Here is a 72,089-nt window from a genome sequence, read left to right as displayed (position 1 = left end):
AGACTTGAGATTTCAGTACTTCAATTACAGGCTTCAGTGAAACACAAAAGGGCTAAGGACTTCAGTGTCAGTGAAGACCGGATTTCATAAAACAGCAAGGTACCCAAAAAACGTAACTGGATCTTCATCTTAGGAGTGTCTCTTCTGGCCACCTCCTACATGGAGTTTGCATCCTTGTATGTTCAAACAAGCAAGAGGTGTGAATTTCAGTGTGAACTTGGTTGTTTGTGACTGTATAAGACAGCAACATTCAGCTCCCGAAAAGTGAAGCCAAAACATCTTGATCGCCCCTTGGTGGCTGGCTGCAGTATAGGTCATTAATCCCATCCCCTCCATGTTAGCAGATGGCAGGGCCAAACTCAAAACTCAGCATGAATTAAATGACCGCAGTAGTACCCATGTGATACAGCTTTGCGTTGCGTTTGTTAGACAGACGGAATTCAAACCAGCTTTGTGTGTGTCACTGCAGCGCAGACAGTACATGCAAAGGAACAGCACTGTGCAGTTTCTCTGATCGTAGAAAGTAACATAAGAAACATAACATATTAATAAAAATGTCTGCATTTCATGGTAAATGTCTTTTTAAATTGCTCAAACATACAATTGTAATAGTCTCAAACTACAGTGGATTTATAGATGCTTTGTACTCATGCTAGAGTTATGTGGTCCCAGCTATAAAACATTAAGATAAGATAAGATAACACTTTATTGTACGGAAACTTGTCTTGTAACACAAGCTCCAACAATTATACAATTATACATGAAGACATAAGACAACTTCAATAAAAAACATAAACAACTATGAATAATAAATATGATGGGGGTCCAGCCCTATAAATAAACTTGGATCATTGACAAACCAGCACAAACAATAGACACAACAAATTGTTTGAACAAGCTGCGTGTCGCCAGCAGAGCAGCGCCACCTCACCCAAATCAAGCCTCCGTTAACACACAGTTAACACCGAGCCCTGCAGATGGGACATGGGTCAGACAAAAGAATCTAAGTACATGGCTCCAATCTTGATGATTACTGCACAGAATATGGCTCCAAATAATGTCACCAGCACAAGCAGGCAGCACTCATATCCCAGGTATTTTGGCTTAATTTTTGAACAGTCTATGGGCGGAACCATCCTCTCATTCAATGTATGCTGGGATAGGCTCTTAGCTCTTTGTACATACATTCATGGTGACTTTTCTTATAGCACCATAATCAGGTCACATTTTTCATTTGTGCCATATTTTCTGACTAAATACCTGCACACCTAACGACATTCTCATCACCCTCAGCTTTGTCCTTAGCACTAATTTGTTTTGTCACTGTGAACTTTTGTATCATGCTGATGTTATTATTGAGCTCAAAGCACTGCTGTGCCTACGTAGCCTCACAGAGCCGCATGGCTGTAGAATCATAGTCTTGTTTATCATCCTCAGGAAGAATAAAGAGCAACAGGTCAGACCGGTGGTATTCAACAGAGGCTAATGAGCTGTGTTTCGTTTTAATGACCTGCCTTTATATAGCCTCCCTTCTGGCCTGGCATTTGAGTTTATAGTCAGGTAATTACAAAGCTGTCACATACCCACAGACACAGCACATATTGTCATAGGAAATAGTCAGTCCCCCCTTTTGTCTTCCATTATGGAATATTCACAATATATTAAAAATCATCTAGATGAGAATAAATGTTAAATCCCACAGGAATGTATCTGAAAGGAATTAATTTGTTCGTATCACAGATGAGAGACACATAGTAAAACTTAATGTGATAAGTTTCATCCCCAAAACAACGTTAATTCAAATGAGGCAAATCTGTGTTATACACTGAATGCAGGACAAATGACTTCCCTGTTCTTTCTCTGTGATAAGCTAAAGCCCCCTCCCATAATGAACAGGTCACCCATGATACACATAGATAATATTTAACTGCAGCTCATATAACCTTATCCCCTTTTTTATTGCTTTAACAGCTTTACTTTAGCAATAGTTTGGGGAAATAAAGAAGGGCATGATTGAGAAGGTGTCATTAAAAAGAGTCATTATCCATAAAGTATGGAAAGGGCATTGTCAAGTGTCTATTTGACATATGTGTTTCTTCAACTTAGTTATTAAGTACATATTTGAGTAAGTTCTGAGAGGTAACACTAAAAACATCAGTTGTACTGTAAGTCATTCATAAGCCATAAATAAAACATTTGTAAATGTTTGTAAATGATTAATAAGTGCTTTGATAACATATAACAACTGTATAACAGCTGTAATTCACATATAAACATTTATAAAAGTATGAAATAATTATTAACAAATCATTGGTAAAAAAACTGATAAGTAATTATCAATATATTATGGTGATCTGGGAAATAGTGTTAACCACTGTACATGTTATGCTTGCCAGTGTGGTTTGTCACGTAGGTGCAAAGAAGGGACTGGTGACTCCCTTCTTCTGTACAGTCGTACACACTACAAATGGGCCATACGCTCATTTGTAGTGTGGACTGCACTATTGGTTCAAACTATAAACCATACAAAAATGTGAATGACTAACATAAACCACCATCTTCTGAACAGACACATTGCAAACTAACACAATATTCAGTACAGCAATGCATGACGGGAAATGTGGGCCTTCACTTCACTCATGCTGTCTAGAGCCATGCTTTGCATCCAGCAACAAGCGAGCCGGCAAACGCGTTTTGGTGCTCAGAGTGCATCAAAATAGGTTAAATCCTAGAACTGCAGAATTGATTCTTATCCACACTTTGCAGCCAAACACTAGGCGTAGAGCAGCATAGACCTACACAGGCTGCTACATTGCTCAGATTCACTGGTAAGATGTGAAGGCAGCCCCTTTCAGCCCTGACAATTGTGCTACTATAATGTATAAAGTCTGTGTGGCAGTCTAGGGGTTCATTAACTCATTTTATTATTGCATGTGGATTGGGTAGGGTGGGGCCAGGTGTTAAAAAACTCTAACCCATGCCAGATGTATACATTTAGGCCCTACATAATGTGTGAATCTTCTTTTCACGTAGTGTTACTGCAAAATAACTTCAGGCTGTTCTGTTCAATCAACCAGTTAATTGACTGCAGTTGTAAAACAAGGCAGCTGTATGAAAAATTTGGCCTTCAATTTCTTCATGGGCAGTTATATAATGTACAGAGAGGTGAGGATGCTTGTTATGACAAATAAAAATGCACCTGTGCCTTTCTAGTGGTCCTGGGAAACCTTAGTTTTTTTTTGTGTAATTATTATTAAGTAAAGAACGAGTCGTTTCCAATACTCTTTAATAGTAGTGTAATGAGTTGAAATGAAGAATACATTATAATTTGTGTTTTACAATGTGTTCACTTGTAACTGATTACTTCCAGAGATATAAACCGTGTGCAGAATATTTGCAACAAATTACACACACACACAAATACAACACAGAAAACAAACTCAACTCAACGTCACCTCCTCCATCTCCTGCCCACGTGCTTCATCACCAAGTAATTAACAGGAAAGGTGACAAACAAACACTATGGCATGAGTAGCTGAGATGGAGATGGTAAATTCTACTTTGACCTGTTGCATTCATTGTGTGTGTATCCATTGAAACTGCATCCTCCGATGTACAATGATTTCAGTGAGCAAGAGGTTTACAAAGATTCTGATCAAATAAACAGCCATCATGATTCTGCCTCGGAGCTGGAGGAAGTCAAATTTAGAAGAGCTGCTGTGGCGCTAATGATGAAAAACCAAGACATGAAGAAGTACCTCGGCATTTACCTGCTAACACCAGGATATAAAGATGTTTTTTTATCTAAAGGCAATTGTATCTGCAATATGCAGGAAAGGGTTTCAAATTCAGAAAATGAAAGGCAAACAACATTTGTCATATCTGAAGCTGTGCCTCAGGCAGCACTTTGTGCATTGTGGTTGTCAAAATTGATCAATTTATCAGGTTGATTAAATTTTTCTCAGTATTGCTTTAGCTGCTGTTTGCCGATACGGTGTCAGCCCTGCTGATCATTTGACTCTACTTCAGGCAATACAATTCAACCAAGATTAATTAGGTTGTGGAAGTGAAAGTTAAGCCTGGTGCAGGCGATAGAGGGGAAATGCATCCGTTTCAAAGCACCCAAACAGGTCAATAAGCAGAGTGTCAGGGTGTCTGTTTGGATGCTCTGCTGGTTGTAATAATCGTCATCCACCTGCAGCAAATTTCATGGTTGGGGAAGTTTTCATGCAGCCAGATCATCATTATCACCATAACCCAGCTATCCATACCATGGTTGGTGGTCTCATGTCTCATGTCTCATGTCGTTCAGCTTGTTGACGAGACAGAGCGGGCGTAGGTGAGGAAAGATGCTGGGTACAGCAGGTTTGTGCGGGGGCTGCTCTAAGCCTAGATCCCTGGGCTCACATCACTCCGCTTGTCCCTCCCCTTTGCTGGGATAATTGGTCTCTGGGCTTTCTGCAGAGTGATTAATCTCTGCCAGGACAGAGCTAGACTCTATCGAAACCTCTCCATTGTAACATCCTCTTAATGCAGAATCTCTGAATTTTGAGGACATTGCTGGTTTATTGCATTGCATGTAATTGTACAGAATCTTAAAGTCTGTGATCTAAATCATGAAATTCCTGCATATGGTAAAATGCTGCCCCCTATTTTTCTTTTTTTAAGCATGTGGCCAATTACAACTCTTGTTCTTCCTAACGCTTACAAAAGTGTTGACCTGATGATGGCATTAGACCTACATGAAAAGTCTGGATATGACCAAAGTTGTTATAATCCATCCTGTGGAATAACTAAATCATTTTATATAATTTAAAAACTTTGGAAATGTCTGCAACAAATGGTATGGCAATCAGTCCTCGTGTTTCAACTTACGGTAGCGCTACAGGGGTCAGGGGATCACAAAAACCGTCTGGATTCATCCTCTGGCAATCCATCCAGTAGTTGTTGAGATGTTTGAGTGCGGACCGAACAGGTGGACTGACTGACAGATCGACTAACATTGCTATGCTAAGAGCCAATGCTGCTAGCACTGAATTAGCACTGGAAATTCACATGTGAAAGAATCAGGGGTGTTTATGAGTCATAAGATATTTTAAACATCAAAGTAATTCTTCTAAATGATATATATTGAAATGCTGTCCACTTGTGTACTAGCAATGTGTCAATATACAACAATATGTGAAGACACACACGATAGAGCAAGATGTGACTGAGCACTATGCATTAACACTCTCAGCCAGACAAGCATTAAAGCTATTATTTCTGGCATTTTTACAACTTTCTTTTGTAATCTTTAAATGTGCCTAATAAGTATATGACACACTAAATGTAAAAGAAATCCACCAGGTGTTGAAACTCATCAATATTCACTTCTCATATATTTCTGATAAAAGTTTGACCAATCATTTTATACGGCCCGAATGAGAGATTGCACGTAACTGATACGTCAAGAGGCGGGATGCAGGTCAACATCGGCTCTGCTTTCCAGCGATGTTATTTTGGGTAAGGGAGATTAGCATAAGTGTTAGCATTAGTGTTACCAAAGCGTCAGCGCTAACACAACAGGTTGTGTAAAAAGAAAAAACAGCTATTTCCCTTGCGTTGCTCACTTTCTCAGCGCACGCGTCGGGGGAGGATGGAAGAGTCAGAGGTCAGGCAGGGGGAAGAGGGTAGGACTCGGAGTTGTTCATGTTCAAATTTTTCTTTCTATGTGCTGTGCAACATGGCAAGTATTTGTTTTTTTCTGCTTGGACATCAGAATTGTATGACTGCTTAGATCTGGATAAAACATAAAGCTAAGTACTCCGGCACTGGTAGAGGAGGATTGATCTGTGAAGATGGTACCAAAGATGGTACCAAAGATGGTACCAAAGCAGAGCTTAACATTCATAAAGCAACACCCAAGCATTTGCGGTTCCCAAGGTGGCAGTCAGTCTAAGCAGGAAGCCAGTGTGTTTGTGCTGACATACTTCTCACATACTTCTCTTTGAAACAGATCAAGAAAAACACATAAAGACGTATTTGAATCACCGAATTAGACTGAAGGACACAGTCAATAAGAATATGAATTAAACAATTAGATGGCTTGGCTGATTTTTACAACTAACTGGTGTGAAGTAATGGCTTCAAAAATGGATTTAGAGAAAAGATTTGGTATAAGGTTGAACACAGTTACACACACTGACTGCATTGCTTCGTTCTATCTGGCAGCTTGTGCAGCCCTGTTGCTCTATGACTGACTTGGGCAATGTCTATCCCAAGAGGCAGCTGGCTTGACAGGGAGAGAGGGAGGTGAGAAGTTTCTGTCACTCGCCAACTGGTCTGACGTCCTTGTAAAAGAATTCAAATAAGACTGAGTTCCTGAATGTCACAAATGGCAAGTCAGGAGACTGTAGTCAGACTGTTTAAGGGGTTTCAACAGTCTCCTGGGAACTTGGCTCATGTTAGATCACAGCAGAGACCTGCAGTAACACTGTGTGAAGACTAACAGTGAAGGTTGAGGAATACAATGCTGCATACTGGTGGCTCAGTTGGTTAAGACAAAAACTCCATAGCCGAAAAAAAAAGACACTACAGGTGAAAAGGGGGAAAAAAATGGAACTATCAGATATCAATATGCAACTTCCCTAGTTTATTACTTACATTAAGACCATATCTGTTGTGTGTTTTCTGAAATGTTATAATTCAATATATAAATGATTGTTATCTAATGCTAACTAATGGTGAATTAAGGCAAAATCTACAGATGCAAGACAAAGTGCGGTAAGAAAAGATTCCTTTCTACTAGTCTGACACAAGACATGGTATGGAAGAAAAAAATAGCCCAAAATCTCAAAATTGACCAGTGCATCTATCCTTGAGCTTGAATTTTATATCTTATTATAAATAAAATACAAAGCAGAATTTGTTTCATAAAGAAGCCAACCAAGTCCAAATGAAGAAATGTCACTCTTTGGAAATATAGATTTTCCTCTGCTCTCTGATGGGATAGCTCACTTGCTGTCAAGCTGTCTTTAGTCGAGGTGGACTGCTGAGGAATGCTTTGTGAGAACTGGAGGCTGACGAGTTATTGACCACAAAGGAAGAATGACAAAGGGGTCACTGAGACTGGTTATGAAACCTTGACGGGTTTCAACATGAGTAACTCTAGGTGGGCCACAACACCTACAGAAAATGTCTGGTATGAACACGCTTTGAATGAAATGCTTTGGCATAGCAAGAGCTTAACAAACAGGGAAGAAGAGTTCCACTTTGAACTTTTATATTATTACACTACCTTGATCTAAGCTAATAATCCTTAGATATGCCCAAAAGCTAAAATGTCAATGTATCTGATGTAGCACCTATGCTTTGATTATTTAAACAAAAAATATTTACATTTTATCAACGATCTGCATTAAATGCAAGTGCATTTATATCATCTCAGAGGAAGTCATGAACAGCCTCCATATCTGCTTTGACTACTTACGGTATACTTTGCTTCGTCCTATGAGGGGAGTAGCGCAGGTAAAACTTATTCCTGTTAGCACACAGGTCTACTACATGTACAGTATTGTCAAGTACTTACAGTAATTACAGTGGTGAAATTACACTTGTGCAAAACATTTATGAGGCAATAATATGTAAAAGCTCATATGCATATGTTATGAGGATAGTAAAGGTAGAACACTTGTATGGTGCCATTCATATAATATCATATCAATCTGCTGGAGTACGAAGCAGATATCGCAGGATATTACCAGGAAATTGCAGACCAATATCAAGCCTGCCTTTGACTTTCGCTGCATGCATTTTTTTAATCTTTCAGTTAGCTGATCCAAAACAAAACTTGTTCGCTCATTGTATCTCTAATAGGCAACAGATAGGATTGACTAATACTGAAAGTGCTAAGATGGATTTGTAAGAATCATTCTGTGATAACTGCATTCCGACAGGTGATGACGTATGTAGCCCCAGCTATGTGTGTGTGTGTGTGTGTGTGTGTGTGTGTGTGTGTGTGTGTGTGTGTGTGTGTGTGTGTGTGTGTGTGTGTGTGTGTGTGTGTGTGTGTGTGTGTGTACAAAATAACTAAATATTTTTTTCTTGAATATCATATTTGGTTTTATGACGGTGCAAATGTCTCTCAACAGGTTCTGGCTTTTAATGCAACACCCCCTAATGTCCAAATGGGATCTGAGACCTATTATTACCTAATTTATAAATAGAAAATACGTCCCATCACATCATCTAACTTCTTTCTGTTGCATTTCATCAAATTATGTAAGCCTGGCATGCCTCTGACTGCCTGCTGCTTCAGGCTCCAGCACACGACCACCACATGTCCTGGCACAGGTATCAAGGACCACCATCTGGAACCACATATCGATTCAATCCCTGAATAAAATCTCACAGCTCAAAGTTGTCCTTCATAAATATATGTTTACTATAGAAGAAAGAAATTCCATTGTCAGATCAGTACCTGTTCTATGACTGAAAGTACGGCTTAAGTGACACTTTAGCTTTTTTTTCACTTTAATCATTTGGCACCGAGAAGACAGTCTCAAGCGGATTCTTTCTATGAAACTGGGCAGAAAACATTAGCTTGGGCGCTGAAAAGCTCATCTGGTCTGACTCTACATAGTGGTTATAACCAGATTTTCACTGTGCTAAACAAGGACTCATCGTACCAACAAAGAGAATCGGCTGTACATCTTGCAGTTGCTTTGAACATAAGTGCTCTTCATATCTGCAGCAGTAGAATGGCTGATACAAATGTTTTAATTGCTGTAATTATATAAAACTAAAATAATGTGTGCATACATTTTAATACTGTAAAACATATTGTGATCAAGTACACTTCAAACCTTTATGGGGTAGATAATTGATTTAATAAAATATTCCTTCATGCTCAGATCTTATAAGTATATAAAAAGTGATTGTGCTGATAGTTGGAGTCACTGTGTGAAGCAGTGCCTTCCATTGTTAAAAACATCTAATAACAGTGTTTTGGGTTGCAGTTGCTAACCAATAACAATATCCATTAGTTACACTTGATCCCTGGTCATGCATGTATCTATCTATATCTGAGACTAGATAGTTGTGATTATGTGAATAATGTCAGCTGAACCCCCACCCAAATAAATGGAAATCCTGTCTATTTTCAATCAGCCTATAATAACTACATCCATATTATTGATACAGACAAAAGAACATATTTGCCATGCTGCTGACACACCATTTATCAATTTGAAAGAGAAAATAATATTATAATGAAAAAAAGCCACATTCAGAATCCCTTATCTTCCATAGAATGCAAATCTAAGCCCATCGTTACACTGTTGGCCACGAACATGATTGTGTATTTCTGAGGTCAGCTGCTCGTGTACTGATTGTGGGGGACACAGCTGACTAGAAGCTATAATGAAAGTGATTCTCATCAAGCCTTCTATCTGCTCTCATAATGAGTGCAAAGACGCTGTTAACCCTTCACCTTGCAGACAGAGAAAAAGGAAACTGTCGCCATTTCTCTTGCACACAAAGCCCTGCCTTTGTCGGTCTATCTTTGCCATTCAGCACCCGTGTTAGACAGAGGGTGACTGCTGTTTAGGTTTGGGCAATATCCTTTTCTTGTGCTCTATCATCTTTGATGTGTGATAACACATCAGGTGTGCTTTCGAGTGCTCTGGTGTTGCTGTAGCAAAGTGAAACACAGATGGTAATCACTGACAAGCATGGAAGCATCAGGAGGGTAACAGGAGGGCAACCAGAGAACAACGTGTTTCTGCAGATATCCATATATCACAAAGATAAATCAACAAGGTAGAACTTTCTGGATGCTACTTACTATTGAGTACTATGCATGATGTACAGTAAGTAATATAGGTTTATACTGCATGTTACAGATGTTGTATGTAACAAACTAGATTGGCAAGCATTACTAGGGCTGAACCGAATAGTTCAAAGCTTCATTCATTGCATTGCCAAATTCTAAATCAACATTAAATTGTTTAAACCCAGTATTTCTGACCAGTTGCAGATAAAGATTAGTGTATTATTTGTAAAATTAGATTCCACAGTGGATGGGATAGGACTTGTGAAATCAGAACATTTCCAATATATCCAGAGCATTGTTTCTGCCATGGCATAATGTTGCTATAAGCTTCAGGCCACGATTATTATTTCATCATTATGTTATGCCCTTATTGGATTATCTCGCTTTCTACATGTATTTATGGTGACAAGGGTGATGATTTATATCTATTAAATAAAGCTGATATATTCAAAAGTAATTCAAAAACCTCAAAAAAAGCTTCAGATCTAAATGAAAATTACATTAAGTGCAGCCCTAACACAACATGAGGAATTTAGAACTTCTGCTGGAGGAAGGTTATGATTTACTAGCTAATAATTTCATTTAGACTGAATAAATTCCAGTAGCTGTCCTATGGCATGTGAAGTTAGCCTGAAACAATGAAAAGGGTTGATCTCGCTGATAGAATCACATAAAATCAAAAAATCTTTGAGCTGCGAAAAAAGAATATAAAAGGGCACAAACTGGCAGCACATAACTTTTCAAAGGCTCTGGTTGTATATCTCAGTTCAATGTAAAAGTATTATTGCTAATCCCCCTAAAGCTTCTTAGATTGAAAGGCACCACAAAACCATTAAGAGGATCAAAGAAAACTCATTTTGCTGTCCCCAACTTATCAGGCTGACATATTGAGCAGCACTCTTCTTCTGTTAACCTCTAAAAGTGTGGTGAGTACTGCTTTCATTTATCAATCTCATGCTGGCTTCTCTGTCGTCTATGAATGGAAATGTGAGAAACAAGCATGTTGTTAGATTTCTAATACGTTCCTTTTTCTAAATCTAACAAGAAAATAATACATGATGGCATTGAATCTTCCGTTTGTATATGGATAGTTAAAAAAGTCAATTTAAATCTCTCTCAACAGATATGTTCTGGATAAAGCCTCTGGCTCTCATTTTCAACTGAATTGTGCCTGGGCCATCCAATGATATTGTGTCTGGTCACACCGAGCATTGCGGGAAAAATATCTCCATAAAATATGTTATTAATTAGGCCATTAGAAAGACAGTAATGTGCGTTATAATGGACTCAGGTGATGAAAATACATTTGCATTTGGGTTTATATTTTGGTTATTTGGATTGTAACAGCACAAAACTACACATCAAATGTTAGGTCCCCATAAGACCAACACTTTATTGCAGTTAGACTGCAGTCATCAGTGAGCTGTTATAGCTGTATGCTGACAAATCCATATTGTGTTCTACTTTGCTACAGAAGATAAGAGAGGGTGATCAATGACAACTACATATTTAATTTGCTGCTTGCGCACAGTCCTCTGCAAAATGTTACATGCCCAGCAGTTTCTGTCATTTCAGTCTCCTCCCTGAGTAAAAAAAAAAGATTTGGTGCTGTCGTCTTTATTGACCTCTCAAAAGCATTTAATACTGTTGCTTTTAAAATCCTACTCCACAAACTAGGCCACATTTAATTGGTTGCACTCCTACCTGACAGAGAGATGGGACTCAGTCTAGCCATCTTACCAAAAGAAATGAGTTTACTTTATACACAAACAACATAATTATTTCTAATCAATATGTCAATGTCCATTTCTTTTTACAATAGATACAATGGTATATGCAGCAATTTATATTCAACAAGAGTGTTTGATCACTGCAACATGGTAAAATTTCTAGAAATAATCCAAAAGAAGAGGCAGAGAAAAGAAGAATGCAAGGTGTTCCTGGGGATAAAGAATTACCAAATTACCTTTCCTCTTTTCAAAAGGAACTCTCCAAGGATGGCCCCTGCCTTTTTATTATTTGACACAATAATTATCTGTAATACGCTCTGGGTTACTAAGCATCTGACAGAGTACTGATTTTGTTGTTAGCTATGATAATTTGTTGGGATCCATACAATGTATTTTGCGTAAAACTGTGTATTGTTTATAATGAAAAATCGGCAGGATACCTTTAATATTACAAGATGATTTACTAAGTATGCACCCTCAAAATGTTCTGTTTTTTCAACAAAAAAAATCTCACTTTTTTTTTAGGAATTAATTGCTTAACGTAGTCTCGCCTTTTGGTACTCTGCCTGCTGGGCACTTGATTGATGATGCCAAACATAGGTTTCTCTCCCCTGAGCCAGGGTCCATTCCTTCTGACACCTTAAACTTTAATACCAACACACAAACATGGAAACAAGCACACACACACAAACATATAAATAGAAAGCTACCGCAAGATTTCTCTCCCAGCAGAGTCTACCTAATTGATAATAACATGTTTGAAAGAGTGACAGAGAGGTCAGTCTAAGAATGTCCATCATGCATAGACAGGGAAAATTAGATCTGCCACTTTAAGTCTCTTTAACTCTAAAAGCACATAACAGGTTGTGGGTACATGTGAAAACCTCAGGGGTTTAATCATGTTTTAGTTCATAATCAGTACTTTGAAATACAAATCATTAACCAGATTAACCTCTCCTTCCATGCCTAAGAACTCAAAGAAGCAAAACCAAAATACCTCTTGACATTCACAGAATGCACTGCGGCTTTTCGCACCCCAGTTCTTGGACATCTGTTTAAGTACTATGTTTGCAAAGAGAGGTGGAGGCATGTCTCTTTTCTTATCAACTGCCTCTGAATGGGTCATGGGACTAAAATTAAAAACCTCAGACTGTTTGGATCCCTGTGGATAAGATTGACCATCTTATCAACGAGGATCATCCTGGACCTGGGGTGAGACAGAGCCTTTCTGAATGCTACAATCAAGGTGCAGCACAATGGATACAAGTGTAAATTGAGTTGTTACTGTTGCTGTTGCTGTTGCTGTTGCTGTTGAGAGGTACTTGGGATCACAGTTGGTGGAGGGTCATATAAGGAAAAGATTAATAGAAGCGAAACTAATTACAAGAACATGCACTAGGGGGAAACCATGTGAAATCGTTTTCAAGACGCAGAAAGGTCATCTTAACCAATCAGTGATGGTTCCATCTCCCTGTGATGTTTGTTGAAACATTAGCATTATGCTTTGTAGGACAGCACAGTGCATGTATTATATATTTACTGCAAATAGTGTTAGCATATCTATTTTCCAACACAAAGATGAGCTAAGAGAGGGATAAAGCCAAGCACACAATGATACAATCTTTAGGGACCACTTTCTAATATACCTTCAATCCTCTTTCATAAATGGCTCAGAAACGGCCATGCTTGCAAATTTTTTAATGCTGTTGTCTCAAAGTTAATTAGTGTTTGCGCTTGTTACGGGGGGGGGGGGGGGGATTAATAATTTGAGTTGAGGACTACATACAGACACAAAATCAACCATTTTAACTTTATTAACTTAGGTATATTCCAAAGTAAAAGACTCAGATTCATCTGGGCCATTTGGTTAATATATATTAGTGTCAGTGGGTGCACTACAGTTGGAGTGTTGGCTGATTTGATCAAGGACATGCCAGTGACTTGAATTGTTTGACGCAAATGGTTTTGGAAGTTTTTGTGAACATTTATTTTCTGATGTAAGAACGTATCATTTTAAATGACAAGAGCCCATGTTAATTGTGAGAAAGCACACTATAACTGTTTTTCAGCCACTTTTCAAGTAACATCATTTGGGGTGGAGTATCATTTGAAACGAGCACAGTCATTAATGCCGCCTGGCTATATTTGATTACACTTCTGACCTTAATGATGAGCCATCTGTGCCGATTATCACCGCTAGTTCATCGCCCTCTCATGATGCTACACTTTTGCAAAGTTATAACACTGCCTCCGGTCAGGTGAGACATTGTGTTAAAAAAAACAATATTGAAAAAATCTATTGGCATTCCAAAAAACATATTTGCTTATGAGAAATGGCTGCATTCGCTTGAAATTAATTTGCTGGAGATGGAGAACAAAGACTGTTTTTTTTGTTTGTTTGTTTGTTTTTTACCAAATCAATTTAAACAATTCTTTCCTGTTTTCCTGTGCCACTAAAACAAAATAAAGTCATTAGTTCTGTTCTTTGTATCACAGCTCTCAGTCCCAGGAGTTCTTCACCTCATCACACTACCCCCTTGTCTCTCCAAGCCTTTAACAAATCTAAAACCCTACTGAAGCCACAGATGCTCATTAAACCTTGCAAACATTCACTAGATCAACTCTATTGGCAATGAAGCAATTTCAAATCCACCCTGAAATAGCGGGGGATGATACTACAGTCTATCAAAACTGCCCAGTATGTTTTCTCTTCAGCAGATTTATCTATCATGTTCACAGCTACCATTCTCATTTGTTTGCAGCTGAGCAACAAATTCCAGTAATTTGAGCCAGTTTTGTATCGGTTTTACACAGCCATATGGCTTCATGATGACTGCAGTCACTCATCTCCATGTCACGACTCTCTTGTCTCATTTAAATAAGATTTGCCCCCCCTGCTCAGTAGCTGCAGCGCTGCCTCCAGCCATTTATCATCACGTGTGCCCTGTTGCTTTGCTGAAAGTGGTGCTTGGAAAAATGACATGGATGGGTTGGGGCGTGCGCGTGTGCTTGGTACACTAAGGGCGCACTCACACTTGACCCAGATGATCCGTGCCGTGCTTAAGCATGATGGTCCCCTCTCCCTCTTCCCCTGACAGCCCTGGTCCTCTTACAATCGCAGTACTTGAAATGATCCGGCCATCGGCTCAATTGCTTATTGCTAGTAGATGTCATCACCCCTCTGAGCTTTTTTTGTTGTCCAACTGCTTTTTGAATATTTTCATCTGACAAAATCTGCAGTAAACACTCCACCTCCGCATAAGACCTTTTTATATATCCATCGCAGAGAAGAGTGGCATATAAATAGTCGCATATAAATAGTCTCAATGTCGGCGTCAAGGCTCATGCTCGTACAAGTGCGCATACTTGATCACGTACATGTGCAATCGTGCTTTACTAAAACCTGCCTCTCTCAACTAGGCCATGCCCAGGCCTACTTGGGCTTACTGCAATTTCCCAGCTTGGAATCAATAAAGTATTTCTATTCTATCCTATTCTATAGACATGGCACACTTGTACTCACACTGGTCAAGTGATCTAGAGACTTTAGCCATGATTCGTGCTCAGTATGAATGGTAAGTGTGTGTAGGCCCTAAATGACACCTGCTGTGATTAGCTAGGTCACAGCACAGTAGTTATCTTAACTGATCTACACTGACACAGTTAAATGTTCCAGTTCTATGCCCCAGTCATACTGCTATGTCTGGACAATATAGCCAAAACCTTCTATCCTGATATAAGCCATTTAATATCTTGATAATAATATATATAACAATATAGGGTTTTTTCTGGTAATTCCATAATAGTCTATTTGAAACAGCCGCATGGGAAAGCCTGATGGAAAGTATTCAGCTGCTGGTTCTTCAACATTGTGATAGAAAAATACTGTATATACAATAACTCTGTTCAGTATTGTATATTTGTATAATATTTGCCTGGTGACTGGTTAAGAAGCAGTGGACTTTCAAATTAATAATTGCATGAAAAAAAGCAGTGCAGACATGATATTGTTTGTGGACTTGGATGATCCACAATCTTAACTGAACTTTTACATTGTCACACTCCAGCCAGAGCCCTGAGGTCAGCAGATTAAATGCTGCTGGAAGTCCCCAGGGCCAGACTGAAAACCAGAGGAGACTGAGCCTTTGCGGCGGCTGCCCCTAAACTCTAGAACAGCTTGCCCTGGCATATTAGATCAGCCTAGACCTTAGAGGTTTTTACATCCTTATTGACAACCCACCTGTCCTCCATGGCTTTAATTCAGGCTGAGCATGACACTTTTTACATGACATTTTTTATTCTAATTGTATTATATTGTTTGCTGAACTGTACAGCACTTTGGTCGACCATTGGTAGTTTAAAATGTGCTCTCTTTTTTTGTTTGTAATTTTGTTCAGGCTCCTAGTAATCCATAATTACAGCGGAGCAATCATACAAAAGATTACATAAACAACAAAAGAGGACATAGATGACACAAGCCCATGTTAACGTGACCCTGAATTTAATCCGTTTGGAATGCAGGTCATTGTCAAACTAGTATTGTGCCCCGTTTGGATTTTCTTGATTAATAAAGAGTAATGGTTTCTAGTTTCATCACAACATGAAAGCAAACTATTCTGAGTTCAGAGTATTATTGCGCATGACTTGCATTTCTTTGACCTTAAACAGAGGGCATGACATCTCCTCCTCTTCAGGCTAAATATCCAACATGTGTGTAAACATGTCCTGGACACTCCTGACTGACACTAATGGACACAGTTTACTCTGAAGGCGAACTAATGAATGTAACAGAGTCACATCTGTTGTTTTCTTCTCTCAGTTTTCTCTCCGTAAGACCCATCCATCCACATCACTTCACCTCAAGAGGCAGGTAGCAAGTGTCAGAGCGCAACACTGTCAAATAGAGTTGTACAATCTGCAAATTATTGTTTTCTTCAGTGCTATGTGACAGTGATTTGAAGAGACGCATGTTGGGAAATATTTGGTGTAAAAAAAAATATTAGGAAGACTTTCCTTTCATGTTTGTTTTTAGACAGTGTAAGCACTCACCAGTCCACCATACATCTCAGTTTTCTGTGTTGATTTGTCACTATTTGCTTACATTCATACAAACTTTGTTAGTCATATGCTTATATTTATTTGTATTGTATCAGAAAACTAAGATATAAGTATGAACTTGAAAACAAGCATAATATCGGACCTTTAATGAGTCACAATTTATTTGAAAGGGCTGAACAGTATTAGCTACAATGGCTGACAGCTGACTTTTGTAATCTGTTTTGTAATGCAATTCTAGGTTATTAATATTTAATTACCACACTATTTACAGATCTCCTCCTCAATTACACAACAGGAAACACATGGCAGGATCCAACAGCAGCAGTGCCCTTGTTCTGTTCAATATTAAAGATTCATTTAGAGGGAGCCAATGCTTTATTGGAACATGGTCTCTTCCTGTAGACAAACTCTCTATCTCTGTCACCGCGTCTCTGGTTGTGTATGACAACACACCTAAGCTGCTACGAGAAACCAACCTTCTCTCTCTTTGTTTGCCACTAGTCGCATTTCTGTATCCTCTTACACAGCCATCTGTCCCTCGCCTTGTGTTTTGTGTTTTGTGTTGCTGAGCAAACATTATGCAGGCTTCATAGATACAGCTTTCAAAGCCTAAATTCTAAAATGTTACTTACTATATTAATGTGACATTTTGGTCTTAAATATAAGATACATGAACTACCACCAGCACAGTATGCACAAGGCAATAGAATCACTTTAGTATTTTAGGGAAAAAAGGAAAAGATGGACACCTCTACAGGGCAGTTGATAGAAATTACAATTTTTTGCTGGATGGATGCTTGATCCCTATCCAGAAATATAACTCCAATGTCACTTGTCAAAGGTGGAAGGGGGCAGCTGTGCCATGGACAGTACACAGAATTTGAGTAGTCACTAAGAAGTGACCCAATGATGAATCATATCGAACTCCTGATTTTGTTTTGAGGAATATAGTACATGATGTTGAGTTAGTAATAACGATTCACAATCTGAATAATGACCACTTTCTTCATAATTCATTTTGAGGCAGCCAATGAGAGGCATAAAACTGGCAACGACTTTTCATCACTAATTACTAAATCATTAGCCCTTGCTCACCTACTAAAGTAAAGCTGTGCATCAGTCACCAGTCCATCATTAGTTCATGATTATGGCAAGTAGTAATTGAGTTGTTACTGGGGAATTCATAATTAGTTCCGTATCAACAGGGCAGAGTTCTCAAATAACATTTGAATCATCCAAATCATATAGTATAATTGATGCTGAGGCCTTAACAATAGCCTAAATGTCTTAAACAGAGTATGGGACGGACTAAGTCGAGCCATGTTACCACAGCAAAACCAGAACAATGAGTATTTTTGATGGATGATATCTTACTTAAAGGGATTTATACATAATGGTGGGCAATATTATATAAAGCTGGCTTACTTAAAAGAAAAAATACATTAAAAAAATGCACAACCAAGTTAGATGAAAAACCCGCATTATTCATGTTATCATCCAAGGTTTCGTCTGTGCGTGCGTGCGTGCGTGCGTGCGTGCGTGCGTGCGTGCGTGCTTGCGTGCGTGCGTGCGTGCGTGCGTGCGTGCGCAGTTGTGTGTTTGAGAGATTCAAGGCAATGCCATTTAAGCAGGATAAATATGCACATCCATGCTACCGGAGATAATCCCTACAGGGCCATGGGGGTGCACATTGTAAGCATGAATAATACCAAAGCTGAAAACAACTCATCTAAGATAACCAGACACATAATCAGGTGGATTGATCTCTTACTTACAGCCAGTTGCTTTTTCATCTACCTTATTACACAGAACAGCCTTTTGTTGTGCTGATCAACTCTTGTTCCTATGTGTGTAAATCATGAGTTATTATGTGCATCAGTAACATCTGTCATGTGCTGAAAGTGACTGTGTTATGCTACATCAAAGATGTCACCAACCAACTTTGAACAGAACAGACCATAATAAAACATACAGACAAGGCTTTGAAAAACTGGCAATGGTAAAATTGCATCCAGATAAAGTCCAATTAGAGTGTTTTCATTTTATTCATGATATGAATCAATGTGTGGAATGCCTTATGAGTTCAAGCCACAGAAAAGGCATGAAAGGTTTCACAAGAAATGACTGACTCACTACAAAAGAAGCTCATCAGTTACATGTAGCTGTAAAGGTCTCTTTATATCTGCAGGAAATCTTTTTCTTTATATATCCGTCTCCCTCTAGCTCACTCAACCAACACTGCTCCCTCGTACCAGCTCACATACTGTATATCGAACTGTCTCTTTAACAAGGTCTTCCTATTTCACGTTGAATAAAAGTCGGTTTAAAGTTTCTTACATTTATAAGAATAAGATTTCAGGAACGCTGCAAGCATAAACCTCTTTATATACTGTAGACACTTGAATATGGATGTGGATTCAAAATACAATGTTAAGTTATATTAAAGGTCCCATATTGTAAAAAAGTGAGGCAGAGGTAGATAGTGCTGCTACAGTGCCATTACAGAAGTGGCGATTGCTCTAAGACTGCAAGGAAAGCTCAGCTTCCCCTAAAATGTCCCCCCCAAAAAAGTGGTGAAATATGTACTGCTGTTTGTACATTTCATTGACTAAATACATGCTCTTTTGTTCAGATTCAGCTACTTATCACAGGTAACCAGCGCAACTCATTCCTCATTCATTCACAGCACCACAGCGCTTTACACAGTCGGATGCTCAGCTTCTACTGACTTCAATGGGGAAGGGAAGAGTCGGTTGTTCCACTGCAGCCAAACTAGATGCTCATTGGATAAATGCTGGGCTTTGTCTCACCCATCGGACGCTCAACGTCTCTGATGGCCTATGGAACAGTGGGCTGGCCTGGACGCTTAAAAACGACTAGCGTTGTGTTTGGCGACTCTCTTCTGTCACTCTGCAGTTTCTTTCCCCAATAAGCAGTGGCAGCTGCGGAGCTTCTCCCCCCGTCTCAATCACTCACACTCACAGGTGGTCCCACTTCACAGTAGCCTTGCGCAGCAGCTTCAGCTGGGCCAAGGCTGTTTAAGCAGCCTAGCTCTGTTGGCCATTGAGAGGAAACTGGTCAAGTCCCTGGAAAAGACGCCTAGTTGGTATGACAAGATCACAGAAAAGGAACGAAGGGTATTTACATATACATAAACAAACACATTTATGATGTAGGCTGGAAAAAAGAGCTTCCCCTCTTTGAAAGACCAGCAGCTGCCACTGCATTACAGTCATTCCCCGGCTGAATTGACAGTGCAGTGATGCAAAGAGCGCAGATGTTGAGATCCAGAAATGCTGACCAATCAGAGAAGACTGGGCATTTTCAGGAGGGAGGCTTTCCGTTTCAGACCGACGGTGATAGACAGTATGAATAAAATACGTAAACAAGTTTATACTATGAGTATGTATGAGTATGAGTATGAGCCTGAAAATTATCATATTTTGTCCACTTTAATTGGCGTTATCCTTGAGTCAACTGCATAACCAAAGAAGCTACAATATGAAGCTTGGAGCATGAAAAAATACAACACACTAATAATGGCAGGCAAAGCTGATTAGATCCCAGAAGGGTTTGGTATTATCCTAAATATACTGTATGTATGTGTGTCTGTTTTACACACTTGACCCATTTCAAGACATTGTGTTCCGGTAGAGATTGCTTACAATTATTAAACATATATGTTATCTCTATTGTTTGAAATTGAGATAAAGACAGTATATGTTAATAATTTAAGATGTAAAATTTTATTTCAGACTTGTTTTTAAAAATCCCAAATATGTAGGGATATCAGAGGGTCACAAAATTGAAGGCCGTACACAAGTTAAATACAGTTAAAAAAGCAGACTGATATATTGTGGCACACAAACACATAATGCTAAGTCAAGATAACAGATAGTCTTGTAGCTATTTAAGCCCAGTGCCAAATAGCTTGTTCTAAATTAATTACATATTCATTAAGCAAGTTGTAAAATCAGGGTTAATGCCACTAACTTCTAATTCACTTTATCTGAACAGTGGCAGGTGTTTCAGTTGTAGTTGGTAGATGAGGTCTGTGTTGTGCAGATGGCTGTGCATTCTGTTTACACCTCTCCTCAAGAACCCCCCCCCCCCCCTACACACACACACACAAGCACACACACACACACACACACACACATACACACACACACACTGCCCCAATCTGAATGCTTATATATTAAGTGTACACAGCCTCCTTCCCACTTACACACACACACATACCAATGCAGCTGGCCATCTAAAGAAAATAATTCACAAAATCAAGTTAAATGAAAATAATCTTTACAAATATCCCCGAGCCCTCTGATTATCATCAGGTGGTTTGCAATTTTACCTTTATTAAGGTGAGATCAATCATGCTGTTTACTTCCAAATGGTATGCATGTATCGTTCCATCACTGCAATTCAATTTTAAGGCTGCAACTAACAGTAATTGCCCTGAGTGATTTATCTATCTATCTATTTTCGATGTTTTGTTTTTGCATTTTTCCATGAATATGTGATAAGCATCATGTGATATGATGAGATCTATGAAAGCACATTCTTTTGAAAGTGAAGGATGCCAAAACAGCGTGCAGTTGAATAAGTCTCATGGTACAAAGTCAAGAGTTTTGAAATGTTGTTAAAAACATTAAAAAATTAAAAAAAGCCCAATAACATACAAATATGTAAAAGCAACAAATATCGATAAAGACATAATAACTCAGTGACTACAAAATGGTTTTGACTTCAATTGCATGTTTGGAGTGATGATATGTATGACCATTATCATATGAGTGTCACTATGGTCTCCAGATTCAGGAAGTGTAAAAGCAGCTCATTGTCATTTTATCTGAACATTTTTCTTTCCTATGCAGGTTTAATTTCTTCGTAGTTTAGGATCAAATAGCATGCTGTGCACAAGATTGGCAGTCTGGTACATTAATATGTGCTTTGGTACTTAATTTGTTGCCTTAATATTTAGCTTTTGTGCAGCAAGTTTGTATCTAAGTAGCAGCAACATAACTGAGTTAGTTAGTATTGAGTTATTTACTACATTAATTTATCTACAGTTCAATGTATAGATAAAATGTACTCACAATCATACATCTTTGTTTTCAGCCCAGAAACCTGCATATTTCAATTTAACAGAACAGAATCTTGAAACTCAAACAAACTCATCACATCACAACAGCAGGTATCAGGGGAAATTGTGAGACAATTAGCAATGTGCTCCTGTGCAAAGAGGAGCTCCTACAGCTAGGCCAGTAGGATAACTGAGTGGCATTTAAGATGACAGTGTAAGTAACTTTTCATTATTCACTAAAAGAATGATTTAATAGTCTAGGAAAAATGTGTTAATAAGTGAAGGTATGAAGGTGTAGCTGCAGTTTCCCATTCTTTGGAAAGCCACACATCACATAATGTGATGTTCAATGGAGCTGGAGATTTAAAATGAATTATAGAGCCATTGTATAAAGGATGAGGCTTTGTTTTATTTGCAATGGGTGTTGGTTTTAAGAAGAGAACTCCTAAGGTGTGGAAGCAGCCAGACAATGCAAAGGTGAGTCACAGACAGCCAAGCACGGTGGTCGCTGCCACTGACAGCTCATTCAGGCAGAGACCACCTGAGAAATCTGAGCTGACGCCTGCCTCCCTCTATGAGCTACATCATCTATCATCACCTGGCTTTGAAAAGAAGAGTGAAAACCAATTCTGGTTTCATGAGATTAGAAAGCTGTACACAATGACCAGGAGCTCCACTCCTGCTGTCATGTGCAATTGTACAGCTGTAAAGTGCCTGTGCCTAAAAGTCCCGACACAAAGCGAATTATGACCTGCTCACTCTACATTATATATACATATACATACACATATATACACATACCGTATATATATATATATATATAAATATATATAAGTGGCCACTTGGAGAACTGTAGTTTTTGGCTTTATTTCTCAACCCTACATCAGTAACCCGAAACTGGCCTTACCTCGGTTAAGGGAATGATCGGATTAGTGAAGTTTCCCTCGTATACAAGAGCTGGGGTTGAATGGGAAAATGATATGATGATGAATAACCCGACTCCAAGTACCATAGGTGGTGCTCTGCCAACATACAGCAGGACTGAATACGGCTTGTTTTCCGGTTCACCTTTGTCAAAATTACAAACGGCCGGCTTTTGGACAGAATTACAACAGAAACGGGTCTTCTTGGTGTAATGTAACTTGCCTCCCTTGTTTTTTTCACGTTGTTTTTGGCGCCGTTGCTTCCTTGTTTATTCTATTTCCGTGTCAAAAGCCATGAATAATCGGGGAACTGAAGAAGTTCTCTAGGTATGTTAAGCGGGGTATTAGAACCCCGATTTTACCCAATTATAATTGAGTTTTTAAACTGCATGTAAACATACTGAATGACACCTTAAAAGCTCATCTCTGAACACTGTAAATTGTGTTGTTTGTTTGTTTACATTTGTCAGTTGCTCAGCGCTATATGTCACATTTCGTGATTGGTTGTAGATCTAGAGGCATTTTGAAAACAGCCCTTGGAAATCGAAAAGGAACTGAGAGGTTCCAGACTAACTCACACATGTAAATTGCCATGGTGTGTGTTATATGTGTTAGCATAGCCCTGATTAGTGTTTTATTTTTTCAGGGCCAGATTCACGGCAACCAAATAGCCTCTGCTGCTCAGCAAGGAATCCTTGAATGGGAATTTTAGTTGGACAATGTTACAGCTGTGAGCAGGAAACTCTCTAAAGGTTGGCATATAACAGATGTTGGAGGAAAACAAATGCAATGTCCTTTATGGCTAAGAAGAACTGAGATTTTTGAGTACTTGGAGAGGAAATCTATTCATGGGCTAACATTCAGAACTGTCGCTAACCCTGAAGGCACGCTACAGTAAAGACTTTAGGATGCAAACTCACATACATCTGAAGGTTGTGAGGCGGTTGCCAAGCTCAGACATGGCACTGCATCTTGAAGTCTGAAAATAGTACATTCAGAGGATTCATTTACATTTTAATTAGTATGGAAAAAAACATGTGTGTGCATAATCAAAAGGAAAATTAAATTAACAATGCGAGAAATGAAATTCAAAAAGGAAAACACATAATGCCACCCAAAATAGAAATATGAAGCCGACAAAGCACCAAACGGTCAGCAAACATTAATTCCAAGGCATGCCTTGTGTGTGTCCATGTTTCCTTGTTGATCATTAATGCTTTGAGAGTCAAGGTGATTAAAGAGATTCACTGCTTGTGATTCATACAAAAAGGGGAATTAGGAGGGTTTGAGGTTGAACCTGAGAGTCTGAAGAATTTTTGTGACACGATCTGCAGCAAACTCAATAAATCACACTTAACAGCCTTGAAAGGAGCAGTTGGGTTTTTTTTGTAAACAACAGAAAGGTGAGCAACGGCAATGCTTGCTAGATAACATGCTGCAGGGAGTCTCTGATGAGGTTCTAATTACACGTTTACAGACACAGCAGGAACTGACCAGCTGTCAACTATTAGTGTATATGCAAATAGGAGACGTGCTACGACAGTGGCTGTGTGGAGGCGCTGAAAAATTCAACCCTCTTCAGCTGTGACTAAAACCACATAGAACTGTAATACAATGTCTGAAAGTGCAATGCCATATTTGGAGGAAATATTGAGAATATTTGTACTTCCCCCAACACCATCATCACCAATGTCATCTTACCTTTACCCACAAATTCAATCACAATCTCATCCATAATCCAGTTTTAGATTAAACAGTACAACCATATAAACATGTGTAATTCATTTGGATTTTACATGCTGACTTGTCAAATGCCACATGTTGAAAATGTGGAATTAGCCTAGTTAGTATTTATATTCTCTATTAACCTATAAACCTATCAACCTGGTTTGCAGAAAATCTAAACTGATTTCCAGCGGTGGAATGTAACCTAATATCTTTATTCAAGTACTGTACTTTTCAATTTTATTTTAGTACTTTGTTCTTTTCTTGACCATTTCCTTTATATGCTAGTTTATTATGCTAGTTTATACTTGTACTCTACAACATTTTGGAGGAAAATAGAGTACTTTTTAATCCACTACTTTTATCTGACAACTAAAATTACCTTATAGATTTTAGATTATTAATACAAAATATAATTCACTGTAATATATCATAATGTATTAGATTAAGATACACAGCAGTACATAAAAAAGTAATTCAAATGAGCTCCACCTTTACCAGTTGCAGTATTAAAGTGATGAACACATGCATCCATAATAATAATAATCCGAAAACATATTATTATTAAACGAGACATTCTGCGTAATAAGCACTTTTTAGATGAGGGATAAGAGTAGATTTGCTCGTTTTCTTTACTTTTTAGTGGGGAAAACATGTTAAACAAAATATTCCCCATATCAAGAGTATTTTTAGATTTGAAATGTTTGTGGTGGAGGACTTTAAGTATATTCTATGCTAATACTTCAAAATTTTGAATGCAGGACTTTCAATTTCAACAAAGTACTTATTTCTACACTGCAGTATTACCACTTTTACTTAAATTAAAGAGCTGAGTACTTCTCCACTGCCTCTACCTCATCACTATTCCAACGATGGGAAAAAACAACTCAAGAATGTTTGGTCCCAGTGTGGCCTTCACCTGCAGTTTCACATCTGCACCTGCTAGAAAGATCAACACCATCGTATCTGCGATCCTGAAAAAGCTTAGGGAGGTGTCCTGAATATGTCAAACTCAGAAAGGAACCTTTTAATTTGAACTCCATATCCTTTAGGGATCACCCCCACTCAAGTTCCCAACACATCACATCTACAGATATGTATAGAATAACTGCCACAAAAAACACAACTTTGACAAACAAAGTCAAAATAAATCGCAAGTATTAGTTTGTACCAGTTTAAACTACATTGGGACAGTCACTAAAGTTAAGTTAGAACAGTATATGTGTCTATATACACTTTAGAAGGTAACTTTTGGCAACAACAGCATTCCACAGGGACAAACTTAACGCGCCTTGTGTGTATTTGGGGCCTTTGTGTGTAATGCGTATAATAACAGTGAAAAAATTCAATATCCCCCTTGAATTAATAACGTGCCTTCTTGTTTTACTTTACCAAATATTTTCTATTACAACATTTCCCCAGATGTTTAAGGTCAACTATGGGCTTTAACTTCTTTCACTGAAAAAACTATAAGGAAAGTAAATATATTAAGAAAATTCATAATCTGGCAGAAATAACGTTTTTAGTGATACAGAATACCCAGAATGGGGCAGCAATGACACAAAAATAATGGGGATATCAAAATAAATCGAAAACAAAATGGTGTAATACAGCTTTGACAAAAACTGTACACCATGAGCCTCAGACAATTGATATTTATAGATGTATATATAGAGGATTTTTTTTTTTTTAACCAGAGCAGGCAATTGCAAAGGCCAAAACAAATTCTATAAATCTATAAATGTTTAATGAGATCAGGGTAAATGTATGTTAGGTCAGTTTTTCCGGGGCAGGGTGTGAAAGCAGAAATATGGGCAACAAAGTAATTTAAAACTGCCATAACGCACATTTAAGTCTCTCTTAGTGCTCACTAACAGAGCATCTGTAAAAGCATCAACAGTGGACGGATCCACATCCTCCAGAATCACCCGGTCACCACAGCAGTGTCTCCTAGGAGCTGGAGTTATCGCAGCAGCCAGAATCATTTTGTGTGAAACAACAATGTGTAAAGAGTGCACAGAGAGCATATTGTGCACGTTGGCTGAGGCTTATGACTAGAACTGCTTTCCCTGATAAGAGTAGATACACACTTAGTTGTCAGTTTATGAGGAACTCATAGCTAAAACGCATACAGTTACCAGTTCTGCAAAAAATCATACCTTTTACCAGACAACCAGGGCTGTAGTACTTGAGTCCAGTCTCTGTCTCGAGTCTGGTCTTGAGACCACTCTTTTTGAAGTCTTGAGAACTGGTCAAGTTGTCCCTGGCTGATTTGGGATCAGTTGTAGAGAACGTTGCGTATATTTTATGCATTGATTAGTTTGATTTTAGAAGATAGATCATTCTTGTTAGTAGATCCACCCTTACTCCTTAATCACTATATTAGCATTGGAAAGGCACTGTTGCAGGCGTGTCCAATCCTGTTCCTGGAGGGCCCCCTGTCCTGCATGTTTTAGGTTTGTCCCTACTCTAACACAGCTGATTCTAATGATGTGCTCATTATCAAGCATCTGAAGCTAACTATTGCCTGTTATGGTCTTGAGCAGGACTCAGTTGCTCTGGATTTGCTCTCGACTCAAACTGGACTGGACCTGGTCTTGGACAGCCCTGCAGACAACATGGTTACCAAAATGTCTTTTTAACTGTTGATTGGACAAAACAAGCTATTTTTAAAGGCATACCTCTTGGCTCCAGGAAATTCGAAAGACCATTTTTCATCATCTGACATTTTGTGACTGGATTAATCAAGGGGAAAATCAGCAGATTAATCAATAATGAAAATAAGCATTAGATGCAGCCCTAAAGCTCTAAGAGCAAGCACTACACTGATTTATTCATGTCACGTCTCATCATACAGTATATAATCATTTACACTATAATCAGATGCTAATTCTAGTCACGCTTACAGGTAGCTACTGAGGTAATCATCATTTTCCATTTTGATGAGACTTTCACTGACAAATTCTTTATGAGCACTATACCATCATGATAATAATAACAATAATAATAATAATAATAATAATAGAGCATAATGGATGGAAAAAGCATCTTGAATCCATGACAACCTTTAGATTTCAAACTGTGAAGGGTCACAACGTCAGTAACTAAGCGACAGTACTCCTTGACAGGAAAAGATAAGGGGGAAGACAATGATGTTGTAGTTGATTAACATTTAGATGACTATTTGGCCCAAAGGAGGCAAGTGTCATTATGATCAATTGAATAGAGAAAATATATATTAAGTGACTTTATGACATTATGACATGAGGTTGATGGAGGTAGTACTGACCAACAGCCCCTTGAGAAAAACTTTAGTGAACTTATAACGACAACTAATAAATCTATAACAGCATGAGACATTATGAAAAACACCTATCCAATATTGTAAAAAACACGTAAACCAGAAACAGAAATAAGACCATGACCCATCAAATCAAAATCTTATTTCTCTCTTAATGACTCTGACAATGACAAAAAAATAGTTTCATTGAAGCCACAAAAAACATAATACCTTTGCTCTGTGCTAACATATTGCAGCAATATCTTTCAGAACACCTGCTTAATGTGTGTCTATAGCAGAATCATTACAAAAACGGCAAAAGCATCAGTGGTTTCCATTGGAAATTTTCGCAGCTGCCTCTGGGCTGCTAATTGTTTGTCAATTTACCCTGGCAGGAAGTATAATCAATGCTTTCAATTCAGGGCGTGAACCAGAGAGGTGCTTGGTCATGCCTCAGTAATTAGAAGGCGAATATAGAGCGGAGCTTGAAGCGCTCTCCTGCATCGTATCACCACCATCAGTGAAAGTAACACAGAACTAAACAACCCAAGGAGTGATCAGGATTTCACTCAGGAAATCAATCAATGCCAGTATGCATGGGCATGCTTGTTTCAGTCAGGGGGAAATACTGATAAACAACGCTATGGTACCTTGAGGGTCATTAATAAGCCTGGTTTTTATTACCCATATCGTATTTAACACAAAATCAAGTTAATGGGTTATTGATTGTTTCTGGTGGCAAGATCATTTCTAATGAAAAACTGCTTTCCCTTCTTAATCTTCTTAATATCCCCGGGGACCTTTCCTTCACACAGATAATGAGAGAAATTACCTATACCGTCTCTCTTTAACATTTAAGGTTTAATTTTCCAGCTCTCATTTAATTTCTTTTTGGGCCAGAGAATAATGGGGAATCATTTAATGTTTAGTGGGTTCAAGAGAAGCATGCATCATTTGAGAATACAGTACTGAAGTACTTTAATTTCTCTGAAATGCTATTCGTGAAAATTTTAAAAAATCTGAATCAGATCAGAAGTATGTTGCAGTGACACCATCTCCTTTAATAGATATGGAGTCACAGCAAAGCTGGAGATTAACTGCATCAACATTAAGCTTATTATGGTCATCAGTGCTTTTTTTCCACTATTCTTAAACAAGCACTTTCAGGACTGTGCATTGACAAGAAGCCGGCGATACCACCGTGTGCCACAAATCTTTGCATTTAAGCCATAAAAGGGCTACTCTTTGACAATCAATACAGTATCACACAACAACGTGTTTTTAGCACCCATAGTGCTTGCTTAAGATACTCACATATTCAATACAGTGACATTATCTATCACTTGAATTGACTTAATAAGGATCTGCAGGTCAGGGATAAAAACAGATGCTGCACGTCAAAATACAGCACATTTCAAAAGAAGCTGTCTGCCCATTTCCATAAAGGCTTCACTTCTCTACACAACATAAGAGGAGACACTGAAAAATAACGTTGCCTCCAGCTTTGGGAACTTACTGACGCAATGAGGCAATGAATTATGAGAAGGGCCTTTTCACTTTTGATGTGGCCGAGCAGATGGCGGTGACAGCTAAGCTAGATGAGACTTCCAGCTTGAATTATTTGACATTTAGTCGACATGTGGATCGATTAAATCTCTGGGCAGAAATGCTGACAAACAGACAGGCCTCTATTTTAACAATTGCTTACCTCCATTTACACACGGAAGTCATTCCGACTAGGGCTGGGCGGAAATCTGTACTGTATGTGCATTACTTGTGAAACTACAGAAGCCAAACAGTAAAGAAGTTGTTGCCAAGTTGCAGAAGATGATAACTGACATGTTGACACTGACGTTGACAAGAACTATGGAGGAATTTACAAAGACACTGCAAACAAGAAGACACCAGAGTAAGGACAGAAGACCTCTAAATGCAGATCTTTGTGCCCAGTGGTCACAGCTGTTGTGGCAACACATCCACCTCTATGCAGCTATAAAGAAATGTGAGCAGCACCCCAATCATATGCCATCATATAACTTTTAGGCCCCAACAGTTTTTCTGGCAGCCTTGGTTTTTTTTCTCGAAATACACTTGATTGACACAAGAGTACCACTTAGTTCACATACACTGCTTAAGAAAACTTTGACAAACAAAAAGTGTTGTTGTGACATTAAAACGCAACATAAAATAACCTTCTGACATACGATTGCTGCCCAAACACACACTGCACATGCCAAATGCAGCTTAGGATGAAAGTCATTGTAAAGAGCAAGGACAACAACATGCTACATCACAACTTTCTCCCAGATTGCATGCGTTTGCATGACAGCAACATCAACACCACCAATACCAAAATAGCAGTTTGACAGATACAGTAGTGAAATGTAGCTTACCTGTGCAGCAGATTGTACTAACTCAGCCCAGTGAGATGGATCTTCTGTCAAAGACTGGAGGGTTCAAGTGTTAAAAAAACATGGCCATGGCCAATCAAACCACATCATGCTGAAGGGATGATGTGGGTTCGTTCTTCGGGAGAAAAAAAGGGGAAAGGTGCGCATCCATCAACACATTCTATTGTTATCTCATTGATAAGACAATAACTTCAAACTTGATCCGGTGGGTTAAGGGGGGGGGGGGGGGGGGGGGGTCACGCTGCATAATCTAAGTGCTGCTTTCCATCTTTGCGCACGCACAGTGCTGCCTCTGATGGCTGAGAGCTACATAGCAGATATTTTGAAGCATGGACTTGAAATACAGTTTCTGGCCATCAGTGGCGTAGGTGGTATAGTGGTCCTGGGTCGGTATCACATCCAGAAGGCTCAAAACAACTGTGGGAGCCATAATATTGGATTTCCATCTATTACTCTGATAAATGGACCTGTAGCGTTCGTAAAAAAAAAAATTACTTTGGTACGTTTGACTAATTGATCATCATTTTTTGAAGTTTTATATTATACATTGAAACTCTTCATGGTGGAGGAAAAGATTCTGAGAGCATTTTCCCCAGGTTCAATGCCATATATTCGACCATTACCACGGACTCTCGTGAGAATCAAGCCTCTCTGCCAAAACACGTGACAAACATTTCGGCTGGATTATTGGAAAGAAAAGTTATATTAAGCATTAAACCCGACGTGCCCTGAATGCTTACTTTGTGTTGATATATACATATATATATATATATATATGATTCACTTTTGTCAATTTGAATTGTATTCTAAAATATCGGTGCTTAATTCTTTTTCACTGTATCAATATCAAAAGCACTGTGCGACTTTGATCAAGATGCCATTAAACATGTGTTTCATTTAGCCCCACCTGTATGCAGGGCTGAACCTGATCTGGAGACGGCTCTCTTTCGTTCAGAGGTGATTCTCTTCAGCACCTCCTTTGAGCCTTTTTTGTGCGTCCTTTAACAAATCTGCGCTCTCCAGCTGGAGGCAGTCACAGCGCGCATCGCACCACGAGCGTGTCGAAGCTTTTTTACTTGTCCAACCTTTTTTTTTTTTTTCTCCTCGTATGTGATGCAGGCCATATTATGGGAATTTTCCAAGAAAACATCACATTGAAGAAAGATGTCTCCACTGCGATGCCAGTGAGACAAACTTGAAGAATATTCGAAGATAAAGATGATGATTCTGCCATAAAGACTGAAATACTTTCATCCGTACAGAAGTGGCGCATTTTGTAGATAGTGAGATCGAATCAGGTTACAGGTAAGGCGATACTTTTGTTGACTCACAGTAGAGTGATTGGGGAATTATAACAGATCTGTAGATGTGGGGCGATGGTACAATACAAGATAATATGATCAGTTCTAATTAAGTTGGAGACATCTGCCAAACTGAGCATGTCCGACTCACTCTCATTGTTTCCCAGTATGCAATTGTACCGTTAACTGCAATATGATGATGTTCTGGCATGTGTATTAAAAAAGATGTGATCTTATGTCACAAAAACCCTCAGCTGGGACTGTGCAGACTTTGCTATCATTAGAAATAAATTCCAGACCATACCTCATTCTTACTAAAGGTGTGTATATTTACCTGTATATATATATATATATATTTCCCATAAGATGAATTTGCATATGAGCATGTAATAATTTATTAATCTGTATATCCATCTTCTTATCTTCTACTTTTTAGCCACTAAAAGCAAAAGTTAGAGCAGAATTCATGGCCTTGAGCAGAGAAGAATAAAACAATGATGAAAAACCTTAAAGTAGTCATTTTCTCCCTATCTTTTGACTGTGCTGGCGCTGGGCAGTTGTTGTTTTTATAGCAAGAATACCTGTTGCACAGCATGAACAGCATTCCTCAAATACAGCAATTTAACTGCTCACATAATAATATTTCACAAGAGTGCCAAAATATTACTCGTGCCAAAAGGGATAGGTGAATTGTTATAGATTCCATTTAATGCTTTGTTCACCTCAGCAACAGAGCTACTAATTGCTTCAAGAGTATATTATTTTATTGTCTGTTGTGCTCTGTTTCTGTTGGAATAATGAACTACGTGTGTTTATGTTATGCAATATGCAACACAAAGTACAGATGTCTCTCCTGATGACTTTCCAAATGTGACCTTATGCAATAATCTGTTCATCCACCTTATTTAGACATCGTACATTTATGTTTTCACTGAGCTCAAACATCCCATTTAATGAAATGTAGTCAACTATTCGCCAAAAACAAGACTCCAATGTGCAATGTTCACCCTATTACTGCTACCATGGTGAAAATGATAAACTGGCATCATAAAACCTCTTATGTTATTGGCACCAAACTAAGTTGTCAGACCATGTTTTCCCTCCTGTGCATTGGCAGTGACAAGCACTTCAATCTGACTGCGGAAAAACCTATTGGCAGTGTTGTGATTCCCCTCGTGCAATTACTTAGGCTGGGATTAATTTACATCCATGCCAACCCCCTAATAAATTAAAAACAATGTGTCAGCAAAGAATTCAGCGTAACACTGCCACAGCTGATCATTTACCAAGAATGAAGGGCAAATGTTTCTCCAGGGAGCGTGTATGACTAAAGGGTGTGCACAGTGATTTCCCTGGGTAGCAGTGCCTGACCAAATAAACACACAAGGGGAAGTCTGGCCTCAGGTAGAAAACGGATCCAAACATCCTGAGGTGCTCCTCTTCACACATGCTATCAATCAGGTCTGTTATCAAGGGAGAGGATTCAGATACTAAATCTATTATAAAAAAAAAAAAAAAAAACCTTAGGTAGCGCTGGCCATGCAGGTGATTAGAAAAGTGACATTTTCTTTTTTTAAACGGACATTAAACATTCTGTATGATAACTTTGATTTTGGACATCACAGAGACCACTCATAGTAATAGCCGCTTGTTAAATTTGTTCAACACACTAACATCCGTCAGCAGGAAGGGAGAGAGACGTTCAGTATCTGATGTAGATGATGATGGATCACACTTTTCTTCTGGAAAGCATAAAATCAATATAATATATCAAGTGGAATGATTATTTTATTCTCTGTCAACTTGACCATAGCTGTCAGGATTGTAAAAACATTTATAATAGAAAGTATTTTACACTGTTACTGAGTCTTTATGTTTGCAGGTGAGATGCCATAATCCACGCGAGACGGAGAGGCATCATGGACTCCTGGATGTTCCAATCGTCACCTCCGAACCTGTCGGAGCACCTCATGTATGACAGCTTCATGCAGAGCAATGAGTCTGACTTCCATGGGAACTACACAGACCACAGCTTCAACAAAACCAGTACGGTGGTCATCACCTGCTTGTATTTTCTGGTTTGCACTGTGGGGCTCTGTGGAAACGCCCTCGTCATTTACGTCATACTGCGCTATGCCAAGATGAAGACAGTAACCAACATCTACATCCTTAACCTGGCAGTGGCTGACGTGCTCTTCATGCTAGGCCTGCCGTTCATCGCCATCCAGCTGGCGCTGGTCCACTGGCCGTTTGGCCCTGTGCTCTGTAGGGTGGTGATGACTGTTGACTCCCTGAACCAGTTCACATCCATCTTTTGCCTGATGGTCATGAGCATTGACCGCTACCTGGCTGTGGTGCATCCCATTAAGTCCACAAAGTGGCGCAAGCCTCGCATGGCCAAGAGTATTAACATAGCAGTGTGGGGGGTGTCACTGATGGTTAACCTGCCCATCGTTATCTACAGCGGAATCATCACAAAGCACGACGGCTGCTTCTGCACCATCGTGTGGCCTGAGCCTCAAGAGGCCTACTACACAGCGTTCATGTTCTACACCTTCATCCTAGGCTTCTTCCTGCCCCTCATGGTCATCTGCCTCTGCTACTTGTTCATTATCTTTAAGGTAAAGTCCTCAGGCATCCGTGTGGGCTCGTCCAAGAGGAAGCGCTCAGAGAGGAAGGTGACCCGGATGGTGTCCATCGTGGTGGCTGTGTTTGTCTTTTGCTGGCTGCCTTTCTACGTCTTCAACGTCACCTCTGTGACGGGAACAATTAGCACCACTCCCATCCTGAGGAGCACCTTTGCTTTTGTGGTGGTTCTGGGATATGCCAACAGCTGCGCCAACCCAATCCTCTATGCCTTCCTGTCAGAGAACTTCAAGAAAAGTTTCCAGAATGTTCTGTGTCTCAAAAAGGTGGGTGGGCTGGATGAGGCTGATCGCAGCGATAGCCGGCAGGATAAGTCTCGCATGATTAATGACCCCACGGAGACCCAAAGTACTCTGCTCAATGGAGACCTTCAGACCAGCATCTAAAAGCACTGAAACACACCCTCATACAGACATCTCTAAAGACGCATCAGAGAGGACATTATTAAATATTAAAGGGGTTCACAGAGTAACGTGTAGGAGCAACCAACGGAACATTGAACTGCATTGAACTCACACCCCTATCTATTTTTGACACATTGTTGGGTTTCCCTGGCCGTAAACAAATCCAGTAAAACATAATCATATCAGAAGTTCATACGTTTTCTCAACCCATGTAAATGAAATCTGTTTGACTGTTTGTTCTCAGTGTATTGACTGAGGTAGAACAAACACGAACTCCCACTTGCAAATGGTCCCCTGGGTGACTTGAATGTTCCCTGGAGACCCAGGATTATATACATAGTTTACAGCAGAGGGCTTGTGCCAAGTTTCCACAGTCCTGCAATGTGTAAAGATAACTAAATAGTAGTGTGCTCATGCTGTAAAACAACATACTGCTGTTAAAACTGGAACACTTATCATTCTTCTTTGATGGTTCCTGTCCTGTCTGTGAGTTATTTTCTCTTTTTGAACACGCAAAAAGAGACTATGAAAAGTCAGAGGATTTCATATGTAGTGTCCATTAGTTTTGAAACGTTAAATCTGACTTGTGAATAAGTAAAGATGTTTGGGTTTTTTTTGCAGACACAGAGCATAATGAATGTCTGTGCAATTGATTGTTGTGTTTTGCAGTACAACAGCCGTATTTAATGTGTGACCAATTTGACTTGTGAAGAAATGTATCAAATCTAAATGTGAATAACAGTGTTCAGTTGGCGGGCAAATAATGTGTCCTGTGTCGCTCGCTGCGTCAATATAGCTACATGCATAATTTAAGTTACATTAATGGTACTGGCTCGATATACTGAGCCAGCCTCTAACCAAAGTGCTGCTAAGATGTATATAAACTCTACCACAATGTTGTATAGTATTACGGTATATAAAGTAATGCCACTGTATGCCTGTTACTATAACTATGTTGCCTATTTACTATTATTTATGTATATCATGTGATAATGTTGCTGTCATTGTATTTAGTGTAACTGCTTCTCTCCAAAATGCATGATTCTGAATTATTCAGTATGAATGCTGAGGAGAGGCTCAGCTTTGTGTTTTTATATCATTTTAGAGCATAAAGCCAGCTCATATTTTATTTTGTGAATGATAATTTTGTACCCAAGAAATGGATTGATCACTATCCCGGAAGTTGTGAAACTTTTTTTGGTAACTATTTTCTTTGATTTTGTGAGTATGAGGGATTTAGCTTGTCCCATGCTGCCCTCCCATTGCAAGCTATTTGAACTGAACCATCTCTGTTTCTGTCTCTGAGTGGCGTGTATTTGTGAAGGGCTAGAACACTTCCTCACGAGGCTCTGTGTTCCTTTATCATCATCATCATCATCATCACTGTGCTGCAACAGGAGTCCACAGTTCATCCTGCCATCATGTGACTCCCTGTCTGTCACTGTAGTCAAATTGCTATCTCTATAAGTTATTAAACATTTCCCCTACATGTGCAGTGTGTGTTGCATTTATCTCAACATATAAGCCAGTCAGTCTCTGGCAAAAATGTATACTATATATATATATATATATCAAAATTAGAGAACAAATGATTAATATTTGATTTATTCTAAAATACTGATATTTTATACTGTTCAGAATTTCATAAAATAACCTCTGTGGTTATACCATTGCTGTACATGCATGTTTTCTTTTTTTAAACAACCAGGGCACTTAACAAAACCCCCATAGAGAAAACAAGTAGCTAAAAACTACTACAGTTACTGAACTGTGGAAGAGACCTCAAAAAGAACGGACCAAGATCAAACCAGAGCAGAGTGAGAAACTAGTGATGTCCTGTGGGCGCAGATGTGCTGTAGTCATTCAAAGCAAGGGCCTCTACACGTCCAATTCATTTTTAATCCTATAGGCCGAAGAAAACATTGTTGAAATCTACTCTTCTGACACAGTGGTTACTGTTCTCTAATTTTGCTCACTGCTTTTTTCACAAAATAAAGGTTTTTGTTGAAGTGCCTTGGTTATTTAAAAAACAAAAAACATGCTAGTACAGCAGTGGTATAGCCACAGCAGATGTTCTATCACATTCTGAACGATAAAAAATAACAGTATTTCAGAAAAATCAAGTATTTATAATTCCTTCACTAATTTTGATCTCCACTGTACATATATATATATATATATATATATGTACAGTGGAGATATATATACACACACATATATGTATATGTATATATATATATATATATATACACTTACAAACCACTCTAGTTGTTTGTTCTTCATGTGTCTTGTATGATACATAAAAGTAGACACACACACACATACCTTAGTTACATAATATCTGATTAAAATGTACAGTTTGTGTTAAGTGTGCATCAAATAGGTAAAACACCTTGTGTAATACAATATAATCAGCTGTTGTAGTAATTATGATTCTGGCAAAGACCTTTCTTAAAACAAAGTTTATTTTTCAACTTAGAATTTGTTAAAAGTTTATTATTTTGGTTCAAAGTTTTGCGTTATGTATGTTCTTCCAGTTTCTGTTCTGTTCAGTTCTACTAAAATGTCACATTTAATGGAGCAAAAATGGATTGTGTATGGTTGTATTGAAAGTAAATAAAGTCTTTTTGTGTGGTATATTGTGGAATGCTGTTCAGGAAAAAAATGAAGTGCTAAAACATGCCAAATATTCAATTGGTGGAATTTGTCTAATACTCGACTTAAACATGTCATGTAAAAACTTGAAGCGGTCTGTGCACGTACACCGAGAATGGGTTTGCAATGATCCATCTTGTGTCTAGCAGGAAAACTTTAGAAATGAAGAAAATTTGCATATTCATATTCTGGTACTGAGGTGAAATAGGTAGACGCCTTGTTTTAGTGTGTAAAGATATCAGACAAATTATTGCGCCAAGGAAATGATTTGTGTATGTCTTATTTCTGGAGGGGATCAGGTAAAATACTGTATGTTCGCATTAAATAAAACATTTGGATTATGATGCATTATTGTGAAGATGTGTACGTTCTCTTTCTTTACATTACATACCTGCATTGCATTCAGCAGGTTTAATTATTTTTTTCTTCTCCTGTGAGTTTCTCGGTTTGACCACAGAGTGGCGCCAAAATCGAACACTAAAGCTGCTCTAGCTGCTCTCAGGCCACAAATCCAACAACATTTAATAGAAAGCCGAGTGTGTTTTTGCAAGTGCATTGCACTGTATACAGCCTACCCACTCCTGGTAAATAAATGATCCTGTTACCTTTATAATACGTTCTTATTTGAGAGTACACTGACAGGAATGCAATCCAGTGCTTCAATTCTGGGACGTATATGTTGTGGATAGAAGAATGAGACAAAATGCAGAACGTACACATTCCAGTTTGTTCTGAGTTTAATCACTGAAACGGATAATGAAGCTCTCCTCTTCCTTCTCGTTTCAGCTGCATCCCTGAATGTCCTTGGGTGGCCTTAACTGCTCCATGATACATCGAAACCAAAGTGCGTCCATTTCACACAAGTCTTTGATTTTACTGTTCGGAACCCACCGTCGCCCTCTAGCTGAGGTTCTGCAGCAGACCAAAGGATATGCATGTTTGTTTTCAATTACAGAGCAGCTAAAAAAAACAGGGGTTGTGGTTTTTATGCGGCATTACTGTGATAGGTTAGGGCCCTCATCTTATACATGAGTAAATTTTTTTATTTTTTTAATTCTATATTTTTTTTTTATACATACACAATCAGTGATATTCAAACAAAACAGACCACAACACCCTGATGTGTATGTGCATTATCTAAAGTCTGACTTGACAGCATACTGATTGAATAGAGCACTGGGTTTACTGCACTGCAGAGGCAAGACACCACGGACCACACCGGTCTACACCAGCCACACACAGTTGCCATGGAGAAGATTAACACTGGTGGATTCAGAGCCAGGCTGTGGTCGCACAGTGCCCATATACGTGCAATGTGTTTTACCCTCTATATATCTCACATGATCGTCTTTCCACCCCCAGACTACAGAACAAAAATCATGATGGTCAGCAGGCCTTGAGGCGATTCTGAGGGAAATTTTTCACATATAAGATCATGAGAGCCAAGTCGCATGCAGTGTTGTTAAATGGGCTTTTTTTTTTTTTTGCACAGAGCTTTCAAGGTGTTCAATAAGGAGACCACAGCATTCTCACATATTATAGGACCTCATTTGGAGTTCATATATCGAGTCTTCTCTTCAGAATGCCATAAGAAACCCAAAGCTCACATTCATAATACAATTCATAAACAGCAAAAGGTGAGCCAATTTAACCATCACCATCATTATACCAACAATTCCACAAGAATGAAAGCATAATACGTCCAAAAACATTTCCAGTACCAGGGCAGCGAGGGACACATGACTGTACTGAAAATTTAAAAAAAAGACACTGAAGAGAACAGTTAACAAAAATATCATTGAGTTGCAAAAAAATAAATGAATATTCCCTGCCCTCAACCAGACTTAAAAATAAAACAATCAACACAGTAAATAATGGAACATGAGCACACTCAGGTCCAAATCTGCTTAGTTTCCATGGCAGCACATCCCCAGCAACTGGGAAAGGCAGCATCTCTAAGCTCTCCCATGTTTTTTTGTTTTTTGCTCTTAAAAAATAGATGTATACTAGATTCATACAGTATTTCATAACTAAATTCACAAATGATAAGAATCATAACCATACCTTAAAAAATGTTCTTGCAAAGTTCATAATGATTCTACGTTGATTCTAGTCCTTTTTTTGCATTCAGTCCCATATGCATATGACAGAAAACTGTCTTCCAACAAGTTTAAATGCTTGGTCAGTTTAAACAATAGCACCATGGGAGATACATGGAGGGTGGGTGGGTGGGTGTGGGTGTGTGTGTGTGTGTGTGTGTGTGTGTGTGTGTGTGTGTGGGGGGGGGGGGGGGGGGGGGTGTCAGAATACTGTAAGAAAAAAATCCAGATGTGCCCAATCAACATGACACTCAGACAGCCCCTGCAGCAGGTAGGGGAAGGGATGGAGATTGAGGGGTGTGGAGCCTCTTTCCCTCTGCCCAAATCTGGAACTCTTCCTCCTCCTTCTCTCCTCTTCATTCAGTTTTGTCAAGTAGATGCCAAGAAGTAGCTCAGTGCTTGTTGTTTTTTTTCTTTTGAAAGGTTGCATGATTTCACACGTCTTTTTATTTTTTGGCCTCCAGAGCTGGAGGAGCAGACTGGTAGTCAAAGAGTTTCAGGTAGGTTTGTGTATTTGTGTTTCATCCTGTCCCCAGTCCCTTGACTCTCTCATTAGAAGCAGTGGTTCTTCATGGTCGTTGGTCACAAGGACTACTCATACTCAAGGAACTGTTTATGGTAGAATAGGAGATACCTGAGGGGGGGGGGGGCAAAATGAAAAAAAAACATTTGATTCAGACTGTATACTGTTTAACATTTTTAGTACTGTTATAGGTCCTATATCATACTCATTTTCAGGTTCATACTTGTACTCTGTATTTCTACTAGAAGACCACATTATTTTTCTAATACTGTCTGTCTCCCTCTGTCTGAAATGCTCCATTTAGGCTCCAGTCTCAATCTGCTCTGATTGGTCAGCGTTTTCGGATCTGCATTTGCACTCTCGGCGTCTCTGCAGTCAGTGCAGCCGGGGAATGAATTTAACTGTACTTTCTACCTACATACAGTAGAGTTGTGACATCACAACCGTCCAAGTCTTGACGGCTCATTTAAAAAAGGCACAGTGTCTATGCATTTCTCTGAGAATTAGCGTTTTGATACAGTTTTTATACCACAACTTGACCTGCATAATAACAAAACCGACATGGGAATCTCACTTCTTACAATATCGTTGCTGTTGAGCGGAAACCTTGTTTGTCTAAAGGGATTTTTCAGAAATCTGAGGTTGCTGGCAGTCTGAGGATCCAATGGAGTTACAAGATTTAGTCACAAGCTCTTTTTAATAATTTTCATAAATCCTTATAAAACCCCCACACAGACTTAAAGACTGACCAATAGCAATGGTTTCTAAAGAAAAAGAAAAATGACAAAATATGGAGATACGAGGTTTCCGCCAGACCTTTAATTTCTTAATTCCATTCTTACCCTTCACTATCGAGTACATCCTTAATGCTGGCCTTGGTGATTATGGCATCATCACATTTGAACCACTGGTCCTTGTGCTGGCGGATGAAGCTGGTGTAGTGGCCGCTCTCTAATGTGCCTTGGTGGTTGACAACCGCAAACAAGGAATACCTGGGAAAAAAAGACAGACATGTGAATTTGTCTTTGTTCTGCTGTATGACCTTATTTAAACACAAGTATCTCATAAAGACCCATTATCCTTCCCATACATGGGTGCCTTCATTTGTCTTTAGCCACATACTGTTGCTGTTTCAGGTCTCTCTTGTATTAGAGGCCTCATCAAGAAGCTTCCAGCGTACCGACCCTTGTCTCTAATACAAACAACCTGTCAATGGTATGAAGACTGTAAATTCCCCCATAAATGTCCTGGAAAATGAAAGCTATTGTAACAGTCATGGATGAAGAAAACTAAGCAGCTTTTAATAGGCTTCAAATTGATTTCATTTAGGGAAGTCACAGCCGGATGCTTCAGGTCATTAGCATTTGCTGCTGTGCTAGAGGAGAAATTTCTACTATGACGTCAGTGTTGCTGTGAAGCGTCAGAATGTTAACAAATTAGTGTGCATGTTTACCAAGGTACTCACTTATTGTCGTTGTTTAATACATCAACCGACTGTTGATACTGCCCGTTCATTCTGCTCTCTTTACTGTGGGAGACAGATAAACAATAGCAATATATTTTTGAAAAAAAAAGAAAAAAATGTAAAACTGCATACATGTATTAACATGTTACACTGGCACATAAAGCCACTAGGTGGCAGAATTAGCCTATCTATGAAAACCGTTTTCTTCCATGCTTGGACCTCTAATGATCTTTCTGTCTCTGAAGAGAGCTGAATGGATGCTACAGCCAGGGGTGGGGCAATACTGCTACTGCATGCTGAACGGACATCAATATACAGTATATTTATAAGGAGCATTTAATAATTCTGTTTTGGTAAAGTTGCAGATGTGTGCAATCACTGAGTACACAGTATGTGTAGTGTATCGTATAGTAGAAGTAAAAACATTAAAACGTGATAAAACATTTAAAAATATTTCTATCTGGATGTGAGCACTGGTGTGACAAGATTCACAATATGGGTAGAAAAGCTATGGGGTACCAGGCAGAGGCCTACCTGGATGCCATGAAGGGCGTCATGTCCAACTCTAGGGGGAAGGAAACATATGTAGTGATCTTCCTCCGCAGTTTAGCAGAGTGCTCAAACCGCTGGAGATGGCCAGAGAGGGAGGATGAGAGAGGAGAGAGCAGAGAGGGGGAAGGGGCAAAAACATGGCGAGAGAGAGAGTGTGGGGGGAGGGGAGAGGACATATATTTAGAAGTAACAGGCATTATCATTACAACATACAAAACACAACACAGCTAAAGAAAAGAGTAAATGCATGTTTTTCAACCTGGCTATGACATTTGTAACAAGATAATAACAATTCTTGGATTGATCTTAGACAATCTTCTTGCAGAGTGTTCCAATGAATATCATAAATACGTTATGGGACCCCAATACTGTTACAATAAATAAAACATGGACAGCAGAGGACTGTACGAGTTATTTAAGTCATGGGTGTCCCGGGACACTGGGTGAACGGGTTACACAGCAGGCGGTAATGCACCAAAAACTGAATCAAATTATGAACGCCTACATACTGCAAAGTAAGCAATGTACTAGACAGCCAAGTCACTGCAAAATCTGAACTTTGCCTCCATTAGATGAAAGGCTGCATATACACACAGGGCAATATAAATATGTTTATATTGCAATATGTAAAGATGCATATATATATATATATATATATATATAAACTAAATTAATAAAATTAACAATTAAAAAAGATGATAATTTAAGCCACAGCACACAGTCCCTATTTAGACACTGCTGTATCTGCTGTTTTGGACAAAATTAGATGTGTGAATGATAAAAGCTCAATGTATTCTTAAATAATCAAATTGTCAGACAGTGACAGATAATGTAACAAGTGTTATTTGGCAGCACATTGTCATTGACTCACTTTGAGATGGAAACATGCTACGATGGGGAGCTTCTTCATTGTCAGCTGTTTGGTGGACTCCTGGTAACTGTGGCAACCGCCACACTTGATTTTGGCGCTGCTTCCTAGATGCTCAGGCCGCGTAAACCTGCAGAGGGATGGTTAGAATAAAAGAGAAGAGAGGGTGTGATAGAGCAGATAAGATGTGGGTAAACAAGAGACAGGAAGTAAAGACTGGGGGAGACGAGGAAGAAAACTATTATGTAATGCTCTTATGTTACAAAAAGCCTTAGTTAACCTGAAGATTTGAGGGCTTGTGCATCTAGCCTGCCAGCATAGTTTTGATGCAACCATTCTGTATGTCAACCAACCCCGAGCCCTGCTGGTAATGCCAACGCCTCTATCACCATGGCAACAGCACCAACCAGTACTGTACCTTTAAGATACTTGCTGCAGCAACTAGGGGTGTGTGAGGTGCTGCAGTAAGAAAAAAAAAAGTCAGAAGGAAAGGAGGCAAGAGAAAGCAAGGGGGAGGATGAGAGGAATGCAAGAGATAGAAAGTGAGGGGACTGGGGGAAAGGAGTTTGGGGGAGAGGGGAGGGAATGAAATAAGATAAGATAAGGAGAGGAGGAAAAGAAATTGCAAGAATGAAGAGGCAGTAGAGGAGATATGAGAGGTCACACCTGCTCTGCCAATCTGGTGATGGTGGAAGATCCAGGGATAACAGGGTTGTTGTGCCTGAGCACACACAATATGTGACCCCTCATACAAGTGGGGGGATAAAGGAAATTGATTTTAAGGTGAGACGATTGATACCCATGAATTTGGAGAGGTGACAGGGATACAGGAAATGAGCCTATTGAAAGAAAATAAGTAGAGTGGCAGTACCTCCGTTCCCTTCCAAATGTTAAAGTTTTAATACTATCAGTGTTAGTGTTCATCAGAACAGAGGAACATAGCTAGTAGAAGTACTGTACATTAAAGGCATCAGACCCTCTGTTTTTGCCATAAAATGTGTCCAATTTAGCACTATTCTACAACCTAGATGTGTGGGAATTTAGTTTAGTATAAATATATGATAAAAAAGGGAAAGAAAACCTGACAGGCAGAAAAAAAGACCATTGGTCTGGTATGAGTGGAGACGCTGTACCTTCGTAGGCAGTCTGTGAGAGTTGTGGACCCTGACAGGTGGCTCTCTCCGTTGACTGTGCTGCCATCCCCTCCTGGGCTGAGGGGCCAGAAAGGCGTGGATGAGCCAGGGAGATCCAGGCTGATGTCCCAGAATGGGTCTATCGTCGTGGAAACACCACTGGAAAAAAAAAGAAGAGAAGGAAGTTTGATTGTGAGGTTGAGTAAATAGTAAGCGGTTGTGTACGTTTGTCTGAGATTTATTACAGGCCATGATGAAAGGATGACACACACACACGCAAGCACGCAATTCTGATAAGGGAAGATTGAGTCTGTGAATGTGCATAATACACAAAGTCTTCTTCCAGTTCCATTTGCAATTAAATGAAGTGTTGCATCAGAGAAAATTGGTTTTACATAAGGAATTTGTATTATTACAGCCCAATGAGTGTGATGGACTGCAGCCCGAGCAAAATGGAGGCTTCCGGTGTAGAATGCATGCAGTGTATACAAGTATATACACATAGGGGATGGGCTGCCGCACATTATCACTGTTGATTAGATGAGTCATGGTGCTGTAACACCCAGCGGTGCCGGCAGGTGGCTATTTAGGCAAGTAAACATGCATTTATGATGGGTGACAGAGCAACCCTGCAGGAATATGCACCACTATTGTACCATTTTCTTCTGTTGCTTAAGGACTTACCCATAATTAATCTGTCATCAACTAGAAAGTTTAAGGATTACAGAGGGGTTCAATTTATGGCAGAGTGATACTCAAGAGTCAGACAGCCTTACTAGCTCAGCAGTCTCTCTTTTTACTGTGGAGGCAGGTAACATGGCACTGAGCTGAGCTCGGCTAGTCTGGGCGAGGTTCTTTGCAGTTCAGTGCAGCGTGTTAGTGTTAATATGACAGGACAGCTCTAGGGGGCAGGCAGGCAACGCTTGGGTTGCGCGACTGTCTAGACAACCCCCCTTTACAGCAGTTCTGCAGGGACCAGGCCTTTAAATAAGAGCAGAGGAGACGACACAGCCAGTTGTTCACCCACTCTGGGTGGACAGGAGGTGTCCACATGTATCATCCCAGCGGTGAGAGGAGACTACAGTATCAATGGATAACAACAATAGATGGATAATAGATGATGGATGAATGAGTGAATGTAGATAAAGCGAGAGGAGGGGTGTAGATGGTAATGTAATGCTCCATCAAAAATGAATGGACAGTAAACATCTCAGGTAGGAATTTATTTCAGTGACTATGCTTGTTAAAATCACAAACACACGAGAGAGACACCCATACTTACTGGCAAACTTGACATGTAACATCTGATTGCAGGCCCCCAGTGAAGATTTGGTCAATGATGCAGTTACAGTGGTTTGGATTGTTGGCCTTCTTCCCATTGTCATCTCCTGCAGACCACAAAGAGCACAAAGTATAAATAGACACAAAGATAACACCAACAACTTGTTTAGCACCTTTTGAAGGACTCCGTCTGGCCCTCTTCTCACTTTACCATTCCCCTGCAGCGGAGCCTCTCTGCCACTTCACAACTCTCTGGATTCTAGCTAATCGAAGCAAGCCTTTTTACTGCAGGCTGTGGGTGAGTCAGCCTGTCATTGCACTGCAGCAGGGCCTATTGACATTCCTCACACTGCTTGCTTCCTGTCCCTTTGGTACACACCATAGCCAGTCTCCTTCAGTATGCTTCCAGTGAAGTAAGGCATTGTGCTCAGCGGGTAGATCTAAGGTATAACTCCACATGTCGGATGAGTAGCAGTAGGTGGCCCAGACACACTCCTCTCAATCTCAACTGACATCGCTCTTTGTTGCGTTTCCCATTTAGTCCGACTTGAACAAGCTGCAATCCTGGCCTGACAGAAAATATTCAAGAACAAAATCTATAGTAAACCCCTCAACCTTAACTGGTCTTTTTAACTCTAAATACAGTATATGGGCATGACATTGATTTTTTGTATAGCTTACTGATGGTGTCCCCTTTGCAGTGCCTGTGTAGTACATCCAACGCTGCGATGAGGAACTCGTGGGCATCTTGCTGCTCGTAGCCTGCGAGGTGACGTGCATGAGTCCATACCAGGTGCAGCAGACGGAAGGGAATGTGGGGCGAACGGTGGCCCGAGTAGAACTGAGAGGAGGGAAGATTGAGAGTTGGTGTGGGTGAAGAGAAGTGGGCGGTTAGCCTATTTTTTCCAGGTGTTACTGGGTCCATTATATTTTATCCAATAGCTACATTGCTCACGGTCTATTATTGATACATATATATTTATATATTCTGATTTTTTTTTTGTCCTTGATTTTCAGACTCAGCAGGTAGTTTGTACAGGCCTCAAATTTGAATGAATTCCACTACATGCTGGCCAACAGCACTAGCTCTAATGACAACATATCCATAGTGTGTGAGAAGATAAAGAACTGGTGTGAAACCGTGAGCATTTGGGGCAAAAACTTCCATCTGTGAAGTGCTGTGGAGTCATTGCCATGGAAATTCGAATGAGTGACAACCCAGGCCAGGGTCAAGAGACGTGTGCAAGAAAGTAACAGAGCTGAAGGGAGCACAAGAGTTGCAAACACTACAATGAAGTTCCAGCCAGAGCTCATCAATGCCAGAGAGGGCTCTCATTTCTTGACACGTAAATGTCACACGCACACTTATTTTTTTATTATTCCCCACAGCTCTCTCGAATATCTGATTGAGCAGTGAGAAGGGGAAAACATGCCACGATGACGTCTCTTTTGAATCTTACAAACTATGCTCGTTTTTGCAGTTTGAAGGTGGTTGACAAACGAAAGATGCTACAAGAGGAGGGGGAAACATGCAAGAGAGAGTGGATGATCAAAGCGGGCCGTACCTCTCACCTTGACATCTAAAAAGCCATGTGTATGCGTGTGCATGTGTGTCCGCAGAGTCAGAAAACAGCTTTTGGTGACAATATGGAGGTGGCTTAAAAATGTTGGTAGAAGATGGAAGTAAGCAATAAATCAATTTTTTTTTTGTATGACCCAGAATTTTATGTCTTACTCAGAGCTGAACACTCAATCAATGTCTGCCTCCCTGAAAGATAGAGGTGAGTGATTACCTCCTTCAGGTATTATGTAGCCGAACGATGAAGCCGACAGAGGTGCGTGTGTGTGTGTGTGTGTATGACTCAACTCATTATAGCACCACTTGCCATCTGTGGGTCCATATATACTGGAAAATGAGAGGGTGTAACTAAAAAGCGAGGCAGTGTGGGAGCAAAGGCAGATATTACATAACGCCCAGTGCGGATGAGTTTGTTAGGTGTAAAATGCCAAACTTTTGTATAGAAGAGCTGAGATTAAGAGGCTATAAATGGCTGTGCAACATAATTCGCCTTGACTGACCAGGTTCAATAAAAGTATAATTGCATTCTGCTTATGGTTTGCATGTGGCTCTGTATATTCCTTTCAGGCAGGATTTTTCCCTCCTCTCTGCCTCTTCTGTGGGCTCGACAACAGAGCCCAAGAGTGACTCAGCCTTCTGCAGTGGGTTACACTGCGAGAGAACATTCAGTATTATATGGGTCTTAAAACTGAAATTATGGGTCATTTTTAACCCAAATCATAAATTGTTCTTTTCTTTGTTTGATTAAACATGTAACAAGTTCACACACACAAACTGTGCATCATACCTCTTGAAAAAGCTGTGACATCTCACACACAAGACAGGAGTTTGATTGCATCTCGCACTTGTGTCTGTCGGAGAGAAAGAAGTCTCGCAGCAGCGGTGTGTGTGTTAGGGCCTGAACAATACAGTTCATGAAACATGTGTTGCCCAGGTTTATTAAACCTCGTAAACCTGCAGGACAAGAAGAGACAAAGAAAAGTGTGAGAGCAACATGGCAACAAAGATTAAACATGACAGTGCTTCTGATTCAAAATGCTGACAACGAAGGAAATTTGAATCCTTACTGAGGACATGATATCGGTTTCTCTGGAATGACTGTTTAACTTTTTTATTAGAAAGCATCCAAATTAGAGAGCATGAGTGAAATGGTAGTCAAAAAAGAACAACACACTAATAGTAGAGATATTTTGATACTATTAAACAGTCAATCCAACGATCCTATCACATGCCTGGATTAATTCAGATTGAGCCAAGTGTGCTTTTTCATCTAGCCTGCAATGCTTATGAATTCATAGGCTGCAGCAAAATAAAGCTAGTCTGAAGCCTTAGCTGCTCTTTCCGGTGATTAACCTGACATTCACAGGCGAACATAAGAAGTCTGAATTTTGAGGAGAAATAATGCGATCAGTACTTCTACTAATTATGCGACTTTTAAAAGACGATTAATCAGTACTGAGTAATTAGTTACATTTTTGAGTAACAAGCCCAACACGGACTATGACACATTACACATGATAAAGCAAAAGTTAGGAATATTACTACGGTTCTATGAATCCCGGATGACCTTCATAGTCCCTCAGAATCTTAGTGGGCGAGAAGATTCTTTAGGAAATTATCTCGTGCAAGACTCAGGAAGTTGTACCTGAGCCAGGGGTCACCCAAGGTCACATGTGACTTTGCTGATACAAATACTCGACCTAGTTATCAGGACGGATGAAATGGAACGATCGATTATCATGCCCAATGCCGGATGTCGTATAGGTCCTGAACTGACATGAATAACTGGGTCGGGCTATAATCTGGCTAATATTGCGCTGTCTGAACTTGGTATTATGTTACCATGGACTGAATATCTTCGGGTTTTTTTTTTACTATTTTTTGACATTTTATAAGCCAAACTGTTAAGCTAAAAACAATTGGGATCTTAATCGATAATATAAATATTTGGTAGTTGTGACCCTGTATGGAACCACATACACACCTTAAAGCACGAACATCTCAATATGTCTGTATAGTTATTAAACAAAAAAGAAAAATTTGTTTGTCAAGAATATGGTGTTAGGTCAGCTCTGCCAGCAAAACTGTGTGTACCCTGGAGCAGACCCCAAAGCTATGAATGGATTCATTAAGAGTGAGAAAGTACAGCTGCCGGTGATGGCCAGCAGATCAGGTGAGAAACTACAAGGTCTTGGCGTGTAATCCAATTGAGCAAAGTTTAGTTCTGGAAGAGGGCGCTCAGTGAAAGCTTTTATACTTCAGAATGGCGCACACACACACACACACACGCAGACGCATGCACACACACACATGGCTACCAACCAAGCTCTTTAAAGATAGTGGGGAGAGGGAGAGATGAAATCAGCAAAAGCACATGTACAAAATCCGAGACGTAACACAGATAACAGGAAGAAAACAAAGCAATAGATCTTTTAGAGAACAGTAGTGAGAAAAAACAAGTTCTGGGGAGACAGACACAAATTCAGGCCTGCTCTGTGTGTGTGTGAATCTACAGGATTAGCGAGGGAACACTGTGTTCTGCCTCTTCAGTGCACTGCCTGCAGGGTCCTGTTGACCTTGGGTATCACACTTAAATGCAAGAGTGACCCTAAATACACTTGGGCGCGCACACACACACACAGACACACACACTGTGCAGTATTGCTTACCTATGGTACAGTTCGTAGTGATTTTCCTCCGCTTTGGATTGTGTCGTAATAACTCTAGCTCCCTCTTGGTTGGCTCCCATGTTGTATATTTCTCCCCTATGCCTGGAGATACAAAAGACCACAACTGTGACACCAGATCATTTTTTTAAAAAGCTGAATTACGTTCTCAGAGAGAAAACAAAATGCTCTACCTTGCAATTTCCAGGCTTTCCTCTGTTCTTCTTTGGCAATCTGCTCCATGTCTTTGTCGTATATGTAGTCTTGACACACAAAACAATATATTCCACCGTATAATAAGTCTATCGCTGGAAGCAGGAAGGAGAGAAAGAGAGATTGCACCGTAATTAAAAAAATTTGCACCACAGTAACATACATTGGATTTTATTTTATTGTCCAACCTGGCTGGACAAGTGCTTTCTCCGCCCTGCATTTTGCACTCACCCAAATATTTTTCCATCTCATTGCTTTGACTGAGCAATTATAAGAGATGTGAAGGGGAGTACAGATGGAATAGGTGTATATGTCTCCCACCCCCACCTGAGCTTTCAAATAACATACCATCCTCTTCCATTCTACTCCACGGCAACAATACCTCAGCTCTGTTGCCGTGACAACCTATTTTTAGCGTAACTGGACATTTTTCTGTTTTTGGTGCTACCCATACTGAGAAAGTGAGCTAACCCACATCATTTTATTGTCATAAACCTCACTGGTGGTGGTTATTGTCATCGTAGCGCCATGTTTTTTGTTTTGTTTTTATGTATGTGTTTCCCTATGTGTGAGATAAGAGATCATACAAAGAAATATACCATGCAGAGAAAAAATATTTGAATAGCATGAGCATTTTCCCATGTCATCTTTCTTCTCTCTGGGAAACCATGGCCACACTGAGTAACTGCGCCCTAAATAGGATGCTACTCTCTGGACTATAGAACCCCGATTAGGAGACACAGGTGGCTTTATGGAGAGAGGCAGAACAAAAGGAGCAGAAGATGTGAATGGTGTCCAGAGAATGAGGTAGCTAGAAATTAGAATTACCGCCTTGCAGGTGAATGCCTCTGTGAAACCGGTCAAGCTGCAGTTTACATCTTTGTCTGTCCAGACTAAATTAATATGCATATGAATATGTTGAGACATGATGAATGTATTTTTCACGTCAACACAGCAGCACAGAACATCTATACAATCACCAGTTTCAAGATTAGCGTCACTAATTCAGTATCAGTAGTTCACAAGAATGAGACGGACGGAGACAACCCAAAAACATAATGTCTCTGACCACGTCTGTCGCCAAAAAAAAAGGAGAGGAAAAGGTATGAGAGAAGTCCTGAGGAGTGAGGTTGTTAGGAAAAAGAGAATAAAATGGTTTAAAAAAAAAGGGGGGGTCCTTAGAAGGGAGCTTGCTATCTATCAGCCAGGGAGTTTGGATTAATTTGATTAGAGGTTGAGAAGAACAGAGCGCCTGTGTCAGAGAGGCTCCTGTGGAAAGCTCACAGGTAATTAACACTGTGGCCGTGCACTTGGGGTGGGTGTGTGTGTGTGTGTGTGTGTGTGTGTGTGTGTGTGTGTGTGTGTGTGTGTGTGTGTGTGTGTGTGTGTGTGTGTGTGTGTGTGTGTGTGTGTGTGTGTGTGTGTGTGTGTGTGTGTGTGTGTGTGTGTGTGTGTGTGTGTGTGTGTGTGTGTGTGTGTGTGTGTAAGAAATGCAAATCAATTAAAGCAATTCAGATATCTACCAAGCCACCCTACCATCTCCCGGTTTCCATATTTAGTTGTCCTCGGATCAGGGTAATATCAAAATCTTGCTGATTAGTGTCATTATCTTATTCAGCACATAAACTTAAAGCTAGGCTTTCTTGTAGCTGTTGATTAGCAATGTCTACCCCTCCCTCACTGCTTGTATGAAAGGGAGAGTAGGAACTTAAACCCATGACATTTGACTGGTTAAGGCGCTCCCACCAGAATGGTAATGTGCTGCGGTTAAAGTGAGGTTCAGCTCCCTGTCTGCTCAGAGGAAGAAGTTGCCTGAAGTAATGCTGTAATCCTTCACTGATAATAGCTGATGCGACAGTGGGCCACGGGGTGCATGTGAATTTGAGGACTGATGTAATGGAACTAGCCTTGGACAAAGGGGAGGACAACATCTTCATATCAACCTTTATTAACTATTATTTCTTTTGTGAGATTTCTTTTATACATAGAGAAAAACGTTAGACAATAAGATATTTTAAATAGCTGAATTAATGTGTGGCTTACCTAGATTGTGTCTCTTGTTTTTTGCGTGCTCGTGGATGTGTTTCTTCGTAAAACAGCCGAAAAAGACGCAGTAGAGACAAGAGTGGAGTCTGTTCAGGTGGGCACCACACATGTGACAGATACAGGACTTGGCCTAGAAAGGAAGAGCCACAGGAGAAAGGGGGTTGTTTAAAAACAAAAAAGGAGAGGACAGTTAGTGTGATGAGAAAATCCTCTGCAGCCAGACAGAAGACCTGTGCTACGCTGTATAACAGCATAGGCAGGTAGAGTGAAGCATCCTGTCAGCTGAATGAGATTTCTATCTTCCAGTCAGTCACAAAAACACTTCGTAGGACACGGTGCTTGAATTAAACCTTATATGAAGAGAGACTAAAGATTGCCGGGCCTGTTGACAAATTCAATGCAGTTGAATAACAACATATCTCCACACTGAATGTTTCGCTCTTTAACAAATGCAGGGCATGATGGGATTTATTGCTTGGCAGGCACACTGGAGAAGGCGAGCAGAATTTGTCTGGAGTACACACTAACAGCAGCTGGAGTGTGTGTAATTGGTCGACTACAGCACCCAGAGGTAGACAGAGAAATTGAACATTTGAATGCCAGACATCTTCGGCAAACCTGCAAAAAAATTAGGCCTGGGGGGATGCACAGGAGCACAGGTCTCTATCCTATGTACAATTCAGATTACCTTTGGTGGTTACACTGTATAAAAATGTAAAAGTGAGAAAGGGGAGCCCAGAGAAGGGTTTTTTTGGTCTACCCTGAATGGCCATGATCAACTCTGGGTAGGGAAATGCAGGCTATAAGGGAGCAAAAAGATTAATTGAATAATAAGACAGAAAGGACACAGTGAAGATGGTCGCAATTCCTGGCCAGAAATATGATACAGATGCTGTGTGAGTGCTGGCACACATGTCAATGAGTTTGAGGCTTATTAACTGCATTATAAATGCCTTAAAACCACAGCTGTCCAAGTGCTCTTACATCTAACACACACCCCCAATCCCTCTCTAACATGTTTCACTTTAAAAGCATCCAGCAACAGTCAAGCTAATAAGCTGCAACATACAGTAGAAGGCTGTATGCAGTCTGGAGCATTAATTGTGGTGGAGATGCATGAAGTGACAGTTTGAACTAGCATTTGGAAATGTGATAAGGTAGTATGAGCAATAATACCAATTCCACCTCACGTCTGACACTAAATATGTAGTATGCTAATTGAATTTCATATGCCATTATTTAAAAATATATAGTATGCGAGAAAAAAATATATATTTTATATATACCGTATAAAAAAAAACAATTTAATATTTTGTTCCTTATACAGGATATATATATATATATATATATATATATATATATATATATATATTTCTATATTCCTGCTATATTTATTAGCAGGGACCCTTAATGCTGTCACTTGGCAGTTCTGTTGGTAATGTGAGTGAAAGTACAACATGTAGTGTGCAAGCCTGCTTTGAGAGAGAGAAATTGAATAAGAGGAAATACAGAGTGATCTAATCAAAGCCTTTCAGGGTGCAGACCACACACATGAGTCGCCCACTCATAAAAGAGAAGACATAGGGAAAGTAGGTGTGTGGCAAAGGTGAAGAGAAGCAAAATGAGACAGAAACTATTAGCTGTAGGGATTTGCCAGTTTTCAGCTTCTGGTACAGTGTGTGAAACTAGCTTAAGAGAAAGACTCACACACACACCTTTCTCAAGGACATAAACTCAAGGGTCCTGAACAGTTTTGTCTGCCTATTGCCGTCTTTGACAAGAGGTACAGTATAACCCGATACAGTATGATTAACAATGAAGCGCAAAGTTGCAGAGAAATAAAAGAGGATGTGTCAGTCAGTTTTACTTCCTTTTCTATGATTGACACATAACAGAACAGTTTGTGTAATTTGAATTAATCTAAAACTAATATCCTACCACGTGTGTTGTATAATAGAGCAATGACTACCTTACTAAATAGTTCACAGGATGACTCAACCCTCAACATCCAAGGCCACAGCATTTTCAATGATAATTTTGACCACAGCAAATAGTGCGAACAGAGGATTTATAATGCAGTTCGAAGTAAATACAGTCAGTAAATTGAGGCCAATATTAGGATAACTTGACTATGCATAAATGCTTTGTGTTCCAATAAACTGTGTGCATTGCCAAATAAAGTTCTGTTTCTACCATTCATTCTTGTTCTCTAGTCAAGGCGTACATTTTTGTTTGAATATTACACAAACTGTATATTTATATGTATAACAATAACACTTACTGCTGCTCTGAATCTTTATCTTACAACAGCTTGTAGCTCTAGTCAACGGGTAACAACAAAAATACTGAAACAATCCATGATGTTTTTCACCACTATTGGTTCCTACTGCCTGAAGATTTTTTTTCCTTCTCTTCCAAAAAGGTGGCTTAATAAAATGAAAATTTATTTAAATATAAGATAAATATGTCCATCTATCGATGTCTCTCCTGTGTGATAAAAGACAAGTCTTAAACAACAAAAGAAATATTGCGATGGTAGGAATCTGTGTCTCTGCCAAACTTGGATAGCTTTAAATTGAGTCATATCATGGTAGGCTAGGGATATGGGTGCTACATGAACAGACATATGTTACTAGGCCTTGTCGCAGAGATAGGCCGCAAAACTCACACTCAGGTCTGTGTTTTGGGTGAGCATTAGTAGGGGTGGGCTGGATTGTGATGACATTGCAGTAGAGGGGATATACAGGGTTGCAGACACTAAGCTCTGTTTTTTTTCATATTGCTCTGTTTGCCAGCCTGCTCTGAATAGGTGTTCAAGAGAAGGGGTAGAGCCAAATCAGCGAGGGGTGCTTTTCCAAAAGGGACATATGGTGAGTGACAGGAAGGAATGTGTCCGTCACTTAAACTAACCACATGTGCAGTGGACCTTATGTCATTGATCTGTTACAAGAAAAGAAGAGCAATACAGTATAAATCTGTTTTAGTTCTCTCTATGCACCTATTCTACCTAATACCAAGTAAGTTTACACTTCACAACCTTCAAAGTTGCAGGTCGTTGTACTGTTCACACTACACAACTTGCTGTCTTGTAATCAGGAGTCTTGAAGTCATGGTTTTCACATTGCGTGACTGACTGGAGACAGGGAGTCATACACTATAAGATCTTTCACTAGGAGGAATCTCCAACGTCTGCAATGTCTGATCTCCAGACTATACAAGTGACAAGTGACATGTGAAATGACGCAATACCATGCATGGGACAGGATTTTGTGTCACTGTTCCATGTTGATTTGCCTCTGATCTGGGGCTTTTGTTGGGGTAGCTCCAAAAACTCTTGCCAAAAAAACTGGAAAATCAGAGCTTAACTGTAGTGTGAGCTACCCATAAACTGATGTTAATCCCTGCTCCAACTCCACTGCACCAGTCCAGGACACCAAGTCAAAAACAAGTAACTCTGCCAATGCCACGCCTTGCCATCCCCCTCACCCTCCTTTAGTGGGCAAAAAATCCATCTCTGCTCTTGCCCCCCCCTCTCAGCTTCTCTGTAGTCTCACCATGGTTCACAGGCTGTCGGCTCCTCAGTGTCAGCAGTCCTGCCTTTCTCTGCGCCCAGGGCTTTTAATGTTCTATTAGATCACCTATTGATCAGCCGCTGGCTCAGATGACTAGAACAAGTGTCGGACAGGTAGCAAGCTCCCATTCGTGCTGCGCTAGACTGCATCTCCCATCTGGGATGCGCTCTTTGAAGCAATTTAGGCTGGGCTCTGTATCCAGGGGAATCACCCACCAATGTACAAAGCTGCTGATTGATAGAAGAACAGATGCAGAAGGGCAGTATCTGGATGAATAGGTCCCCAATACATATTTAACATGAGGATAAGATAGCATCACATGATTTGTGTGTCTACTGAGTGGTCATCAGCTTACAATGACCCAGGTCCAACAACTACAGTTTCAAGCTGCATTTAAAAAATCTAAATAAAGTAACATCCATACTTGGTTTCTCCATCTCCTGCTGCATTCTTTCAATCTCACTGCATTATTCCTAACTCAGCATTTAGGTTAATGCATTCAAATAATCAAACAGAGCCAGTGATGTGATGAGCTGTAACTGAGGAGGAGAGAAATTACAACGATTATAATGTGGAAAAGGTTTGGCCCAACTGAGCACACTCCTGCTGCTGCAAAGAACAGACCAGGGAGGGGAGAGAGAGTCAATAGAGGGTAGAGAGCACAGCTATACTGTATGAGAGCAGTGACTCACCAAGCTGCCTCATACTCATAAGCCTGTGCATGCTTCTCTACACACACGCTGCTCATACATCAAAAAAATTAACAATGGCTGACATGAATACTGTACACTATAAATATGCATAAAAGCACACAGAATCTCTCCATAATATAAAGACATTGTTATACATTGGCTGCGAGTGCTTACATAGACCTTTCTGATTCTATAACTAATATGTACAAGGCTGGGGAAGGAAACTAATGGTGATGCTCCAGAACCGTGCTGCCGACTGACCCTGTGGGTCTGCACACTGTCAGTGCCTTGGCAGGATGATGTTGTTACCGCTCCCCCCTCACTTCCCACTATCCCCACATGACAATGCCTACCCTGCATTGTCATTGTCAATGCAGTCTCAGTTAGCAGCCCTAGGGGGACACACAATACGAATCTCACTCCATTCTCTTTCCACTTCCGCCCTCTATTAGCCCATTGTAACTTCTGTTGACAAAGACATGGTGTATGGTTTTTGTGTGAGAATGTATTCCCACCTCATCATAATGAATCTGACTTGCGAGAGATGAGGGATTGTTGGAGAGTGTAGTTTGGCCTCATACTGTCACACACTGCTATAAGGACATTATAGCTAAACCCTAAGTCCTAGCCTTTATGGAGACTAGCTTCTTGCCATCTCCAGGAAAAGAAATAAAACTAAATGAAATGTGGATGAGTGGAACTAAGCTGAAATACTCATGTTGGCGTAGCTTGGATGTCATGGTGAAAAAATGTAGACTGATACTTCTCAGGCGTGAGTAATTTTGGTTGGTGTGATAAAGGTTGGTTTGCACTACGTAGCATGAACCTACAGTGCCTTGAAAAAGTGTTCATACCCCTTGAACTTTTTCACATTTTTTCACTTGACAACCACAAACTTAAACGTATTTTATTGATATTGTATGTAATAGACCAACACAAAGTAACACATAATTGTGAAGTGAAACGAAAACGATACATGGTTTACAAAAATTTAAGCAAATAAAAATCTGAAAAGTGTGGTGTGCGTTTATCTCAAATCTCAGATGAAAAGTCAATTTATTTATTTTATCCCCATAGCACAACTCTGGATCGACAGAGCCAGGAAAATCTATGAGCACTGCCTACAGAAAAGAGGAACGGCTATTAGTGCACTGCAAAGTCTTTAAAAAAAGTGAGCATATCAAGCAGACCTAAGTAATAAATTATCCTGCAAGGGTCTAATGCCACAATCTTCCCCTTTTTCACAAGGACAGAGAACCATTTCCAGACAAAATGCCTCATCCCAAGAAAAGCTGTCACTTGGGCCCGAGGTTTTAACAATAGGGAATAATTGAGTGTCCACACTAGAAGAGATTGATTGCCTCTTGGTTTTGGGCTTGGCTGGCCCCTGGGGAGTGATTGACAGCTCATTAGCCAGATGGTGGTACTAAGGGAGGGCTGGACAGCCTCATTGGCTAGCTCTGGCCATGATCAGCATGCTTTGTAGAGGAGATGTCTTTTCAGAGTCTGTTGGACAGTCAAATAAGAAGTATGGTCTCTACTTAAAGGGAGGGCAAACATTAGAAATGGTCAGACGGAGAGATGGAACAGAAAATCAGCCCAAGAGAACTCGTCTAGCAAGGAAGGGCTGAAAGGAGAGCAGGAGCTTACACAGAGAGCAGCTTAATCAAAATGCAAAGTCATGCTTGTCCTCAGGCACATACATTTTCAAATTTAAGACTAACCCTTGCTAAGCCATATACATGGTCACTGCATATACTACACTTGAGATCAAAATTGGAGAACAAATGATGAATAAATGATTTATTCTGAAATACTCTTATTTTTTTAAAGTTCAGAATTTGATAGAATATCCGCTGTGGTTATACCACTGCTGTATAAGCATTTTTATTTTTAGATAACCAAGGCAAAACAAAAATAAAAATTCTAATTTTGTGTAATAACAGTGATCAAAATTAGAGAACAGTAACCTTTGTGACAGAAGAGAAGATTTCAAGATGTTTGTGTTTTCTTAGGGCTATAGGATACTATAGGAGGCCTAACTCCTGCTGCAGAAAACGTCCCCCAAACATGACATGACATTGCTCAGTTCAATGTATTTGGCTCTGATGGGATTCTGAACAATAAAAAAATAACAGTATTTAGAATGAATCAAGTATTTATAATTTGTGCTCTAATTTTGATCTTCAGTGTATATCAAGCTACAATACCTAAAAAAATGCTACTTTTTTGTTTATATTTATATAGTTTAATAGTTTTAATAGTTTCATTTATTTTCCATGAGTCATCTCTCCATTACTGAAGACAACATTTAACAGTCAATTAACAGGCTCATGCAGCATCCCACCCTTCTTTATCACCAATTTCACTTGTGCCTGTTAGTGTATCTTATTGACCAGGATTACTCCCTAGTGGAAGATAGGTAATGCATAGTAGGGGCGTACTCACACTGTCCTTCCGTACCGTGCCCAAACAGGTTTCACAGGTAAAGTCTAGTTCGTTTGACTAGTGTGAGTGCAACCGTACTGCGCCTAGTTGCGGCACGCTTGCCGGCCACGGAGCGTTTGGGAGAGGTGGGCTTTTGTAAAGCACGTTTGCACATGTACGAGCACGAGGCCTACAGTGGTTCTGACGTCATTTTATGTGCACCTGTTCGGACATAGAAAAAAAAAAAAGGACGGACGATGCGCGGAGGCCCAGGCAGTGTGAGTACAAACGGGCCTGGCCCGCGGGGGGAGTGGGAGGGGGGGACAAGTACCCTAAAGCACGGGGCACGATACGGACGGACAGTGTGAGTGCGCCCTACGAGACCAGACTCTCAGTCAATGGCAGTTTCCTTCAGCCTCTCTGACCTCAAATAAAACAGCAAGGATGAAAGCACTGTGGCAGAGCACATCCAGCAGTTAGTACAATGACAAAGGCTTCAAGTACATTATAGCGACGATACATAATATTGAAAAGGGTTGCTGAATATCTATGGACGGCTGGATTCTTTGAGGCTGAAAAATTGGGGAGGTAATATCATGTGGAAGGGATACCACAAGGGGACACACTACTGGGCCCATTACTGTAGAAGGAGGTTACAGACCTTGTGCCATTTGTTTAGTCTGAGTCACTAAGCAAGGGCCATGGTGACTGATGGAATGAAAGCCACATTAGATTAGCATTGAAGAAATAAGGCTGGAAGGGGGCCAGAAACCAACGCCTGACATCACCAAACCCAATGAGGCAGAGGCTTGAATGAAAAGGACAGGATGGGATGATTAGAGGCTTTTCCAAGAATTTCAAAGGATCCAAACATTCAAATGAAAACCTATTTGGTGTGGCAGTTAACAATACCGTGTATATTTCGTGAAATCTTTAAATACTACAGTATTATAGTTATCAAAAGATAAACAATACACGCACACTGCAAAAAAATTAACGGAATAATCAAGAGGCAATGACAATTTTGGGCTGCTGGACTAGGTTTGCAGTTAGAAAAAAAAAGCAAAAGCAAGGAAAAGGAAGAAAAAGCGTGGGAGTTAGCGCAGAAAAGGAACAAGAAAGGGCTATGAAGGAGCTGGAGGAATAGATCCTGATGCTACAAACGTATGCTGATGAGTCAGACAGCAGGCCTGTGATGTGATGGAGACTGATCTGAGAAAGAGATCTGCTCACAGCACGGGAATCAGCCACTCTATGGGATTGGCTGTGCCTCAGTGCATTGTGTGGTTGTGTGTGCGTGTTTGCATGTGAAGTGAAAGGAAGTGAAATAGCAGAAGGGAGAGAAGAGTGACAGAAGGAAGTAAATGTGTCATCCTTGAAATTATATCCCTTTTCCTACCTCTGAAATTCCCAGCAACATCTAGCAAACCATTTCTCTCTCATCTTCCTTCATCACAAGCAGAAAGCTTGGGGAAGGGGGGGTGTATGGTTCCTCTGATCATATAGGATTTATCAAAACTAGAAGATAAAAAAAAAAGTTGACTTCAGTCAGCTCTCTAATCACGACCCTTACCCTTTAATCACAGTGACAGCACATTCTTCAAAGAAGTTATGGCAGTAAAATTCCACCAACCCCACCCATCCGGATTTCATCTCATCTAATTTCTACTCAACCTAAGATAATTGCTCGGATTTACCTGCATAGTAGCAGTGGTTTAGTAGACATAACCTCCTCTTATAGATAGTAAGTAGTCTATTTTGCTGGAAGAGCAACCAACAAAATAAATGACCATGACCTTCATGAATACTCACACTATCCCCCCACTACCATAGGCCATTCAGAAACTATAAATTATGAATATGACCGGAGTTGGGCCTAAACAGGAATGAATTCAACTGTTAGAAGCCAAGGGCAGCCTTCTATCTCAGAGCTATGATGACATCCTTCTGTGCAAGTCTTCTTAATGGCACATGCCAACCTGAATCTCAATTAAGAGAGGAAAAGACAAGAAATCTGTGCAGACAAAGGCTCATGTGCCATACTGAAACAATCGCTGACTAGACTCTCTACACAACACAAAGTACACTCACAACACAATAATGACACATTCAGAGACAGGAATCCAAGTAAGATGGCCAGAAAGATAGAAGGAGAAGTACAACAAGACAGTAGTTCCTCCTCTCTGCAATGGAGCCATTTTTTTATATGACACAAACTGACAGTCTACTGTGGGGGTAGGCCCTCTGGCAATATGACATGTAGCACACCTTGACCACAATACAATGAAGCACAGATGCACAAAGGAAAAATCAACATAAGATTAAATGTCCATTATTACCGAAGAGAAAACACTTAACATACACTCATCTCACTTAGTGGGGCATCTTTAATACAATGCTCAATCTGCATTTATTTTTGCATTATGTCACATACAGTTGTAAAAGTATTCCAGAGTAGTAAAAGAATAGAGGCATATTTACACACATCAGGAGTTTACAACAATATCAAATTTGGCACCAAGTTACGTATATCCATAACTTATAGCTAACATTTTTGTTCCAGTTCCATTGTACACACTCTCATACACTGTGTTAGTGTTAACCCTTATGCACATCCTAAGCTAATGGGGCATTTTATCTAGGACTAACACGCCAAAATATTAATTATTAATTTATGTTTCCTAATTAAAGATAGCAGATTCCAAGCCACACTGGGTTGTGATGTCAACTCTGTAATCGCCTATCTCTCTCACTAATTCTGCTGTTTGTTACCCATGCTGGTTTTAGATGCAGAGCAGGTGACAGATTCTCCACTAATGTTCCTGCACATTGCCTGGGAATTGATTCTAGCTTGAGGCAGAGAGAATGACAGCTTGCAGGGAGGCTGCTGAGGACAGAATACAGGAAAATGAAAAAAGAAAGGAGAAAAAAGGATGTGAAAAAGCAATTCAGGATAAAATTTAATGAAACCAAGTCTGAATACAATGTCAAAACGCATCTTTTCTATCTCTCAGTATCTGAATGGCAATGCCTTTCAACTTCCCTCTATGCAGAATGTGTCTCCTTTGCTACACTGCTTGTCGACAAATATATATATATATACATATATAAAATGATACGGTATGGAAATGACAGAGCTAGACTGGCTACACCCACTACAGTCTGTTGATTGGACGACAGAAAATCACTCCTTGCAACAACAGCAGATACCTCCTGTGGTCGTTGTTGTCGCACTGATATGATGTCACGCTACTTATCTCGCTGACGCAGCTGTTAGCATTTTACCTACACCCCGCCCATCCACTGAGGGTGCAGTTGGCAAAGGTTACGCTCACTTTGCCATTCCAAACCATACTGTACCGAACTGACCTGCACCACACAGTGGAAACAAAGCTTTAGTCTTCTAGCTCATAATTCAGAGCTGAACAGAATGAAAGACCACCTCAACTCAGGAGAGAGTGTGTGTACCACTGGAGCAGTACTACACCTGCTCTACATGACAGAATGGTTAAGTGGTACAAACCTCAGTGAAGGGGGTGTGAGACAAGATTACTACTGCTGTATAGACATGCTGGAGTACAATTAGGCAGTAGAGAGAACATTTCATTCACTTTCTCACTGTATCAGTCACCGGTACCATCAGTGTCTAGGTCCAGATGGGCAGAGCAGAACCACTGGGTACACACCGTAACAGATGTTAGACAGCTGTTAAAGCTAAAATGAAGTCTCTATTAAGAAAAACTGACTTTTAATGCCATTTGTCAATCAACATTAATTGTAAATGTGTATTTTTCAGAAAATGGAGAAAATATATACACAGCTGCATTTGTAATATAAATGAATAAACAGAGGCTTGCCATTCCCTTTCACTTACTTTACAGTCCAAAATATATCTGTAAAAGTTATTATACATCTAAAATGTCACCATTAGCTACAGTACTGGTAATACACAGAAATGTTTTAATGCCTATTAAGTTCTGTAAGATTTAAGCTTTCAAGTGTACATTAACCTTTCACAACACCTAAACACAATCTGAATAGTTTTGATGCAAAACTTTAGTTTGATTGTCCTCTAACCTTGTACACTATGACAGCTAGCAGGATTTAAACCTGGAACACTGGTATTCGTGCAGCATGCCACCACGTACGGGACACAAGGGATAGATGTTTCAACATAGTCCTAAAATAGTCTGAGTTTCTCTCAAAATGGCAGTTTTCGTCCGAGGTAAATATAAGGAGAAAAGTGGTGGGTGGTTGGTTGCTGCTGAAGCACTGGTTGTGGTGCAGGTCATCTTGGCATAAAAGGTAAAAGGTATACCAGTGATGAGGCTAAGGCAGTGAGGCATACAAAACTGGTATAGAAACAGTTCTCCCAAAAGTAAGCAACAGGCCAGGTTTGCGACAGCTCAACACACCTACGGGGTTGGCCAGAACATTGTGAATTGGTACGTCTAATTTTCGTAACTGACTGGCCGCGCTCCTGTTGATTACATCGGTTAGGTAGAATGTGAGAAAGAAACCAGACAGTCAACCATAACATCAAATGCTGTTATTATCTGACAACCTTTAGGACATTTTCCGATGCTCTCTAGCAATTTTTAATTCTGATGTTTATCAGACTCAAACCCAAACCATGCCACTACAACATTGTATAAACAAGAGGGTCATCGTCCATTTTGCACTAGCTATTTGCTTCAACATGCCTGCAATGTATTTGACCTATGCTTTTGGCTGCTCTGCTCATAGTCCACTCTCCAACCCCATAATCTCACTGGCTGTTACTGTGCATCACAGCAGATACAAGGACGGGGGCTGAATTCTTCCGCTACGTAGGTTTACATCTGATATTCAGTCCATCAAATGTAAAGGCACCCAGGCACAAAGATAGGTGAGCAAGAGGAGAGAAAGCAAGCTAGCTCGTGAACTACAGTATGTCTTTGAAGATGAGGAGGGGATAAGCATCAACTCACCAGCTCTGTCCATCCTGCATCACTCTGAAGTACCTATTTTATCACAACGACATAAAAATGTATGACATATATAAGCATGGATTTTTTTGCAACAGTCAAGCAAACTACAAATGTTGTTTATCCACAGTAAAAATTGAAGATGCTAGGTTTTACAAAATGACGATGGCACAAAAAACAAGTTTATGTTGACAAAAAAAGAGAAGAGAAATGGTGGGAAAGTGAAAGAAACTGCAACACATTCTAATGATGACATCACATTGTAGAGAGCTATTCAGAGCTGTGTAGGCCGAGCAGGTGTGGGGATAAGCCCAAAAAGAAATGGGCAATGAAGTAATCAGCTGACGTCCCTGCATCCAAACTCGTGAGTCAATGAGCAGTGCAGAAAAAAAAAAAACACTGACCTGGGATGCCCAGAGGAGAGAACCGCTAATCTGTGAACCCAATGTGTGCGTGTGTGGAGACACAATGGGTATATTTGGTGTGGCAACGTTAGCCCCATGGCCACAACTCTCCTCTCACCCCAAGTTTAGCCCATGCAGCTAACTGCTAAGATAACCTAACAGACTGGCTCACGACAAAAGGGGTTGAGTAAACATTGCTTGAGCTAATTGAGAGCAATGCCGTTGAGATAGCAAAGAAGCAAAAGTCTCCGAAGCTCACCAAAAGCAGTCTTGCTAGCTAACTTACCGGTGATAACCTAGCTGGCTATCCCCCTAGTACTAGCAACATTCCTGTTGCAAGAGGGTTTCACCAACACCTTCATTTTGCTCAACCCGTTCAATGTGTGGGCTTCATGTGGGACGTCATTTGCACTTCACTTCTGTGTCTGTCCGCACCACATTTAAAATCATCTCACTTGTGTTTCTGAAGCTAACAGTTGCAGTTCCTGTGTTTTTACCTTGCGTCTCCTGGTCTCAGCAGTGCCACTCCAAACAAAGCATTGGTATATGACTCGAAGGTTTTGTTTCCAATTATCCACCTTATAACCGTTCACATGGGAGCACCCGGCCGGACTCATGACAGACAAAACATTCAGTTTTGGGTTGTTAGGTGACAATGAAAAGTCTCCTTGGATTATTCACTTAGCTAGCTATCTTAGCTAGCACGAAGTGTTTGTCCAGAAATGGTTTCCGTTTTTGAAATGGGACAATCGATGTTAGTATCCGAAATGCTCCACGGGCATCTGAAAACACGGCCTTACATTAACTAGTTACACATCTGGTCATGTAGTCTATCTAACGGAATTATCACTTCAATAAAAAAAAATGCTGCTCCCTTTTGCTGTTTTGACAGTTGCCTTTTTCCTTTAACGTTAGCTCCACTTCCACTCTCACGATTAGTTAGCTTTCTTTCTCTAGTTAGCCTGCTAACGCTCAACTACAGCTTCACAATGCCCGCCCAGCGTACACCGTGATTTGCCGACACAAAGACGTTACGTCACTACGTTGGTTTTTAGAGCACGTTGGGTGCGATAGGTTTTGGACCCAGTGTGTTCCGTATGGATGCAGGTTTTTTTTACATTTACTTAAATTTATTTAAAAAAAAAAAATTGTATCATACTTTGCAAAAAAAGTAAGTAATTTTTCCGTCACTGAGCATCGAAATCGTACGTTTTGATGACAATGGGTTCTTTTTTTTTTTTTTAAATAAACCATAGGATGCATCGATGACTTTGCTTTAACAATTACACCACCCATTAAAGGCAGTCTGGAATCTAAAACCGATCCCAAAATGTACAACAACGTTAGGTGCAAAGTTGTCCTTTTTCTGAAATTGTTGGTATTGACTTTGTCAGATGTTTCATGTTTCATTGCATGTGATAGTCACTCATGACGTTAGGTCTATGCAGGAGTGTAAATTAATGATTTTAGCTTAGTTGAGTGTGTGGCACAATGGTGTGACATTGAAAGTAAATATTTTAATCCGAACATCAGCAAAGGTCCTGTACTTATTTATAATAGTAAACGTGCAACCCCTTTTGTATAATCAATTAAAGCCTACCATCTAGTGGCTATATGATGCAACCTACAGTATGTATAGTAAGCATACTGATTAAAAGTACACAAGACTCAACTGAACCATGGTCCTATTCTTGTTTATGCATGGGGTCATGCAGTCTATGGGAATTCAATTTTGACAGACATCAAGGCAAAACCCTGGCACAGGGCTGATTCTGCTGGATGCCAACAAGCTCATATCAACAGTTGGAAATGATACAGGCCCACAGTCCTGACTAACTCAATTTGGCCAGAATTGTTTTGTTTTTTATGTAAGAATTTACATTCTCACTTAACACATAGTTCCCCAATGGAGATGTGCCGAGGTTTACAATTACTCACTTTTGCCTGGGTTGTATTATGGTCAGGGGGCTATGTATTCAAGTGGGAAGATTAAATGACTTGTGCATGTAATGCTGTCCCTGTAGAAGCCTCATATCATCCCTTTGGCTAATAGTGGGGAAGGTGGTGGAGATAGTTGCTGCTCAATGGACTAGATCTGCATCTTAGAGGAAGGTAACCAATTACTGGCCAAAGTTTATTCTTTACTTTCTTCATAGGTGTACCCAAACGCCATCTCAACTTCATACTACCACCATTGTATATTCTGAACTGCAGGCTGGCTTCCAGATCTCTGGATCTAGCTAGCATGGTTTACATACACAGTGGGCATGTTGTTCACTTGGGGGCAGTGCAGATCTACTTATCCTCACAGTTTAACTTAGAGCTCAGGATGTTGCTGTTATTCATAGGCCACTGTACACCACTACTACTAGTACTACTAATAATAATAATACTTATATTCTTTCATTCTGCATCCCATATGATTAATACTTTATGGCATTCTAACATTTTAAAAGAAACTTTCATTGATGAGCTGAATATGATTTCCTACTTCGCCTGCACAGACCATTTTCCATTGTCATTTTAATTTCTTGTATTTTCTTGTGTATATAAAGGCTGAGCCTCTTGGTTCTAGTAAGTGTTTTGAGTGCTTGCATTAGCACCGAGTGTCCGGTATTAACAGGAAAGAGAAAATAATGTCAGGATCAGCACTGTAAATATTGGGAAACAACAATATGTAGGCCTATAAGTTAACAATCAAACTACTGAATACTAAAGCCAGACTGGTGCAACAGGCCATGTCTCAAGTTTTAAGCCTCAGTCAGCTGCTGTCTTAACAGAAGAATTAATGTGTCTGATATTTATAGATGATTCTGTTTATCATGAACTGTATGGGAGAAACCGCACATGTTCTTGTCCTGTCTTTACTGTTGGAGGGTTTTTAGGGACATCCCCTCAGCATATTGGTAGATCTCCAAGCAAAGAGACCAGCACGTTCACATTTCATTGTCTGTGTCACTTCACAGTTGGGTATTTATCAAAACTATAGTGTACAGGGAAATCTTCTCAATTACTTTAATAGATTAGTTTTTGTCCAAGGTATGCAGGGAAATGTAAAAACACATATGAAGCGTTCCTTTATTATAAACTAGAGAATTACATGTATTAAGGAAATTGTTGTAGAAATGCAGGCATTGCTTAAAAGCTATAAACTGAACTAAATAGATTTGTAGCTGGGAGCTGAACAACATTGCTTGATAAATGGCTGGAGGGTGATGAACTGCATTGCTTGCTAAGCTTTGTATCAAGGAGCATTATGAAGAGCTGGGATGATGGGGAATAGATAAAGGGAACACAATCCAGTGTAAGCATTTAAAAGTGTTGTAATAAGAGGGAGAGTCTAAGGACTTATATGAGCTTGTGTGTACAGAGAAGACGTTGAGGTTTCAATCAAGGTTCTTAGTTGGGTTATGGATAAACCATCAGTTGAGGTGTAAACCATTTAAGCATTGCAGTGTACTATACTAGAAGGAGTTATCCCAGTCATTGAGATTTTTATTTTGAAAGTTTTCAGAGATAAATGGCTGCCACATTTGTATGGCTACCAGAGTCTCATTGTTTTATAAATTAAATCATACCAGTGTCACTCATCTGGAATGGAGTTAAGTGCTTACTCTGCAAACAGCCATAGCCTTTTGCGTGCAGTACTTAATTGATTGGTTTTAACAGGCAGCAACTACACTGTTTGTTCAGAGCTTGCCTGTCTCCATCCATCATCCATCATCTTCAACCACTTGTCCCTAACGGGGTCAGCTTGCATGTCTTATTTGCGGTAATAACGCCAGCTGCAATGCAGTTACTAGAATCCAGTAGATTATCAAGGCTCCATGGAACTGAACCTCTGTCCTCTGCTTTCTGGGAAAAGCAGACACTGAGGAAACCAGTTCAATGATAATAATCTTGTATTAGAGTCAGTTCTGAGTAAAATGAAGCACATGCAATTATTCAGGGGATGTTCAAATAACACATTATTTTTATTACTCTGTCTGTCTGAATGTATTCACCCTCTGTCTAAAACAAGCCCAGTCTGGGTCTTTCACATATGTGTGCTCGGCGTCTCTGCACCGACATTGTAGTCACAGAGAGAGTGTAACAGCACTGTAGCAACACTTCCTACCTATATACTGTATAGTGTAGTTGTGACCAGGCGCGTCGCTAGCTAGTGAAAACATCCAGGGCTATAGCCCTGAATGCCCAGGTCTAACGACGCGCCTGGCTGTGACTATATCCTATACAATCTGGCTGTTAAGACGTTACGTAACATCCTTTCAAAATAGGATTTCCGGGTCCAAGCCGGTCCAAGCCTCGTATTTCTACAACGCCGCAGTGCTGTGTTCCGTGTTGTTTAAACGGATCTGAGTTTTAAAAAACAACGTAATTGTCATTTTACATCTTTCTTATCGATTTAAAAGATGTCTATCTGACAGAGGCAATCAAAATTGTTCACGTTTGGCCGTTGTTGTCTGTTTGGTTTCAACGAAGCATTGGGACACGGAAATTGTATTTTCCCGTCCCGATAGTCCTTATGGCTGGTTTAAAGGCACCGTTTCTGAATAAGCTTTGTGTGCATTTTTCTTTAGATTGAGCATTTTGATACTTTCACAATATTTGTATAGCACCTCAAACTACCATATAATAGGAAAATCATGGAAATATCACTTTTTAAAATATGGGACCTTTGATAAGAAAAGTATATGAAAAATATTTCAATGACGTACAAGCGTTATTGACCGACTAGATTATCTTTAATTTGGAGAAACATGCTAATGTTAGACCATAGATCAGCAGACAGGATATCTGCATCCTGCCAGCTCTCTGCCAGAGATGCTGGGAGGTGACACATCTGTGGGAAGCTGTCAGTGGCCCTTTTACGTCATCACAACAGCTTGGTGGGGCAAGGCAAGCCACTTGGGGCGTGCTATGGAGAGGTTTAACTAGAAAAGGTCTTAAGTCACCCAGGCCCAGAACCCCCTTGATAGTCATGAAACACAAATTTATTCTGAGCTGCCCCACATCTTTTTCCCAGGAAGATGCCTCATCTCTGGAGTTCATACTCCTCTAGGAGACAGAACTTTTACAAACCACTCTTTTCACGTGAATAGTTTTGCATTGAAATCCATTAGATGTGTAGACGGATTAGAATGACTCCTTTCTTGAGAGGAATATTTCTGAAGACAGATAATGACATCCAGGCTTTTGTGTGAATGTACATGGTAAAGGTTTAGTGCACATGTTTGTGAAAGGCCAAAATACTGTGTCGAGGGAATAAATTGTAATGCATTCACAATTAGTTCAATGGTACTTCATCATACCATTTAACTTTAGTCAACCATATACAAGAAGAATATATTTTTGTTGCCTTCCTCCACGTATTGTTGCTGGGATGAGGGAAGGGTGGGAGGACTGCAGGAGAGTAGGAGTTTGTTGATTGAATTAAAATTCCTGAAGATTTCCATAATTGCATTATAGACCCACAGAAGCTGTGGAGGCCTCATAATATTTGTTTAAAATGTATTGTTTGGAAAATACAGAACATAACAGCATTTATGTTTACACATTTGCCAATACATCCAAGACTTTAAATGACTTTAATTTATTTTTCTTTAAATAAAAATATATATGTTTAACATTTTCTTTTAATCATTCAATTCATTTGACAAGTTTGACGGCAGCAAGGATCTTTTGTGTGATGATTTAAATATAAAGTTTTTGCTAAAATTAAAAACTAGGTTAGAACATAATCAAAAGATTAACCTCATTAATACAAGTACCTTTCATATGGTCATTGTCGTATTATCACTGTCATTAACTTTCTTTCTGAATGAAACATTGTTTTATTATTGTGAACCATTGCTGTATATTGTATTGTGAAAAAAACGAAATATCCCACAGTTTGCTATGTTGGTAAATCAGCAAAAGCTTCAGTAGAATACACATTCATATATAGATGCATAGAATCATTAAAGAAACTATATCAGTCTCCACCTAGAACATTGATACCATGCTTGTAATCCTGATAGAAGATGCAAATGTGGATAAATCTTATCTATGAGATAATATGTTTTTTATTTCATTTATTTGTGAAATAGTTGACGGCCAGTTAGCTTTTCTTTAAAAGGATTAAAGAAACAACACACAGTTCATCAGTCAAAGAGATATCAGTGATTCTGACCAACAGCGAGCTAACAAGCTTCTTCCTGTCTTGTGGCCGATTCCCCAACTGTAAATAGGTCAAAGTAACTCAGGATGAAACTAAATTCTCAATGACAAACGTTGGATAAAACAAAGTATTGCGTGCACATACTAATGTGATACTTATCTTACCTGGACAGGAAATATTACAGCCTTTACAATTGCCACACACATCCTTTTACTCTATGACACAGTTGTTACGTTCTAATATCTGTCCAATTACATTAACAATGCACATGTTATTTCAGTCGAATATGTTCAATTGCTTGTGTGGGATGATGTTGGGTCACCAAATGGCCCAGTTTTCCAATGATATGAGTTTTCCCCATGACCCAAATAGTAAAAAAAACAAACACTTGTCCTACAAATGTATATCTGGGTCACATATACCATCTCTGTAAGTTTCATCAGCCTCATACTGAAAATTAGAATGAGCAATGAGCGATTGTTTTGGCCACTCAAAGAAAATGTTCAATAAGCCTGACATCTAAATTTGAGGTGTAATCTCACTCAAGCTACTCTTAATTAGGTCTTCACTGTCTGTGTCACGGCAGTGGTCTCTCTGCTGGTGGCTAATGAGAATTTGTCCCCATGGTGTTTACTGGGTGTGGGTAGTAATGTGTATGTGGGAAGCTGAGGGGATTAACTGCTGGATCTATCCTTTGCTGTGGAAATATATAGGTCAGTGAGGTTTAGAAGATCCAGAAAATCAAATCCCTTAAAAGAAAAGAAAAGAAAAGAAAAAAACAGCTGATACAAGCATACTTTCCGTACTTTATAAACTATAAACTACATCGTAAGCAAGGTATGTTCCTTTTGATGCGGTTAATCATGGGTGTCCCTTCATCTGCGGCAGGCGATAAGCAACTTAATTAACACTACATGATGTGGTCATTACCAATATTAACTCACTTTGAGTTATCAGTAGTCAAACACTAAGTGAGCCTATGGAGAAATCATCCAAGTTACCAGGCTAATGACGATGGAGACCTGTGGGTACAAAGAGGATGGAGACCTGTTGGTACCGTTTCATGCACCGTGATGTTTCAGGATATATAGGTCAATGAAGGCTGAGAAAAAGAAGGACAAGGGGGGGTTTTATTTGCAGAGCTATAGCACTGTTGTGCGTATCTCATGCCTATGTGTTACCAGCTGACAGGACAGGAAGCACTACTGATGCTTACCTTTCAATATTTTGTTTGGTTTTCCCTTTAATCTAATCTCATTAATCTAATTTCAACATGAGGAAGCAATATGTGCAAACAAGAAAAAGGGATAACCATATAGAAATCCATGACCTGAATAAAACTCTTTACCTAAATATGGAATAGACTCATAGTATGACTCATTGGAGTCCATTAGACCATATTCTGCCTGTCATGCAGACTAATGTTTACACTGGTTGCCATGTTTCACACTACATGCACACCATGTGTCGTGGCACACTTGTAGACATAGGAGGTTGAATTTAGGTATAGATGCTTCAGGTTGCCAGGAGCTGCATGCAGCATTATTCCCAGCCATCGCAGGTCAGGTTTGTTAGTTCTGTGTATTAATAGATTGTATGTGGCCTATTTTGAGGGAAATATAGGTCATCAAGGGTTTCATTAAAACAAGAATCCATTTGTGGTACAGTCTTCCATACATAGCAGGATAACCTCCTTAACAGGGGTTCCCTGAAAAAGAAATTCACATTAGGCCTCTCTAAAACATATTTGTATGGCAATGGATTATTTTTTATCCTCCGATGTACCAACTCAGGTGCGGCTTGTGAATCCTGTAATTTGGGCTTCCATTTGTTATTGTTGTGAAAGAAGAGGTGTACTGGGATTACGCCTGTCACCCAGCACCCTCTCCTACACCAAATAAAAACACACCAAATAAGCAATCAATAAGGCTGTAGCATGTCCTTTCATAATTTACTAAAATATTGTATCTGCTGTAGGCCATTTTGAAGCAATGTCATCATGGATGTATTAAAAGGAGTGTCTTTTTTTATTTTATTTTTCAATTTAGAAATCTTTATTTCACATGAAGAACAAGCAGACAATCAGCAAAAAGAGATATTCAAACTAATTTGCAAATAATACTTATACAAATATAGTTAAACCATATATATATATATATATATATTATGGTTTATATAAAGTAAGTATATTTTAAAATAAATAAAAAAACATAAATTAACAATGACAACAATAGTCACATTATGTTAAACAGGGGTCACAGAAAACAATTCAGATTACTAGTTATTGGATGGCGTCATCATGATGCGTGACGTAAACTCTATGCGCCGCAAAGAAGGTAGCGTCATGATGGCGGTGTCTGAACCGAGGCAAGAGAAAGAGAGCGATGATTGCTCTTTGCTGCCTTTAGT

At 39.7% G+C, this 72,089-nt stretch overlaps 3 protein-coding genes across 3 annotated transcripts in view; 2 read left to right on the top strand and 1 right to left on the bottom strand.

Moving 5' to 3' along the window:
* Positions 1–33,247: 33,247 nt before the first annotated feature.
* Positions 33,248–34,360, top strand: LOC310959931 (somatostatin receptor type 2-like; the record flags this gene model as incomplete). The annotated part of the gene is made up of 1 exon (XM_083931483.1): positions 33,248–34,360. The coding sequence occupies one exon, from the start codon at positions 33,248–33,250 to the stop codon at positions 34,358–34,360; it is 1,113 nt and encodes a 370-aa protein (XP_083787609.1).
* Positions 34,361–39,411: 5,051 nt separating this feature from the next.
* Positions 39,412–64,453, bottom strand: LOC310959621 (ubiquitin carboxyl-terminal hydrolase 22-like). The gene is made up of 14 exons (XM_083931050.1): positions 64,018–64,453; positions 63,120–63,152; positions 51,456–51,588; positions 49,394–49,507; positions 49,203–49,304; positions 47,321–47,487; positions 45,636–45,795; positions 44,956–45,061; positions 43,674–43,832; positions 42,544–42,670; positions 41,655–41,746; positions 41,121–41,183; positions 40,498–40,647; positions 39,412–39,766 (listed from the first exon to the last, which is right to left on the bottom strand). The coding sequence occupies exons 1-14, from the start codon at positions 64,135–64,137 to the stop codon at positions 39,724–39,726; spliced, it is 1,569 nt and encodes a 522-aa protein (XP_083787176.1). The 5' UTR covers positions 64,138–64,453; the 3' UTR covers positions 39,412–39,723.
* A 7,526-nt stretch (positions 64,454–71,979) lies between these two features.
* Positions 71,980–72,089, top strand: part of med9 (mediator complex subunit 9) — a gene marked incomplete at its 5' end in the record, with an annotated part of 811 nt that continues 701 nt past the window's right edge. Inside the window, one exon of the mRNA XM_083932067.1 lies at positions 71,980–72,089. This exon is cut by the window's right edge and continues 18 nt beyond it. Within this exon, the coding sequence (XP_083788193.1) occupies positions 71,980–72,089 (110 nt within the window).

Source organism: Echiichthys vipera (genome assembly GCF_963691815.1).
Source record: "Echiichthys vipera genome assembly, chromosome: 17".
Taxonomy (NCBI): Eukaryota; Metazoa; Chordata; class Actinopteri; order Perciformes; family Trachinidae; genus Echiichthys; species Echiichthys vipera.
Note: the sequence above shows the minus strand (reverse complement) of the source record. Positions and strands in the feature narration are given on the sequence as shown.

Coding starts and splice junctions, on each gene's coding strand:
- LOC310959621 (XM_083931050.1), bottom strand. CDS start 64,137: ATGAGTCCGGCCGGGTGCTCCCATGTGAACGGTTATAAGGTGGATAAT. Junction 49,508..51,455: donor AAACAAGAGACACAATCTAG/GTAAGCCACACA, acceptor TCCTGCTTCCAG/CGATAGACTTATTATACGGT. Junction 49,305..49,393: donor GAAAGCCTGGAAATTGCAAG/GTAGAGCATTTT, acceptor TTGTATCTCCAG/GCATAGGGGAGAAATATACA.